General features: G+C 45.6%; 3 long non-coding RNA genes across 4 annotated transcripts; 2 read left to right on the plus strand and 1 right to left on the minus strand.

Moving 5' to 3' along the window:
- Nucleotides 1-18,988: 18,988 nt before the first annotated feature.
- LOC123385808 lies at nt 18,989-42,170 on the plus strand. 2 transcript variants are annotated; one of them, XR_006598859.1, is made up of 5 exons: nt 18,989-19,174; nt 36,875-37,019; nt 38,163-38,375; nt 41,325-41,402; nt 42,010-42,170. It is a non-coding gene; the product is annotated as an uncharacterized LOC123385808 (long non-coding RNA). The 2 variants fall into 2 exon arrangements; XR_006598860.1 differs by lacking the exon at nt 18,989-19,174 and adding an exon at nt 20,323-20,466.
- On the minus strand, nt 33,766-52,155 carry LOC109500505. The gene is made up of 5 exons (XR_006598858.1): nt 51,910-52,155; nt 40,003-40,095; nt 37,848-38,110; nt 36,058-36,211; nt 33,766-35,755 (listed from the first exon to the last, which is right to left on the minus strand). It is a non-coding gene; the product is annotated as an uncharacterized LOC109500505 (long non-coding RNA).
- LOC109500506 lies at nt 44,666-45,241 on the plus strand. Its single transcript, XR_002158078.2, has 2 exons — nt 44,666-44,777; nt 45,079-45,241. It is a non-coding gene; the product is annotated as an uncharacterized LOC109500506 (long non-coding RNA).
- Nucleotides 52,156-72,089: the final 19,934 nt, after the last annotated feature.

Raw genomic sequence — 72,089 nt, forward strand, 5'->3', positions numbered from 1 at the left:
CAGGCTGGGAAGGGTTCGCGATCATGCGCGGGCAGCGGAGGGACACTGAGCAAGGGGAGAGCTTGTAGAGCGCTCTGTACAGAGGGGGATGTATCTCGCTCTTTTCCTGTAATGCAGTCACCAGGCTCAGCAACATCCCCAAGATGAGAAAGACCCTGTCTCCACCGTCCCAGGTCCCCGTGGGTCGGGCGTAAGGGAACCGATGGATTTGGAAAGTCGGCGCTACTCAGCAGCGGGAATCCAATAAGCAAGGAGTGGCCTGGAAGGGCCTGCTAGTCTTTTAAATGTTATGTAAAAACTTTTCTCTCCTCCCCTCCTCCCTGCGATTTCCGTCCTCCTCTCTAGGGTCCACGCAGCATGGAGAGTCACAGGAGAGGAAGGTGGAAAACACACCGCAGGGTCCTGGGGTCCGTTTGCCCTTGGGATCTGCTTCAAAGTCAGCCTGGGAGCAGAGAAGCTCCAGCTAAGGGGAGGACAGCTGCCATTGCCCGCTCCATACCTGCACTGCAGCTCTTTGCTCAGCAAAGCTTCCAGAGGCTTAGAAAGGATGAAATGGAAACCCAAGTGTCACTGGGAGAGGCCACACAGCTCGAACTGATGCTGTGTTTACTTGGGCTTCAAACAGAAGCTGGCAGCTCTCAGAAGCAATGGAGGAAGCACCTCCAGACCTACCTCAGGGGCCAGAGAGCCTCTTAGGAGGACCTCACCCTCAGGGGAGGGAGGCAGCCAGCACACGGGCCAAGAAAGCGGCCAAGAAAGAGAAATGAGGGGCGTTTGGGTGGCTCAGTGGGTTAAGCATCTGACTCTTGGTTTCAGCTCAGGTCATAATCTCCCAGTTCATGAGTTCAAGCCCCATGTCAGGCTCCTCACAGTCAGCTCAGAGATTGGGATTCTCTCTCTCTCTCCCTCTCTCTCTGCCCCTACCCTGCTCATTCTCTCGGTCTCTCTTAAAATAAATAAAAAATAAGCTTAAAAAAAGAGAAAGAAAGAGAAATGATGTGAAATATTCTCATGGCCACTCACAAGGTACCAGGGGCCCAGCCCCATCATCAGGGCCATGTCACAGCACACAAGGGATGCCAGCAGGGGGTGTGCAGAGTGGGAGGGGTGATGGCTTCTTTTCTGCCTCTGTGAGAATCAGCAGCGGAGAAGCTTCTTTTGATGTAAGAGGTGACAACATCCTTCCCTTCAGAGTACATGCACAGGAGAGGAGGAAAATGCTGGAAGCCCCAGGGAGTCAAGCAAACAACTTCCCCGGGGCACACGTATACACCCATGTATTGCCGTTAGCCCCTTGACAGGAATCTGAGAAGGACTGAATTTTCCATTTAACAGAGAAAGGCAGATATGGGGGAATCCCATATCCCCTATATAGTTATATAGGGGGATATATAGTTATATAACACAACTGTGCCCCCATTTTTTAACTCTAGGCTGGGGTTCTCTGGGAAAGTGTTTGTGGCTGATATGTGATCCCATCTTTTTTCCAGCAAGCACACCTCTCTCTCTCCCCCACTCTTCTCAACACCTCCTCTCCTTGACCCCTTTCATCCTGAATGGCGCGTCCCCCAAAAAACTCGAAAAGGAAGCTTAGCTCTTATATAAACTTTAAAGAATGTACTTAACATCTTGCTTGAGCATGATAAGCTCTCGCAGAAATAGGAATATCTAAAGTAAAGGGTTCAATTAAAACTATTTGCTCTCACATTCAAAATTCTTTCCTCCCTGATTCCTAATTCTGGCTCTTAGAGACTTCTGAATATTATCCTTCCATTTTCTCTAAGCAACGGTATCACTTGCTGTCGTTCCAGCTTTTCCTGTCTCTTGTTCCTAAAACTTTCCATCAGCTTTATGCGCCCTGTGATTAATGATGATTTAAGAAGGGTGCCGTAGCCTGGCCCCTTGGATTTGAGGCCCAGAATCCCGGGTAGGGTTTCGTACCTATTACCTCCAGGGATAATGTAGATGACCACTAATCTTTATGGCTTCTGCCAGTCCCAGGAGACCCCAAGGATCACCTTGGTAATTCACTACAATAATAAGAGAGGGTTCTCTGTACACACAGTGGGGAGACAGGTGACCAGGCTGGGGACACACAGATCTCATCAATATGGTGTCTGAGAACATCTGTAGCAACCGTGCAGGGAACACATCATCTTCTCAGACGCTATTTTTCCAGGGAGGTCAACGAGATTAAAAAGTGCAGGCTGCTCCCCACTTGAACAGCTCATCCCTGCCTTGTGATTTGCTCAGTTCTGTAGGGTATTTGTTGTTATGTGTCTGCCATACAACTGGAGGTAGAGGCTGAGAAAGAGGAAGTGGTTTGTGCAAGATCACACAGCCCACCAGGACAGAGCCCTCCCCCCCAAAAAATGCACTACCCACCCAATCCTCACATGTCCCAGGACTGCCCTATTATGGCAAGCTTCTTGGGGACAGGCTGTATGAGCAGACACGGTGTTGGATGCCAGGGACACACAGAGAAGCAGCACGGGATAAACCTGCTCTCTCAGAGCTAACCTTACAGTGGAGGACTTGGATCCAAGGAAGCGGGTGAAGAATTACAAAATGTGGTGTTCTGATAGAAATAATCTAGGGGGTTACAGAAGGAGGAATGTGGGAGGGAGGGCTATTTGTTTGTTTGTTTGTTTTGGACAGATAGGGGCAGAGATGAAAATTAAACTGAGATCTGCAGTATGAAGAGCCACCCATTTGAAGAATAGAAGATAGGACCTTCCAGAAAGAAGGGAGAAGGGAGAGCATGAGAAAATCTGAGCTAAGAAAGGGCTTGGATGTTGTGTTCCCAAGCTGGAAACAAGGCCAGTGTGGTTGGAGCATAGGGAGAAAAGGAAAGGAGGACAGGGAGGAGCAGATTAGGACCAGCACGCAGGCTGTCTTCAGCAATTTCAATTTCATCATGAATGAGATAGGAAGCCGTTGAAAAGTTTTAGCAGAAGAATGAACTGATCACACATACATAATCAAAACTATATTATTGCTGTGTTACACATGGACTTTTGCAGGGTAGGAAGGAGTAGATATGAGCAGAGCAGGGGCTTTGCCAGACTCCCAAGAAGGTTTTCTTAGGCTAAGTCAGTGGGAAATAGAAATAGGGGTATCCACCAATCCAAAAAACAAAACAGGGGCGCCTGGGTGGCTCAGTTGGCTAAGCATCCAGCTTTGACTCAGGTCATGATCTCACAGTTTGTGGGTTTGAGCCCCACGTGGAGCTCTGCACTAACAGCTCAGAGCCTGGAGCCTGGTTTGGATTCTGTCTCCCTCTCTCTCTGCTCCTCCCCTGCTCATGCTCTGTCTCTGTCTCTCTCTCTCTCTCAAAAATAAATAAAACATTAAAAAATTAGTAAAAATTAAAAAAAAAGAAATAGCAAGCCTCTGGAAAACTATTTGATAGTTGGTCAAAAAATTTAAACATATTATTGAACCATAGAAAACAAGGAAACCCTATCATTTGTGACAACCTGGATGGACCTTGAAAGCATTATACAAAGTAAAATAAATCAGAGACAAATACTGCATAATCTAAAAAAAAAATAGAAATAGGGGTGAAATACTACATGATATAAAAATATAGAGAGAAATAGGGGTGAAATGGATGGAATTGAGCCATGTGACAAAATTGGGGTTGGACTGTAATGAGGAAAAAAATGAATCTGAGCATCCCACATATCTGTGACTCAGATTACTGGGTGGCTGGTAGTGCCATTGACAGAGTTAGGGCCAGAGGGCATGGGGACGGGATTCACAAAAACCAAGACGTAGACGTGGCAGGTCTGTGATATGAGATACAATCCTTTCAAGTGAAAATATCAAGGGGTCAGTTTGGGGTGTGGGTCTGGAGCTCAGGGGAGAGGTCTGGCTAGAGATGTACTTTTGGGAATCTTGTTTTGAAAGTTGATATTTAAGTCTGGAGGAAGAGATGATACCTCCTAAGGAAAGAATGAAGAAAGGAAATAGGAGAATGTGGCTTCTAGCCTTAAGAATTCCCCAAACTTTGGAGGTCAGGTAGAAAAGACAGTAAGGATGATGGAGGAGAAATGAGGTAGGAAGCCAATGAGGTAGGAAGAAAACTAAAATAGTCCAAAATCTAGGAGAACAGATTGCTTTAAGGAGAGGGTGAGTATAATCCATGCAGGATGCTGAGGGAGGCATCTCCCATGGAAATGGGGTGACTAGAGACCCTGATGGGAGAAGTCTTGGGGGCAAAGGCAGAAACCAGGGTGGAGCCGTTGATGAGTGAGGACAGCATGAGTGGAGAAGCTTCTCAAGAAGTTTGGTGATGCCAGGAGCAGAGAAACAGGGACAGCTGAAGGACAAGTGTCCACTGAGGTTGTTGTAAAAGGGGGAATCCTTAGGCAAGAATGACTGTACAAAGAGGGGTTCATGATGGAGGCGACAGAGGAGCTGACACAAAGAGTGATGGTCAGTCCAAATACAGGAGGGTACTTAGGTGGGCGCAGTTCACATCTGAGCCTCTGTGACCTCAGTGACATGCAAGGTGGGCACATCATGGGAGAATGGCAATGGAGGAGGGAGCATGGATAGCCGAAGAAGAGAGTCTGCCTTCTTCTCAAGACACAGACCAGTTTAAGAGTTTGTATTTAAAGTGAATCCAGGCAGCACTGTGGTGTGATCTCTCTGGCCATGTCCAGCAGCTCAGTGCGGGGACTATGATGGTTAATCATATGAATCATCCTGGCTGGGCCATGGTGCCCAGATATTTGGTCAAATATTATTCTGGATGTTTCCATGAGGATCTTTTTTTTTTTTTTTTTTTTTTTTTTTTTGTCTGTGAGATTAACATTTAAATCAATAAGCCTTGAATAAAGCAGATTGCCCTCCAGAACATGTGTGGGCATGATCCAATCAGTTGAAGGCCTGAACAAAAGCCTGACCTCCCCTGAACAAGAAGGAATTCTGCAGCAGATTGGCTCTGGATTGAACTGCAACATTGGCTTTTCCACAGGTCTCCAGCATGATGGCATAGCTTGTAGATTTTGGAGTTGACAGCCTCTGTAATCATGGCAACCAGTTCCTTAGAATCTCCCTCTCCCTGCTCCCTCTCTCTCTCTCTCCCTCTCTCCTCCTTGCGTATATGTATATGTGTATATGCACATATATATTCCTAATACAGGAACCAAGAGGCTCATGGAAGCCAATCCAGAACTGGAAGCGAGAAGCACAAAGATGAGGAGAATTTCAAGCAGGTGGTTAGAGTAGACACTCTCTTATTCAAGGGACATACTCTCTGGATTCACAAGGGCCATGATTTGCTAAGGAGACCACTCAACTGCAAGAAGCAAAGCCAGGTTAGAATCATATCCTGGTACTAAGTGAAGAACAGACTGATTTCTCTCCACCCGTGATGTTCCTTTCACCATGAAGACCTTTCTCCTCTTCCTTCAGGAGAGATCTTCCCAGCCTCTGGCTAAAACCTGGGCCAAAGGTATTGTGGATCTCAGGAAAAGGCAGGGATACAAAATGGTTCAAAACAACCCCTTCTCAGGATCATTTTCTATGGGTCCCCTATTCAAGAAGTCCACAAAGTAAGCCCTTTTAACTTTCTCTGCAAGTGGGGCCATGCACAGCCTAACAGAGCCACAGCAAAAAGTTGAAGAAAAGTGACCAGTGAGGATGTTAACTTTATAGTCCTATCACCAAATCCCGAAATCTGCTATGCGTTCTTATTCACCTCACTGGTAAAAGAGGGATTCCCCAGGACTAAATAATACAAGATGGCCAGACCCACCACACCCGACACTGGAGATTGCCAGCTGCCTACCAGTCACACATACTCACAGCCCAGCAGCAGGCTTTGAGGTGGAAAGAGGGTAAAGTGACCACCGGTTCTCATGATGGTTTATTTGAACAACCCATTGGGTTGGCAGGGATGTGACACCCTCAGGCTGAGCAACCTGCAGGGAGCAAGCCAACCTGGCTTAGAGGAGCAGGAACTGAGCAGGAGCCTTTCCCCCTTGTGCAAAGGGTGGATCTGTGGAGGCCTTGGGGGTCCTGGGAGGCTCACAGATGTCAAGGCAGGACCAGCACTTAAAATGTTATGTCCTACAGCACAGAGCTCCAAATTCCTCTTTTCAAATGCTGTGATTATCTTGTGAACAGCACATTTATAATAAAATATTTTGGTATGTGTTAAAGGAATTAATGGGAAATGTAAATATTTGAAATATGCCATGATTTATTTTTTAAAAATGTCTATCCATATGTCTTAGTCAGCCAGGCTGCCATAGCAAAATACCACAGATCGGATGGCTTAAACAACAGAAATTTGTTTTCTCACCATTCTGGAAGCTGGAAAGCCAAGATCAGGGTGCCGGCATACTCAGGTTCTGGCGAGAGTTCCCTTCCTGTCTTGCAGATGGCTGCCTTCTCACTACGTCCACATGTGGCCCAGGTAGAGAGAGGCTGCTCTCTGGGGATCTCTTCTTACAAGGGCACTAATCCCATCATGAGGGCCCCACCCTCATGACCTCATGTGGACCAAATTGTCTCCCAATGACTCCACCCCGGAGTGGAGCTTCACTACACCGGAGCTTAGAGCTTCAAAATATGAATTTGGGGGGAACACAATTCAGCCTCCTGCAGTACACAGTAGGAAACCACTCAATAATAAAAAGGAACAAGCTACTGACACACAACCGTGTGGGTGAATCTCGAAAGCATTATGTTAAGCCAGACACAAGAGTATATACTTTATGATTCCATTTATACAACATTCTACAAAATGCAAAACTATAGGGCCAGAGAGCCAATCTGTAGTTGCCAAGGGCTGGGTGTTGGGGGAGGGGATTTACTGCAAAAGGGCATGAGGGACTTTTTTTTCAGAGCAATAGATAGAGCTGTTTTATATATTAACTGTGGTCATGGTTACACCACTGTAGGTATTTATCAAAACCTATCCAGGTGTATACTTTTAAAAAGGTGAATTCATCTTGTGTGGATACTGAGAAACTTGACAGAAACCCATGGGGGAGGGGAAGGAAAAAAAATATGAGGTTAGAGTGGGAGAGAGCCAAAGCATAAGAGACTCTTGAAAACTGAAAACAAACTGAGGGTTGATGGGAGGTTGGGAGGGAGGGAAGGGTGGGTGATGAGCACTGAGGAGGGCATCTTTTGGGATGAGCACTGGGTGTTGTATGGAAACCAATTTGACAATAAATTTCATATATTAAAAAAAATAAAAATAAAAAGGTGAATTCTATTGCATGTGAATTATTCATTAATATACCTTAACCCCACCCCAAATATCATCTTCCACTTGGATAATGCTTTATATTTAACCATTTATCCATTACTTTGTTGATTCACAACAACCTGACAAAGTTGTATTATTACCTTTATAAGACACAGGGCACTGGAAGGTAGGTGAGTTTTGAGCTTTTTTAACTTGAAGGAGACCCTGTCTTCTGAGTCCTAAAGGAGAGCTCTTCCCTCTCTGCCCAGAAACTCTGCTTGAGCCGTAATGTCAATGACAGCCCCCTCTCCTACACTGGGATGTGTTCTGTAATACATGTTCTCCATCCATTCTTTTATTTTCTTCCCACTAATAAGCTCTAAGGGAAGGATCACTGTCCCACTTTACAGATGAGAACAGAGAAGTGTTAACTAATTGGTCCAAGGTCAAATGGCAAGAATAAGGGCGTCACGATTTGAAACCACATCTAAATGGCTGAATAAACCTGTGCTTTCTAACACCAAGCCCCACACTTCTCAAATACAAGTCTAGTTCCAAATAAGAACCTAAAAGACAAAAGTCTAAAAGAATCACAGGAAACAAGATAATGAGGAGGCTCTTCAAGTAGGGAAGGCTAACAAGACAGTGCTAACCAGTCTTCTAGGTATTTTATTTTTGTTTTTAGTCCATCGGTCCTTAAAATTTCTCAACCTCTCCAGACACTTCCCAATTAGTCACCTTTCTCGATGCCCCATCCACCTCTCCTAGACTTTCCGTTCTGCCCAAAGTGCAATCCCGCACTGACTACAAGTTGATCAGCAAAAGGCGAAAATGCCGGGCGGGACCAAGAGGTCTTAGCGATGGCACAGCGGCAGACTCCGGCAGTGGACACCTGCCACCATCTCACATAAGTGCCAGGGCGGGGGCACAGCCTCCCACCGCCCCTATGAAGGGCACCGTCTGTGAATGTCTTTTCACTGGAAGAAGAAGGTCATGACTTAAGAAGAGAACAGATCTTTTCTTTGCCCTTGTCATCTGGGCAACAGCAAGCTTCACGGATGTCTCCATGACATCCCCCCTCCCACATACCTGAACATGATGCCGGCAGATTCTCCTTTGCAGACAGAGGATCTGGGACAGAAGACGGAGAATGTCTTGCCTGCCTCCTTGCAGCAGGAGGAAAGGAAAAAATTTTGAGAACCTCCCATGAGTTTTATGTGTCATGCTATTAATAGTTAACATCTAAGGAACACTTCATGTCGGGAACACTTCCTTTTTCTTAATGTTTTATTTATTTCTGAGAGAGATAGAGCACGAGCGAGGGAGGGGCAGAGGATCAGAGGCAGGTTCCTTGCTGACCACAGGGAGCCCAATGTGGAGCTCAAACCCACAAACCGGGAGATCATGACCTGAGCGGAGGTAAGACGCTCAACTGACTGGGCCACCCAGGCGCCCTGGGAACACTTTCTGTATGACAATACATTTATGAGATGCTTCCATTATGTCATTTTCACATACATTACTTCATTTAATCCACTCAACAAACCTGTTTGATAAGTACCATTACAACTTCCACTTCACAGATGCCAAAATCGAGGTTTATAAGGATTGAACACCTTGCTTCAGCCACCGCATCATAGAGAGAGATTTCAAATCCAGAGATGCTGGCCCTGAAGTCTCAATTCTTTACATTATACCACCTCACCTACAGTGTTGGATTATCCACCACCCGCTCCAGTGTTTCTATTTCCCAAATCAGCTCTGAACCCCATCTGATGCAAGAGAAAAAGTAGGTATTTTAGAGGAATCAGCATTTTTCACCACTCTTCTCCCTAGGGGAAAAAAAATCCTACGTATCAACTAATATTTCATGAACATTTTCTGAGCTTCTACTACATCCCAGGCACTGTACTAGATGTTTCCACATTATGTTACCTAACAGAGGATTTAGATATTCAAGAATAGCCCAGGCATGCCCCCTGTAACTTAGCACACATCCCTAATCAATCAGGACGCTCACTCCACTTGGGTCTAAATGCAGCCTCAGAGCCCTTCTCAACACAGAGCTCCAACAAACTGCTAAAATCTGCCAGCATCACACTAGATGAAGCCTACTGGAACTCCCTGCTGCAGAATTCCACAGGCAGAAACGACAGTGACACGGCACCAAGGAATAACAGAATGGAATATTTTCAGCAGAAGTTCTGAGATCAAATCCTCGTTCTACTTCTCACTAACTGGGCATGAGCAAGTAACTTAAACTCTCCTAGCCTAATGGAGATGATAGTAAGATCTCACCTATGTCACAGGACTGCTGGACCCAGAATTGTTGGAAGGAGGGAGAAGAGAAGGCTGTAAAACCAGGAGCCTGGGGCAAGAGTACCAACAAGAGTTAAGACAGTGAGAGAGCACAGAAGACAGGCTTTTGCCTGGGACACAGCCTAAGATTTTCCACAAAGGAGCCATGCTGGGTGGGGGGTCGAAATGCCTTGTGCTACACCGCAGGGTTTGTTATGCACAATTGGTGGGAGCCTCTCAGTAAACAGTGGGCTTGAGCCAAGCCCCCCACCGCACCCTGAGCAGAAACACGCTGGCCAGGGAGGAGCCTGGCTGCCTGGTTTGACTCCCAGTGCGGCCACACACCAGCTGTGTGATGTTGGGCAAGTTCTCTGACAATTAGAAGGTGGAGAAATGGAGAAGCCAGGATGTGGACATGTTAGCCTTCACAGGTGGTGTCTTATTTCCTTCTTGAAGCAAAGCTGCTGCACTGGCATGACTGTCGTCCTTTGAGAGATGATGAAGAAGAGTCCCAGAGGTTACATGACAGGTCAAGGACAGGGGAGTCACAGAGCTGGGCTTCAACCAAGGGAGCCTGACTTTAGCAATGACCATGGCCCAGGGCACCTGGGTGACTCAGTTGGCTGGGCGTCTGACTTCAGCTCAGGTCACGATCTCATGGTCTGTGGGTTTGAGGCCCGTGTCGGGCTCTGTGCTGACAGCTCAGAGCCTGGATCCTGCCTCGGATCCTGTGTCTCCCTCTCCCTCTGCCCCTTCCTCGCTCATGCTCTGTCTCTCTGTGTCTCCCAAAAATGAATAAATGTTTAAAAACAAAAAAACAAAAAACAATGACCGTGGCCTTCCTTCCGCTGCCCATTGCCTGAGCTGTGATCTGGCAACTTCACTAAGCCCACATCACACCTCATGCCTTGCCCTTCCTCTGAATTTCTGCTGCAGTGGCTGCCCCAAGGATGCCTCATGAGCTGAAAGGAAAAGAGAAGGAGAAGAATTATGAAGACACAAGGTCACAAGAAGGACAAGTGAGGGCTACAGCCCGGCAAGCATTTGCCCTTGGCCACTCTGAGGGAAGAGCTACCCTGCCCCTCCCAAGTGCGAGGCTGTGCCTTTTCCACCTGTCACCAGCTCCTCCAAAGCGAAGCACTGGATATTGCTAAAGCATCCATCAATTTCCAAATACAGTGCTAAATGATGTATCTGGGTCATAAATACTGTATAAGCACTTTGCAAACGGGTTCGTTTTTGTCACCATTTCAACCCTTTTATACATCATTACCTATTCTGACCATTTAGAACAAACTGTTTGAGAAACAGGAGACAGCCCACAGCTAGCAGTAGCCCCTCTTAGATTATTCTCGGAAGATTTGGCAGGGTGACAGCGGAAAGATGGGGGCAGATATCTGTCATCCTCAGATCCGCTCACAGTCCAGCCCGCCTGATCAACCTGTGCCCAAGTGCAACCTAACAGGCTTTATTTGAGCCCCGCTGTGGCCATTGGGCACCTTGCTTTGAGCCAGGGATCAAAAGCATCACAATAGAAGGAGACGCAATCGCTCTCCTAGGTAGCCCACTCTGCCCAGACACCACATTGTAAAACTCACCCAGCTTTGCAGAGTTGTTGGGCCCAACACCAGAGCAATGGGGCCACTGTCCTTCGGGTAAAAATGCTGGCTGTCCCTAGCTCCATCTCCAAACTGCCAGTGTGACCTAGCTGAAGGGTGGAGAAGCTTCGGAGGCATAGCCTAGGTCAGAGAAGAGCCTCTGGGAGGAGGCTAATTTCTCAAATAACTCAATTAGCATTGAACTTGCAGGTTTGGTTTATTTACATCCTAAGGTAGGGAGGCTCTTCTTATGCTAAGGGTGGATTTGCATGTGGCAAACAGCCCCTCTTGCTGAAGCAACTAGAAGAATGAGGCATACTTAAAATATCTGGGTGAAGGCATCAGAGATCTCCTGAGCTAACGAGGACTTGATGACACAAGAGCACACAGTGAAGTGCAGGCAGGGGGGCGCCATCATTTGAGACTGTCTCCCCTTGTGGCATCCGCCCTTTCCAATACAGTGACTGCTGGCCGAAAACTTGGACAAAACGTAAGTGTCTCGAGAGCTTCAAAGGAGTAACATTGAAGTCTGGAGCCCATCCAGCAGCAAAGGCTCCAGAAAACAGTCCAGACTCTCCATCGAGAACTCTAAAGGGCTCCCCTCTAGGAGCTGGGTGCCAGCATGCACACCAGGGCCACAGAAACTGAAGCCCGCCTTCGAATCAGCCCAGACCCCGAGCACTCCATGCAGCCGCTATCAGGCAATTGGAACTGACACACCAGGTAGAGGCTTGTATGTCCCGGGAGGAGTTCTGATTCTGGAATTAGAAAGGCCTGGAAGGTCCGTTGTGTGTCTGGGTCCCTTAACCATTCTGCCCCTCAATCTCCTACCCTTAAGACAGAGGCTGGTGGAAACAGCACAGAGATGCCTACGGCCTCCCCAAGCACATACTGGGCACCTGGGAAACAGAATCAGGGGTGAGTAGGGAGGAGCAGTGCGCTTTAAGGAGGCAGGAGACTAGACCAGCCCCAGCTCCACTGCCTGGCTGTGTGATGTTGGGCAAATCACTTGGCATTTCTGGGTCTCAATTTTCTAAGTTATTAATAGAGAGGTTGGCTTACAACCTCTAGGGTCACCAATAAGTTTAAATTCTCTGTTTCTTGCTAGGCGTCTTGCAAAGTCTAAGCTAGATAGATAGATGATTGATAGATAGATGACAGATACATGCATAGGTATATACACATATATAGACATACAGACACATATACACATAAATACAAATTTTTATAGAATTGTCGAGTATTTATGCATATACGTATATATGTGCATGTGAAAAATATATATACTTTTTTTTAAAGTTTTGTGTCTTCTCAAGAATATTTTCATCTAGGGCTTTCTTTGTCAAAGGGTCTCTAGCAGGCATCACATAGCGGTGGGAGCTGCAGGGAGACATTTCTGCCTGGACCTTACCAGTTTGTTCTCCCAGGTACAGAGCTCAGGATGCCCCCAGATCACACTAGTCCAGGTACAGCTTTCCCCCTATTCCAGAGCCATCTCCTATTTCAGGCTACAGAGGACTGGAAGCCAGTGGAAGAAGAAAAAGCATTTATAAATAAATCCTCAGAGCCTCCCCAGCTGACTTTAGCAACAAAAAGCACTACACCTGAACCTGTAGCTTCTCCCTTAGTACACTACAGAATTCCTTGAGGCTCTGAGACTGGACTTACAGAGATGCTCCCATACCCAGTGGGTGGAGGGGCCTACAAAAGGCATCTGGCGCTAATGCCAGCTTCCGCACACACCAGAGTTTCAAGTTGGCCAGGAGGAGGGATGCCGGCGTCCCCGGAGCATGCCCTTGGGGAAAACGCGCTGAGAGAACACGGGAGCTGCTGTCAAGAGAAGACAAGTCAGGGGCTCAGGGCACTGCCTGTGAGAGAGACAAGTGGGGCCAGGATCCCAGCATTCTCCATGGGGTTCCGGGAGAGAAACGGAACATTTTCCTCCACAGAACTATGTAGCCGCTTCCTTGCCGCTAGAAGATTCAGCACAGGTGAACTGATCACAAGTGTGAACACCTGAGCCAGACCGCCTGGCTTTGAAACCCAGCTCTGCCACGCTCTACCTGTGCAACCTTGGGCAAGTCACTTGACCTCTCTGTTCCTTCATCTATAAAATGGAGATCTTCGTGTCTGTTTCAAAGAGTTATTGAGAGTTGAATGAGGGCTTGAACCCTTGGCCCTGGATAAACTCGATCCAAGTATGAATTATCATTATAAAAGTCCTATTTAAAGTTGTTTCAGTAGCCTTGATGTGGGCAAATGCATCTCTTCCAGCATTTCTCTGTTGACTCCTGGGCGTGCATGTACAGCTTCAGCCTTCTCTTCCAAGGTACCCTTTTCCCGTCTGGGCAACAACCCCTTGTCGGTTTTCTCGCTTTCTCTGGCCCACAGGAAATACTCGCATTTGACCTCAGTCAGTGGGGGTGGAATGACTTTCCAAAGGCATCCTTCTGTTCACTGAGTCACCTGCAGACAGCTTCAGCCACAGGCTCTTGCTCTGTAAATTCCCCAATTTGAGATAGATATCAGACCACTGTGGCTTTCAAGCACCAGGGGACGCATGCCAAGAGCTTTGAGAATTCCCATTAACATTTTTCTCAATAGGTTTGGGTCAGAAAGAAAGAATCCCCTGGTCCTCTGCTGCCAAGGGTAAAAACCATTGCACAGCTCTCTCCAAATTCTAATCACCCCTCTCCTCCTTTCCAACTTTTTATGTCCTGTCTTTCTACCCCTTTTCACACCCTCCAGCGGGTAAGTATTTGAGGTTCCAAAACCAGTTTGCAACTATCTCTTCTGTAAATCCTCTAGCAGCAGACTTTGTGATATGGGAACAGTTGGCCTTCGCTGTCTTAGAACAGCGATGGAGGTGCGAGTCCCATTTTAATATCCTTTCAACAGAAAGAGTTCATAAGCGAAAAGCACCTGCTTAGTATAAATACTTTAAGGAAAATAGGCTGGGAACCTCACCGATGGCCATAATTACTCCCAGGGTTCAAGGCTGAAGGAAGACAGATATCCTTGCCTTGGTGTGAGGCCATTTCCTCACCAGCGGAAACGGGCTGCCAGGGGCACTGAAGATGTGCTAAATCTGCACGGGAACATTTTCCACCAGCTGCCTGCTAACTTCCCTTAGGGGCCAAGTTCATTATCCTCTTAAAAGCTTGCTTTCTCATGCAGAGGAGCTTGGCAGGCCAGAGAATCTGTGGGTCCTTAGTCTTGGCCTGTGGCTTCCACAAGAACTTATTTCCACGGACCACTGCTCAAGCCCAGGGGCAGCTCCCACTCCTGCACGTGGTCAGCACGTGGCTGTTGTTACTCCTTCTGGGGCCCAGCTGCCTTTCCAGAGGGACCTGAATGTCAGCCGTCCTAGGTTCAAATTTTGGCTTTCCCACTCCCCAGCACTGAGACTTCCAGGGAGTTATGTAATTTCTGCAGACCTCAGTTTTATGCCCTGTAAAATGGAAGTCTTAGCTCCTTGCTTTGAGGCTCTGGTGTGTATGTGATAGGATACTGTGCACAAATAATAGACCAAAGTGCATGAAACAGAGCAGAGTCTCAGGCACTTTGTTCCCTTTCTTCTAGGGCATGCTATAATCTGTGATTTTTTTTTAATGTTTATTTTTAAAGGAGAGAGAGAGAGAGACAGAGGTTGAGTTGGGGAGGGGCAGAGAAATAGGAAGACACAGAATCTGAAGCAGGTTCCAGGCTCTGAGCTGTCAGCACAGAGCCTGACACAGGGCTCAAACTCACACACCATGAGATCATGACCTGAGCTGAAGTCAGACGCTTAAACGACTGAGCCACCCAGGCGCACCTATAATCCATGATTTTTTTTTTTTAATGTTTATTTTTGAGAGAGAGACAGAGTGGGAGCAGGTAAGGAGCAGAGAGAGGAAGACACAGAATCCAAAGCAGGCTCCAGCCTCTGAGCTGGCAGCACAGAGCCTGATATGGGGCTCGAACTCACAAACTGTTAGATCATGACCTGAGCCGAAGTCGGATGCTTAACCGACCAAGCTACCCAGGTGCCCCTATAATCCGTGATTTCTTATATTGCTCTTCATTCCATGGGTCTTAACACCACGTCAGCACCAATACGACACAAAATAAAAACACTGTCCTACACTAGAATAATAGTCTAATAATTTTTACCATCTGCTTTCACAGGGACACAAAATGTAGGTACTGACAGGACACACAGAGGACCAGCCCAACAACCTCTTTATTTCACAAATGAGGATGCTCAGGGGACAAGGTAGATGCATGGTTTAGTCCACAGAGCCACTTAATTGAAGATCTGACCCAGAAGCAAGGTCTCCTGCCTAACTTGGGGCTCTGTATCTGATTACCCTATTTCTAGGAGTGGCTGGAAGAGCATGATAAACTACAGATCGAAGAAAGGGGAAGTGTAGGAGAAACTAGAACCAGAGTAACAAGTGAAGGTAGGGAAGCCACGGGAAAGACAGAGCCAGAGATGGCAACATCAAACCACTTATCTTATTGGGCATGTACTCTCTACCTGCTCAAAGCTACCTGCATTATGGACATTACCATACTTATGCTTACCAGTTATTTTTTTTTTAAGTTTTATTTATTTATTTTGAGACAGAGAGTGCACAAGCAGGAAAGGGCAGAGAGAGAGAGAGGGAGAGAGAATCACAAGCAGGCCCCACAGCAGCACAGAGCCTGTTGCGGGGCGCAATGTCATGAACAGTGAGATTATGATCTGAGCCGAAGCCAGGAGTCAGATGCTTAGAAGACTGAGCCACCCAGATGCCCCCTATGCTTAACAATTCTATAAGATGATTCTTACTATTCTCATTCCAACATGGGAAATCCAAGATTCTTGGAGTTGAGTAAACTTGACCTACATCCTATAGTGAGAAAATAGTGGAGCCAGGTCTGTCTGGCTCCCAGTTTGTAGGCATCAGGAGAGTTCAATCTGCCAGCGACATAGTCAAAGCATCCAGAAACAATCTGTCCGGGCAAGTTCATATGCCTGCATGTCCAAGATGAAGCCACAAGGATGGCTCCATAGGATGATGGAGATTTGCTCTGCAGAATGTGTTCATTCATTCATTCATTCATTCATTCTCTTTTTATTTTTCCCCTTCATTGAATAAGCACTAACCCCTGTCCCAGATAATGCTGAGAAACTCCTCCCAGGATTTTTGTGCTGCTGCCCATGTGAACATCCCATCCTCACTCCATTCCATGAAAACCATGGGAACGTCCAAAACATCCAGGTAATAGTTCCAAACCCAAATCCATTATGGACTGGAAAAAAAAAATGTGCATTGAAATCCTAACCCCCAGTAACTCAAGATATCACCTTAATTGGTGACAAGTTCTTTGCAGATTAGCCAAGCTAAGCTGAGGTCCTTAGAGTGGGTCCTAACCCATTATGAGTGAAGTCCTTATAGAAAGAGGAAATTGGGACACAGACACACACAGAGGAAAGTAATGTGAAGAAGCACAGGGAGAATGCCATGTCAGACAGAGGGTGGGTATGAATCAATTATAAGCCAAGGAACACCAAAGATGGCCAGAAAACCACCAGAAGTAGGAAGAAGCAAGGAAGGGTTTCCTGCAGGTTTCAGAGGGAGCACGGCCCTGCTGATATCTTGATTTCAGACCTCCAGCTTCCAGATCTGTGAAACAATAGTTTCCTATTATGTAAGCCACCAGTGTGAGGCACTTCCTTATGGCAGTCCCCAGCAGGATAATATGGAGGTGCTCCACACACCCCACCCTCAGCCCCTCAAATCCCTCTCTGTCAAGCCTAGAAGCATCTATACCTATTGCTCAGAGGGCTCCCAGATGCCTTTTGGCAATCAAGCAAGCCCAGCCCTCTATGACTCATCCATGCCTCCATTCTTCTAAATTTCCCAAGTACCATTTCTTTTTTTTTTTTTAATGTTTATTTATTTTTTGAGAGAGACAGACAGTGCTTGAGCAGGGGAGGGGCAGAGATAGAGGGAGACACAGAATCAGAAGCATCCTCCAGGTTCTGAGCTGTCAGCACAGAGCCCGACCTGGGGCTGGAACTCACAGACCGTGAGATCATAACCTGAGCCGAATTCGGACACTTAACCCACAAAGCCACCCAGATGCCCTATTCCAAGTACCATTTCTATGCCAGATACTATCTTGGTTGCTGGGGTCACAAACATGGGGGCATAAAATACACACCTCTTATACCAGGGAGCTCATATTTGAGAGGGAGAAGTATGCTCAGAAATTCAGGCAGGCAGCTCAGAGTGCCCTCCAAAAAGAGGTCGTCAGAGAGGGGATCAGGGAGAGGGCCAGACAGGGCCTGCCTTCTAGGGCTGGGATATGAGGCACCATATCCAAGTCAAACAGAGGCCCAGCCGGCTGAACCGTAGTTCCAGAACCCAAATGAGAGCCAGTGCTTTGGGAAGACAGGACTGGGAAAACTCCTCCTACCTAAGGATTGGTGTGGAAGCCAGGGCAGGAATGGCCCTCTAGTAGAATGACAGACAGCATCACTGCTCTCGTGAGAAGCAGACAGGATGTGAGTAGCTTCTCTACCCGCCACACGCCAGGCTGCTCAGAAATCTCACTTGCAGGGGGGATCTTCTCTCCCCAGCGAGGCTGTCCCCATGGTTAAACAAAGGTGCATATTTGCAAGAAACTTGGCAGAGCTATCTCAGATTTGTCAACAATCTTAACAATTTGCATGATGTTACCAATAAAGAGTTGTGACACTGAAAGGAACATTTCTAAGCTCTCAATAATGAAAAGCCAATTTGATCCATCTTGCTGCAGGGAAGACTGAATCATCGTCCTATATGATTTTATGGTCTCTCTCTAAAAATATTACAAAATCATTGTCATGTGAAAAGGAAATTAAAGAATGCACAGCCACAACAGGCAGAGAAGAAAAACATGATGGAGGTGTGCAGGTAGGTAATTAATTAAAAAATAAATGAATACCATGTTCCCTTTCTAGATTGTGTGATATCTAAGCTATTCAGTAGCTTGTTTTGTTTTGTTTTGTTTTTAATTAACACACTGTTTCCAATTTTAGGTTCACAGAAAAATTGAACAGAAAATACACAAAGTTCCCATAAACCCCCTCACGCACATACTCCAGTTGACTTGGCAGCTTTTTTTTTACATTTACTTATTTATTTTGAGAGAGAGAGAGTGAGTGGGAGAGGGGCAGAGAGAAAGGGAGAGACAGCATCCTGAGCAGCGACTGTCAGCATGGAGCCCACCATGGGGCTCGAACCCACAAACCATGAGATCATGACCTGAGCCAGGATTAAGAGTCAGATGCTTAACCAGACTGAGCCACCCAGGCACCCAATTTGACAGCATTTTTTTAAAAAAATTTTTAATGTTTATTTATTTTTGAGAGAGGAGAGAGAGAGAGAGAAAGCATGAGCAGGGGAGGGGTCTCAGAGAAAGAGGGAGACACAGAATCCAAAGCAGCCTCCAGGCCTGAGCTGTCAGCACAGAGCCATATGTGGGCCTTGAACTCACAAACTGCGAGATCACGACCTGAGCTGAAGTCGGATGCTTAACCGACTAAGCCACCCAGGCACCCACTCTTTAAAAAAATTTTTTAACGAAAAAATTCATTTTGCACCTAACTTTATGTTTGTAATTTTGTACCCCTCTTCTCAAGAGCACCTTCCACGTCTCACAAGCTTCGAGCCCCACAAAGCCCAGACCAACCTCCCTGGCCGGCCACCCCTCTGGCTGGTTGCATTCTCACTGCACAGGCAGCACACATCACAACCAAGCACCAGCCTGCACTGAGAGGGGAACAGTGAGGCAGGAGGCCTGGAACTGGTGCCCCGCTGCCCATGGCCTTCAGACAGAGCTCTGCCACAGGCCTTCAGGCTTCCTCCTCAAGGCCCGGCTGACTCATCTCCACAAGAGAGGCTGTGACTTCATCTGCTCATCTGGCAAAGGGATCATAATGGCAACAACAGGCCTGTGATCCCCTAGCCACAGCCTGAAATTCACTCACATTCATGAAGCTCTGAAAACGGAAGGTTTTTCAAAACTGGTCAACAGTGGAACCTGATTCAAATGGGTAAGAGACTCTTGGTTATCACTCCTGATACAATTTGGTGTGAAGTTTTATGTATTTTGCTGTTTGATTTCAAGTGCTGCCCCTGACCGCACGAAGGCTGTTCTGTCATAAACAGGACGTGTGCCGTGGTTGCTTTTCTTAAGTCTGCAGAACTCAGAATTTCCAGAATACCTCTGGCCCCAGGGGCTTTGATGAGGGTTTATAAATCTGAGCCTATCCCATGGGGTTGCTGTAAGGATGAAAAGTGGTAATGCGTACAAAGAGCCTTGGAGAATCACAAACCACCAGCCAGATGTAGGCGATGGTGGTGGTTGTAAGCGTGACCATCGGCACCATCATCACCCTGAAAGTGGATAAGTAAGAAGAAGGGAAAAGCCTCATTGCATTTCTGAATAACATGTCCACTTGGCCTGAAATCCAAACACACTTCCTGGGCGGGATAAATACTCACACCAACTCCACGCCTATTTGGAGGACACTAACCCCAAGGCCTCAGAGCTGCTTGATATGCCCCAGTTTTGCAGGAGCCCACTGACCTACAAGTGTAGCAGGAATCTGAGGTCCATTGCTAGGCCATCCCAAAGCTCCCTGGGCCCCCATTCCCCTTCTCTAAAGGATGGGAAATAATAGTAATCACAGTCTGTATTATGGGCTGAAATGTGTCCCCCAATCCTCCAAAATTCATATATTGAAATCCAGATCGAGAGGCCAAGATGGCAGAACACATGGAAGTTTTTTGTGTCTCGCGTCCCTGAAATGCAGCCAGACCAACCCTAAACCATCCTGCACGCCTAGAAAACTGAACTGAGGGTTAACACAACAATCTGCACAACCTGAACCACAGAACTCGGCAGGTACACGGTGCGGAGAGGTGAACTGGGGGAGACAGAAGCTGCGGGGCTGTTTTTGCTTGTGGAAAGAGGACCGAGATGGGAGAGGGAAGAGTATCGGAAAGCATCCCCCTCCCAAAGCAGCTGGAGAGACAGCGGAAAAGCCGCAGAGACCGAACAAAAAAGGGAAAAAGGAGAGGAGTTAAATTCCATTAAGAGTATAAACAGGGGGAGCGCGGAGTCTGCAACTCCGCAGCGTTACCTGGCGGAGCTCTGGTGGGAAGGGCGGATCCTCAGGAGCAGAGTGGGGTCCGGGAGGTTCTCCGGCCACACGGGGAGAAGCGGTTCCCCTGCTGGAAGGACGTTCGGTAGAGGCCGTGCAGCCACCCAGTCCCAGCAGACCCCGGAGAACAACCACATTGGCTGGTGCTGGAACAAGGTCGCTGTGAAGTCCGGTGCCAGGTGTGTGTTGTCATTGTCCACAGTCCCTGAAACGCTGCTGCTACACAAACGCGGGAACTTTTTCTGGGGCGGCTGGCACCTGGCCGCCGTCTCTGGGCGTCGGCAGCAGCAGGGTCCCACAAACATTCCTGGGGGCGGCGGGCACCCGGCTGGTGCTCGGTGAGACCCTCCCGCAGAGGGGCGGAGCGGGTCAAAGCCGCGGTCCCTCAGAAGTGAGGGATCGCGAAACAGCCGCATCGGAGGTAAAACTCAGGAAGGAGGTGCCGCCTGGCAACCTGACGGCTTGGTCACGGAGGGTGTAAAAGCGGGCAGTGCAGGGAAGCCGGGGGCAAAGGACGTTGCGCCATTGTTAATCAGAGAGAACAGAGTTCCAGTAACAGAGACTGGGTAGATGGGCGACGCCATTGCCACTGCTACCGCGCACGCGCATACATACCTACAAGCACGACAACAATCTACCCCGTAAGCTAAGCAGCGCCATCTAGTGGAGAATGGAGCCGTTACACTAAGCCCCGCCCAACTGGGCCAACCTCACTCTTCAGGAACACAAGTCTCTCCCCCTGCTTAGTTTATGGACTATAAAGTGCTTCATAGTTTGACTTCTAAGGGAAAACGGTGCAATTTCAATCGTATTTCAGTCTGTTCACTGGTCCATCTATTCCATTTTTTTCTTCTTTTTCATTTGTTTTCTTTTTCTTGAAAAGAGAGAAAAAAATTATTTTTATTTTCACTTTTTATTAAAAATATTTTTCTTTAATTTTTTTCTACAATATTTTTCACATTTTGTAAATTTTCCAAATTCTATTTTACTTCCATCATTTCATTTTATTCTATTTCACTGTATCCATTTTCTCAAATTTTCAAATGTTTCTTTTCTTTTTTACCTCTTTAATCTATCAAGCTCCTTTCAACAACCAGACCAAAATACACCTAGGATCTAGCATCATTTATTTTACTTTTTGTGTGTTGTTGTTTTAATTTTTTAATTTTAATTTTTTTTACCTCTTTAATTCCTTTTCTTCCTTCAAAATGACAAAATGAAGTAATTCACCCCAAAAGAAAGAACAAGAAGAAATGAAAGCCAGGGACTTAATCAACACAGATACCAGCAAGATGTCTGAAACAGAATTTAGAATTGCAATAATAAGAATACTAACTGGGGTTGAAAATAGATTAGAATCCCTTTCTGCAGAGATAAAAGGAGTAAAAGCTAGTCAGGATGAAATAAAAACTGCTATAACTGAGCTGCAATCTTGAATGGATGCCACGGTGGCAAGAATGAATGAGGCAGAGAAGTGAATCAGCGATATAGAGGACAAACTTATGGAGAATAATGAAGCAGAAAAAGAGGGAGACTAAGGCAAAAGAGCACAATTTAAGAATTAGAAAAATCAGTGACTCATTAAAAAGTAACATCAGAATCATAGGGGTCCCATAAGATGAAGAGAGAAAAAAGTGGTAGAAGGGTTGTGTGAGCAAATCAGAGTGGAAAATGTTCCTAACATGGGGAAAGACACACACATCAAAATCTGGGAATCACAGAGGACTCCCATTAGATTCAACAAAAACTGACCATCAACAAGGCATATCATCAAATTCACAAAATACTCAGACAAGGAAAGAATCATGAAGGCAGCAAGGGGAAAAATGTCCCTAACCTACAAGGGAAGACAGATCAGGTTCACAGCAGTCCTATCGCCAGAAACTTGGCAGGCCAGAAAAGAGTGGCAGGATATATTCAATGTGTAAATTGGGAAAATATGCAGCCAAGAATTCTTTATCCAGAATTCTTTATCCAAGAATTCTTTATCATTCAAAATAGAAGGAGAGATAAAAAGTTTCCCAGACAAACAAAAATTAAAGGAATTCATGACCACTAAAAAGCACTGCAAGAAATTTTGAGGGGGACTCTCTGAAGGGGAGAAAAGATGAAAAAAAAAAAAAGATCAAAAGCAACAAAGACTAGAAAGGACCAGAGAATACCACCAGAAACTTCAACTCTACAAGCAACATAATGGCAATAAATTCCTATCTTTCAGTACTCACTCTAAATGTCAATGGACTAAATGCTCCAATCAAAACACATAGGGTAACAGAATGGATAAGAAAACAAGATCCATCTATATGCTGTTTACAAGAGACCCACTTTAGACCTAAAGACACCTTCAGATTGAAAGTAAGAGGATGGAGAACCATCTATCATGCTAATGGTCGACAAAAGAAAGCCAGAGTAGCCATACTTATATCAGACAATCTAGACTTCAAAATAAAGACTGTAACAAGAGATGAAGAAGTGCATTATATCATAATTAAAGGGTATATCCAACAAGAAAACCTAACAGTTGTAAACATTTATGCTCTAAATGTGAAAGCACCCAAATATATAAATCAATCAATCACAAACATAAAGAAACTCATCGATAGTAATACCATAATACTAAGAGACTTCAACAACCCACTCACAGCAATGGACAGATCATCTAAACAGAAAATCAACAAGGAAACAATGGCTGTGAATGATGCACTGGACCTAACGGACTTAACTGATATATCCAGAATATTTCATCCTAAAGCAGTGGAATACACATTCTTCACCAGTGCACATGGAACATTCTCCAGAATAGACCATATACTGGGACACAAATTAACCCTCAACAAATACAAAAAGATCAAGATCATAGCATGCATATTTTCAGACCACAACACTATGAAACTCAAAATCAACCACAAGAAAATTTGGAAAGATAACAAATACTTGAAGACTAATGTACATCCTACTAAAGAATAAATGCACTAATCAAGAAGTTTAAGAGGAAATTAAAAAGTACATGGAAGCCAATGAAAGTGATAACACCACAGCCCAAAACCTCTGGGATGCAGCAAAGGTGGTCATAGGAGGGAAATACATAGCAATCCAGGCCTTCCTAAAGAAGGAAGAAAGGTTTCAGATACACAACCTAACCTTACACATTAAAGAGCTGGAAAAAGAACAGCAAATAAAACCCCAAACCAGCAGAAGACAGGGAATAATAAAGATTAGAGCAGAAATCAATGCCATCGAAACCAAAAACAACATTAGAACAGATCAATGAAACCAGAAGCAGGTTCTTTGAAAGAATTAACAAAATTGATAAACCCCTAGTTTGATCAAAAAGAAAAAGGAAAGGACCCAAATAAATAAAATCAAGAATAAAAGAGAAGAGATCACAACCAACACAGTAGAAATACAAACAATAATACACGAATATTATGAGAAGTTATACTCCCCAAAAATGGGCAATCTGGAAGAAATGGACAAATTCCTAGAAACATATAAACTACCAAAACTGAAACAGGAAGCAATAGAAAATTTGAACAGACCCATAACCAGTAAAGAAATCAAATTAGTAATCAAAACTCTCCCAAAGAATAAGAGTCCAGAGCCAGATGGCTTTCCAGGGGAATGCTACCAAACATTTAAAGAAGAGTTAACACCTATTCTCTTGAAGGTGTTCCAAAAAATAGAAATGGAAGGAAAACTTCCAAATTCTTTTCATGAAGCCAGCATTACCTTGATTCCAAAACCAAAGACCCCACTAAAAAGGAGAACTCTAGACCAATTTCCCTGATGGACATGGATGCAAAAATCCTCAACAAGATGTTAGCCAACCGGATCCAACTATACATTAAAAAAATTATTCACCACGACCAAGTGGGATTTATACATGGAATGCAGGGCTGGCTCAATATCAGCAAAACAATGAACATGATTCATCACATCAATAAAAGAAAGGACAAGAACCATATGATCCTCTGAATGAATGCAGAGAAAGCATTTGACAGAATACAGCGTCCTTTCTTGACAAAAACCCTCAAGAAAGTAGGGATAGAAGAAGCATACCTTGAGATTATAAAAGCCATATATGGAAGACCCAGTGCTAATATCATCCTCAATGGGGAAAAACTGAGAGCTTTCCCCCTAAGGTCAGGAACAAGACAGGGATTCCACTCTCGCCACTGTTATTCAACATAGTATTGGAAGTCTTAGCCTCAGCACTCAGACAACACAAAGAAATAAAAGGCATCCAAATTGGCCAGGAGGAGGTCAAACTTTCACTCTTCACAGATGACATGATACTCTATATGGAAAACCCAAAAGATTCCACCAAGAAACTGCTAGAACTGATCCATGAATTCAGCAAAGTTGCAGGATATAAAGTCAATACAGAGAAATTGGTTGCATTCCTCTACACCAACAATGAAACAAGAGAAAGAGAAACCAAGGAATTGATCCCATTTACAATAGCACCAAAAACCATAAAATACCTAGGAATAAATCTAACCAAAGAGGTGAAAAATCTATACACTGAAAACTATAGAAAACTTATGAAAGACACACAAAAAAATGGAAAAAGATTCCATGCTCCTGGATAGGAAGAACAAATATTGTTAAAATGTCAATACCACCCAAAGCAATCTACATATTCAATGAAATCCCTATCAACAACAGCAGCATTCTTCACAAAGCGAGAACAAACAATCCTAAAATTTGTATGGAACCAAAAAAGACCCCAAATTGCCAAAGCAATCTTGAAAACAAACAAAACAAACAAACAAAAAAAAGCAGGAGACATCACAATCCCGGACTTCAAGCTGTATTACAAAGCTGTAATCATTAAGACAGTATGGTACTGGGACAAGAACAGACATTCATATCAATGGTACAGAATAGAGAACCCAGAAATGGACCCACAAACATATGGCCAACTAATCTTTAACAAAGCAGGAAAGAATATCCAGTGGAATAAAGACAGTCTCTTCAGCAAGTGGTGCTGGGAAAACTGGACAGCGACATGCAGAAGAATGAACCCGGACCACTTTATTACACCATACACAAAAATAAACTTAAAATGGATGAAAGACCTAAATGTAAGGAATTCTCAAGGAGAAAGCAGGCAAAAACCTCTTTGACCTTTGCCGCAGCAACTTCTTACTCAACATGTCTCCAGAGGCAAGGGAAACAAAAGCAAAAATGAACTATTGGGACCTCATCAAGATAAAAAAAACTTCTGCACAGCGAAGGAAACAATCAGCAAAACTAAAAGGCAACTGATAGAATGGGAGAAGATATTTGCAAACGACATATCAGATAAAGGGTTAGTATCCAAAATCTATAAAGAACTTATCAAACTCAACACCCAAGAAACAAATAACCTAGTGAATAAATGGTCAAAAGACATGAATAGACACTTCTGCAAAGAAGACATCCAGGTGGCCAACTGACACATGAAAAAATGCTCAACGTGACTCATCATCAGGGAAATACAAATCAAAACCACAAGATACCACCTCACACCTGTCAGGATGGCTAACATTAACAACTCAGGCAACAACAGATGTTGGGGAGGATGTGGAGAAAAAGGATCTCTTTTGCACTGCTGGTGGGAATGCAAACTGGTGCAGCCACTCTGGAAAACAGTATGGAGGTTCCTCAAAAAATTAAAAATAGAACTACCCTACGACCCAGCAATTGACTACTAGGCATTTATCCAAGGGATACAGGTGTGCTGTTTCAAAGGGACACATGCACCCCCATGTTTATAGCAGCACTATCAACAATAGCCAAAGTATGGAAAAAGCCCAAATGTCCATCGATGGATGAACTGATAAAGAAGATGTGGTATATATATAAACAATGGAGTATTACCCGGCAATCAAAAAGAATGAAATCTTGCCATTTGCAACTATGTGGATGGAACTAGAGGGTATTATGCCAAGTGAAATCAGTCAGAGAAAGACAAAAATCATATGAATTCACTCATATGAGGACTTTAAGATACAAAACAGATGAACATAAGGGAAGAGAAGCAAAAATAATATAAAAACAGGGAGGTAGACAAAACCTAAGAGACTGATAAATATGGAGAACAAACAGAGGGTTACTGGAGGGGTGGTGGGAGGGGGGATGGGCTAAATAGGTAAGGGGCATTAAGGAATCTACTCCTGAAATCATTGTTGCACTATTAGCTAACTAACTTGGATGTAAATTAAATAATTAAAAACAAAAAAGAAATCCAAACCTTCATTATCTCAGAATATCGAGTTATTTGGACATAGGAACTTGACAGAGGTGATCGTGTGGAAATAAGGTCATGAGGGTACAATCCAACCCAGTATGACTGGTGTCCTTATAACAAAGGGAAATCTGGACACAGAGACATGCATAGAGGAAGACGACAGCAAGAAACAACGGGAGAACATGGCCATTGATAGGCCAAGAAGAGAGCCCCAGAACAGATCCTTCCCCCATAGTGTTGTAAGGATGCAATCCTGATGACACCTTGGCTTTGGACTTTCAACCCTCAGTGCCATGGGATAACACATATCTATTGTCTAAGCCACCTCATCCATGGTACTTGTTAGGGCAGCTCTGGAAAACTCATGAAGTCTGTATGAAAGTGAGGTCTAATTCTCATAAGTGTTCCTCCAGCATTGCTCTTGCTCCCGTGGTAATGCAGGTCATACATGCATCATCATGTATACAATCAACTCAGCAAATCCAGAGTCAGATTGATCCTGCTGTTGACAGTGACTTTCGTAGTTCCACATGCTCTCCTGAGAAGTCAACTTTGCGTATGTGCTTCAACTTGTAGCAGAACAAAGGCAGCATTAGGATATCTCTGCTCTGTCTGGTATCCAATTTTGGAGCTACTCTACTAACAAGTCAGTGGGCTTGAATTTCACCTCCTGTCTCTGCCCATCTGTCAAGTCAACACATTTCCAATGAGTTGCAGGAGTATTTACCGAGCTGCTCTAACCACAGACCATAATAAGCTATCACTTATTGAGACCTGCTCTGGGCCAGGCATGCGGCTGTGCACTTAGAGACATCATGGAACTTCAAGTTCACCACAGGACCAGGAAGTAGCTCATTTTATTTCCATTTTATAGAGGCGGAAGCTCATCTGTACCACTGAGACAGGCACTGGGAACCATGCAAAATCGTAGTCTCTGTTCATGGGGATTTAGCAGTCTTGTTGCTGACACAGTTTAAATATACAAAGCAAGTAGAGAATCACATGACTGGATGCATAGAACAAGCTGTTAAACTGAATATAAATGAATGTCAACCCTAGAACATTAGGAGCTCCTCAAAGTACAGACCACATTATATGTGACTTTGAATCCTCATGGTTGGCACAGTTCTTAGTATTCAGAAGAGGTTTAGGGGAGGGAGGGAAGGAAAGAGGGAAGGAGGGAGGGAGGGCGGGAGGAAGGAAGGAAGGAAGGAAGGAAGGAAGGAAGGAAGGAAGGAAAGAAAGAAGGGAAGGAAAGAAAGGAGGGAGAGAGGAAGGAAGGAGAACAAGAGGAAGAAAGAGAAGAAGGGAAGGAGGGGGAGGAAAGAAAAAAGGGAGGGAGGGAAGGAAGGAAGAGGAAGGAAGGAAGGAAGGAAGGAAGGAAGGAAGGAAGGAAGGAAGGAAGGAAGAAGGAAGGAGGGAGGGAATTGGTTCCCCCAAAACAAGGGCTACTGTTTTCTTTTGGTCTCAAAGAAAAATGATAGGACCCAGAATCATCAGGGCATAGACAGGAGTAGCAAATAGAAATGGGGGAAAGGCACAGGACAGGTGTCAGAAAGAGCAGATCAAGTCTAAACCACTCATAAAGATAGAGTGAAGGACACACAGTCTATTTTAAGGAGCAGGTGGGGAATGCACTCCTGACCTAGAGTCAAGGGTTCTTCTGTCAAAGCCCTCTGCTGGAGTGGACTGATAAAACACATTCTGAAAGCACATTCCCTATCAGAATCTTCAGGGCTGGCAGGACGAAAAGGCAAATGCACCTAGATGTGTCTCCCTGAGCACATTCTTTGTGGCATCTTCTACATGACACACACCCAGGTCCTAACATCCCTGCTTAAGCAGGGAAATGAAACACACACACACACACACACACACACACACACACACACACACACACACACTTTTTTAGAGTAGATCTGATTCATTGGATCTTGATGGGTTGGAATGTCTTTGAGTGGTAGGGAGGTAGGATTGCTCATAACCAGTAAAGGGTCTTAAAAGTCCAGGAAATCCTCAAGCTGGATCTTCTGTCTTTGAGTTCGCACAAGCTGACTGCCATGAACTGGAAGAAGTTCACCACCCAAATGATCCAAAAAGAACTCATTCTCTCAGATGTCCCCACTGGTTCTCAGTGCAATTCCAGAGGCCCAGGGACACAGCTGACTAGTTCAGTGATAATGCACAGAATAACTTACTAAATCCTCTCAGAAAAGGAAATCAATTTTTTTTAAAGATCAAACCTTTGCCCTGCCAAGAACCACATTGGTGTCTGGAGCTTCCTCCTCCTGGGCCCCAAGGCTCAGCCTACTTGTCAGGGGCTGAACCACGTATCTGAACTTCTGAAAGTCGCCCCTACCTTCCTCTGTGACAGAGACATTAGATAAAATTATCTAGATTGATTTATAGAAAAAGCCTAAAAAGTCATCACCTGCCCTTGGCTAGAGAAGAAAGCCTGCTGGCAAAGGGGGATATACTAATTTGCAGCCCTAGACAGGTTCTGCTCTGCCTTTCTGGTCTGCCTGCCTGAGCTCCACTTCCTAGTCTGGGAGTCCAGTCTCTCCAGTTGGAACACACAAAGCTTTTTTATTTCCCCCATTAAGCAAAGATCAAAGAACAGAGATTAAAAATGGCAAGAAATTCCCAGGGAACACATTGAGATCAGAGCTCCATGAAGAGAACTTTGGCAGGGCCTGTAATCTTGTTCCAGGTGTTCAGACCTGCCATTGGCCCAGTGGATTTGATTCCTGGACCAAGTAATAGGTTCTGCTGATCCAAACGTCCCCACGCTCATCCTCAGGAATTGTCACCCACCAGGACATTTAGTCTCTGTTCTTAATTTCAAAAGTGGCTCCATGCTGCCTATCCCAGCTTGGACAGATGACCGCACTGTCAGTAAGTGTGCATTCCAGCTATTCTGGATGAGCCAAGACAGAGGTCCTTCCCCTCACCCTGCAGGGTGCATAGTGATAGATTCCCAAAGAGCACATTGCTCGAGGTACACGTTGTTGGGTTGAGTCTAAATAGGTAAGGGTTGGGCTGACCCAGTTATGTCCTTTACCTGAGACCAAATTTGCTAAGGAAGACGTTTTCCGCATGTCAGGGAACATGCCCCGAGTGGCCAGGTGCCCACCTGGTTGAGGCAAGCAGTCTGCCAGGCACAGGCTTGCTGGGATAAGGAATATGTGACAATTAGCTGCTTCCAACTGGGAGGCCAAAGGATTCAGCTGTTCCCCCATGTGATGCTGGAATGTCCCTTGTGAAACAAAACAACAGAACCACACCACCACACAGCCAACAAATAAATGCCGAGTGAATAAATGACCCATCAGCTTAAGTAAGGCAGCACTCCATGTTTCCCTGCTAATTGTTCAAGGTCAAGACATGCTGCCCCATTTCATTGAAAATTTAGCAGAATGCATCAGCCAAGTGAGCCCTACCTAAGACATGAAGTTCCTGTCTTGCATGGTCACTAAGGTCTAGTTGACCCTATGTTCTCTCCGCATGCTGCAGACCAGCCCTCCCTTCTGCAGGTCAAGCCCCACTCCCTGCCCTAATACCGGAAACAAACCCGCTTTACATAGAACAGGTGTGCTGGCTCTGTGCCCAGTTGGTTAGGCTGAACTACATTTCCCAGAATTCCCTTCATCTGTGTTTCTTGTTAGCATCAGCCCCAAGCAAGATTCTCCAGGAGTTGGGATTCTGTAACACTTGTGTTTTGTAGCTATTTTGCAGTACTTATGTTGTTGCTGATCTGCTGACTTTGCCTCTCTAGCTGGTCTTATAGTTGCTCTCTTCTTCCCCCTGGATTTCTCTTCCTTTTCTCTGACCAGGTATGTGTGTGTTCAGTTCCATGAAGAAACACTCTGGCCCCTGTAGGATACCCTCATCATCAAGGTCAGAGACAACAAGAACAGATGCAGGGTTCAGTTGGTCTTTCTGGGATTCCAGCTTATGCACGTGGAGGTCCAGTGGGCTTGTGACTTCTTTCCTTTCTGACCACCTACCTGGGGGCTTCAAGCTCTAGCATTAGACTAATTAGCAGCACGTGGGGGCTGCTTAGCCTATGCCTGCAAATACACAAGTCAGTTCCTTGTAGAAAATAAATTATATATTTATTCTGATTCTTTGGGTGAACCCCGTTCAATGCAACAAGTAAGGGATTTTAGAGACACGATCCTTAAAGAAGGGATCTGGAGCCGACCACACCAGATATAAAAGCACCCAGCACAGATTATGGTATATAGTAAGAGCTCAGTAAACATCAGCCAAGTTTGAATGGACAGAGTTTTTGTGAAGATGAAGGACATAATGCTTGTTAAAATGTGTCAAGCTCTATGAAATACAACCCAAATGTCCATTTTCATTCTTTCTACACCTAGTGATATTATTTATACCATCAGTAATATGGGCAAAGAATGTCAATGAATCTGAGGAGACAAGACCTAATTCTTTCAGATCAGGAACATATCGTTTGGGATGCTTGCTTCTGTACTAAATAACACCTTATGTCAACCCCACCTGAGTGCTCTCCTCTGCCTGTGCGGCTCAGTCAGAGCCCTTCCCCCAAAACCTTCCAGGACAATCTCAGCATGGGCAGGAGATGCATGGATTACCTCTTTCCTACTTCCCCCATCCAGTGGGACTTGAAAGGAAGTTATGTTTCCAGGACTAGGATCTAATGACCAGATCCTACTATTGGTCTCCTACCAACATGAGCCAAATAATCTTGTTTTCCAAACACACTTGATACCTACTGTCCTAGAAGAGTCATAGAACCAGTCGTACACATTCTTGCTTCTCTCCAACATGGGTAATAAATCTACCATCTCTGTTTCAGTTCCTTCTGTTTGATTCTCTGCCTTCTATCCCACTGCCTCCAAATACTAATTGGCTGAGGTGCAGGGACCATCCTCCCCAACTCACAAGACCTGGTGTTTTGCTACCTTCTTAAGCTGAATCTCCTGGAATGACTGATATCTCCCACCAGGCTCCAAAGGATTCCACTGCTGACTTTGCGGCCACAGGGTAAAATGACCTGGCATAGACCACTTCTAGAATTAGGAATGGGAGTGCTCTGCCCCTTTAAAGTTGTAGCTTATCCATTTGGGTGCCCTCTCCCACCCAATCCAGCCCAAGAGGCCACGTTAGTCCTCCCTTGCAACCTCCCCCTCCCTTCAGCCCTGACTAGCAAATGGAGCCCTAATGCCTTAGAGGCCAAGTTTCCCTTAATATCTTAATTCTAAAGATACCTGAGGTAGCCCCAGGGAAGTATCTATGCTTTAGGAGAAACATTCAGTAATTGTATCCTGATTCAAACAAACCAACCACAAAGGACACCTTTAAAACAATCAGAGAAATTTTAACATGAGCAGCGTAGTAGATGATATTAAGGAAACCACGGTTAACTGCTTTGGGTGTGATAATCACAAGGCGGTTTTTAAAAAGTCCTTAACAGAGATTTATACTGAACTATTTACAGGTGAAATGATACGGGATTTGTCTTAAAAATAATGCAAAATAAATAAATAGGAGAAAGAGGTAAAACAAGATGAGGAAAATGATAATAATTGGTGAATTGGGATTGGAGGGGGAGGTCCATAAACCTGTTCTCTCTACATTTTGTATTGAGCAAAACTTACCGTATAAAGTTTTGTTTGTTTGTTCATTTGTTTGTTTGTTTGTTCATTTGTTTTTAACCTGTGAAAAACATACAGAGACTTTTTACCTACAGGTAAATTCAACCCTATCAAAGCTAGTGAGGATCCCAACTCTAGTCAGCAAATGGGAGCTCAACACAGACTAAGAAAATCTAGGTATTCTCCACCTGGAGAAAGATGGCACCAGGAGAGAATGAACACAAAGTCATGGGATTCTCTTTTAAAGCTTACTCTTCCTGAGAGCTGCAATTCATTGACCAACTTTTAGTGGCTACGTCCAATACTCTCAGACTCTAAGTGGAAGTAAGGGCTAGAAATAAGAATGCATAAAGCTGTTTGGAATTTTTTCATATAAATTTACTTTTATTATGCCTCGAAATATATGTGTAATATCGTAAATGTATTTAAAATGAAAGAGTAGTTACTGTTGGAGGAAGCAATAAAACATGCGATCAAGTTCAAATCGCACTCAAACGTTAATAAACATATAGGCAACAAAAACTACTATCCACATTAGATTCGACTATTAATATGAAATAGAACCGCCATCTGCTCTGTCAAACACAAAATATTTCACTCTTTCAGATTATATTGTTACCCAATAAAAATACTGGTACATTTTGAGCCCTAATGGAGTTTTCAAGGGGTCTAAGCCAAAGTTAAGATTTCCAAGGGGAAAATAATTCTGAAAATGTTCACGTTGCCTCTTTTAATAAATAGCTAACTTCAACTTCCTTACACAGTATTGGAAACTCGCCATACACAGTGGGTTGTATATATGTGTGTAAATTCTCATCTCTCTTCCTGTGAGATAGCAATCCCATTAAGGTACCATCAGACCCTCCTGCCCAATGGTCAACGAGTCATTTAATCAACAAACAGGTATTGAATTGCTACAATGCTCCAGCCACTTCCAGAAGCGAGGGCTATAAGGAAATGGGCTTATTCATGGATACCATAATGGAAGCTAACATTTGAAGAGCATTTTTGCAGTTTACAAAGTACGAACAGAACTCTCTTGCTATTCAAGTAGGTCTGTGTCCTGATTTGAAAAGGAAGGACAATACTACTATCCAGCTAAAGAACAGTGTTGGGTTTTTCAGTTTTTTTTTTTGTTTTTTTGTTTTTTGTTTTTGTTTTTCTGGTTTGGGGTTTAGGTTTGGATTTTTTGGTTTTGTTTTTAGGGTTTTCGTTTGGTTTTACTTTGCTTTTATCCAGAAAAAAAAAATTGTGGGGCAACCACTTTGCAACAGGGCATTGTTTCCGCTGAGAGCACAGACAGTTGCTATGATGACCCAGTGAACTGTGACAGCACCCAGCTTGGCAGAGTACAAGCTCCTTAAACATCTATTCCTTTCCCATTCATTTATTTCAGTGGATCTTTCCAGAGACCTCTCAGCCCACTTTCCCAGCCCGCCTCCTTGGCAGTGATTCAGTCTTCTTCCTGCCACTAGGGCCTCAGGCCTTGAAGCCCGGTCCACGCTGGGAGCATCCAATGTCAGCACAGCATCAGTTGAGCCTGGCCCAGCCCAGCCAGCGAGACTCCGATGGAACTGTGGCCCTGGGGCACTAGAGATGGGGGAACCAGTCAGATCAGCTGATTTGAACCAGACAGACTAAAACTTTTAACAGCAGCTACTGCTGTGGAATTCTGGGGAACCGCTTGAATAAGCAACACTTTGTGTTTTCTTATTCCTGGCAAGGCTGCCCCACAAAGCGGGGTCCCCTCAAAGCCTATGTGGGGGGACCATGAGGGGCTCTGAATGGCTAGGCAGTTTCTCCCTTTGGAAACCAGGCTTCCCACCCCTCACCAGCCCCTTTTTTCCCTCGTCACATTGTCTTCCTTCTCACTTCTGACCAAGGAACCCCATTAATTTTGTGTGATGTACATTCCAAATGACATCACTTCAGTTCTTTGAATTTCAAAGAGCTGGATTAATGAACCACAAACTTCAAGCAAATTGGCTGCGTAATCCATCACATCTGACCGCAGTTTTGCCAGTGCCTTGAATTTCAAAGAATGGCAGAAATTTCCCAGGCTGCTTTTGAAAAGGAACACAGAAGCCTCAGACAGCAGCCGACGCTGCGTTCATCCTTTCTAGAACCGTTATGTGTCTTCTGTGTGCTGGAAATTAAACAGTCCCATTCTCCATCTGGTATTTTATTGATATAAATTTAACCTGTTCAAATGTTATATTAAATTCCAATCTTTTCCAGAATAATCTACATTTAATTCCTCATTCCACCAATCTATTGAAAATATCCCTCTTGGCAGCCTTTCAGAGAAGCTATATGAATTGCAAACTCTCTTAGATTTTGTTGAAGTATTAAGAACACTACTTATCCACATATTCAACTGAGGCCCTTCTATTCCATTCCATTTCCCCCAAACTCCTTTCATATAATGTCAGAGCCACAAAAACCAGGAGCAGTGACTGGGCACAGCCATTCACCTTTCCTTCTGCAGTGAAATGGCATTAACATTCGCCAGTGAAAAAATATATATCAAATTAATTACCTCCTTTTCTTCCAGGGTAAAAGACAATCTAACACTATTCTTTTGGACATAATGCCATTTATGTCACATAAGAGGGGTTTTGTGTGCTCAAAAAAGATGGTGTTTAATACGTGTGAATCAAAACCCAGGTTAGCTAATTAACTGATGTCTGAGAAAGAAATGAAGAATCAATATGCTGTGAAATTGTTGAAGGCACAGGAGAAATGTCATGCCAGGTGAGACTAGTTCATGTGGTCCAGACTTTTCTCTGCTGGTGAAACAAAAGTTTTTTTCCAAAAGCTCAATAGAATAAAACCTGGGTTACCAGAATGGTCAGGAAATGAATAATTGCTGGATAGCTAAGTTTTCCAGAGTTGAAGGCAAGTTCTTTAAGCAGCAAAAGTTTTTCTTTATCTTAACCATGTCCATATTTAAAATCATTCACTCATTCGGAGTCCACGCTAGGAGAACCAGAAGTTACTTACCAAAGGCTTGAGGCCTTGACCAGTTGGGCAGGGTTATTTGTCCCTCCATCAGTCGCCCCAAATTGTATAGGATGTGCCTGACCGTGACTGCTAACTTGGATTCTCTATTTTCTGAATCTCAGGTGGGCCCCAGAAGATTAAGTCTCAGACAGGTAACATGATGCTAGGTGGCTTTCAAGGTTTCATTTCTTTTTATTTTTTTAAGATTTTATTTTTAAGTAATCTCTACATCCAACGTAGGGCTCAAACTCAGAACCCTGAGATCAAGAGTCGCATGCTTTACTAACTGAGCCAGCCAGGTGCCCCCAAAGTGTCATTTCTAATGATGAAGCATTTGCCTTCCCCAAATCCCTAACCCTCAGTAAGAATTGGTTAAGACAGTCATCATGCAGAATTTATCCAGTCTAAGGGCTCCCATCAGGTTCGTTTTTTACAGGAAGAGAGAAATACACACATCATTTCTTCGATAATCACTGCCACTTGTAGGATGTGATGGTGATCCAATCTTGAGTTACAGAGGAGGAAGGATAAAAAATTAGATTCTTGAGTAGAGCTTGCTGGCTCTGGCAGTCAATTGCTTCACTGAAAATTCTAGAAAACCACAGAAATAGTCCAGGCTGATGGACAGAATAGGCAACATCAATGCTATTGAAAATTTACCACATAACACTTCAAGATAAGCCAATCCATTAATTTAACTACTGCTGTAACATCTCTGTGTTTCTGGTTTGTAAAATTTTGGAGAGTCCAACTCCTAAACATTTAAATCTGTACTTCGATGTATATAAATTTTCTAGAAACTTGAAGCTGTATAACGTGATTACAAACTTTTCATTTTTCCCGTCTTGTGTGAAAGTCAGTAGATTTCAAAAATGTACCATGTGGTGTCTTACCTGTTTGACCAAGAGATGCAGGGCCTCAATTATCCTGCTTTCTGTCTCGTGAACGCATAGGCTCACCCAGTACTAGATCGTGGGGCAATAGGACAATATTCTTAGGGATTTCCTTTTAGTCATCCAGCTGACTGAACAAGAGAGTACTTCCATCCTAAGGTTGATGTGAAAATAAATTAGATACTGTACGTAAACAGGCAGGCATGAGGTATCCTCTAACAGGAAGAGGAAGTTTCTCGGCCTTTCTGTCAGTGTATCCCGGACTCTGTGTCTTCTCTCATTCTTGTTTTTGCTTTTCATTTTTCCTCCATTTTCTTCAGATGACAGCCATCCCTCTCCCTGTTTCCAGCCCACCCTCTCCCTCTAATTTTGTTTTCGTATTTCCTGTGGAGTACCAAAATAAAATGAAGCTTCTTAGAGTTGTGTGTAAAGCAAGAAAACATAGACCCTGAATTGGGGCCTTGCTCTGCCCTAAAATCCTTCCTAAAAGGGAGTATGTGACAGTTATGTCAGGCATTCGGAAGCCTATGGTCATTACCCAGCAGCAGCGTCCTAGATGGCCACGATTTGCAAGAGTCTGATTTCTGATGTGTGGTAAAGGACCATTCTGTATCATTTCCTCAAAACATTCCTCACCTTATGAGTTTTGTCTACGAATAAGGACCTGGAATAAATGCATACTTAAGAAACATAGAATTCTTTCCAAATATTGTAGATGAAAGAAAGTGCACAATTTTGCCTATGAAGTATTTTTCAAAAAGAAAAAAAAAGACCTGAATCTGGTTAAGTCTCTTGACCTAACTTTTTTTCTTTACAGGGGAGGAAAAACTGTCATACACTGAAGGAGATATAAAAGCTGAATCAACTAAATACAGTGTGGACGTTGTCTGAAATCTAATTTGAAGAATCTAAAGAACAGAACGGCATTTTGAGACAATCATGGAACATTAAACATGAAAGAGGTATTCTATGATATTAAGAAATGATTGTGACTTTGTTGTGATAATGATATTGTAGTTGTATATATTTTTTAAATCATTCTCTATTGCAGATATATACAGATGTATTCACAGGTGAATGATATGATATTTGGAAATTTTTTTATAGTATCTCAGCCAAAAAGAAACTCTCTCTCCCTCTCTCTCCCTTTCTCTCTCTCTTCTCCCACCCTGTGTGTGCCTGTGTGTGTGTGTGTGTATATGTGTGTGTGTGTGTGTGTGTGTGTGTGTGTGTGTGCGTGTATGTGAGTGAGGGGAATCAATAAATGAAAACAGCAGAATATCGATAAGTATTGAATCTGGAAAACAAGACCTTGGAGTTTATGATACTATTCTCTTTACCTTTTGTAGGTTTGAAAAGTTTCCAAATGTGTCTTTAAAATTATAGGCTGTTCTGTTTGGAATGTCACTCTAGCTGACACAATGAAAGCACCACGATCCGTGGGATGGGAGGCTAACTGAACACTCAGTCCATCCAGCCAACCATCAGCACTCATTGAGCACCAACTGTGCACCAACTTTGCCCAGCCAGGCAGCTCTGAGAGGTCAAGCTCATTAGCAAATGTAGCCTTTGACACTTGAACGCATTTCTTCTCACCTAATCAAGTCTGCAAAATCATGGTCACAAGGGGATTCTCATTTGGGATGAGCACAATTTGAGAGACAATTCAATGTGTCATTTTCGACCCTGTATCAGATCTCAACTATTTTTAATTAATATAGAAATGCACAAATGTGGCCTCAATTATTATGAACCAAGTTAATGGAAATTTATACAATGAAACAGCTCACCTGTCTCAATCTTCTTTGGCCTCAGTGCCTTTGGTCTTTCAAATTGTTAAGCACTGCTAAGGCTATTTCTGGAATCCCTCATTACTTCCAAAGAGTCTGGATTCTTTAATACTTTGAGTCTAGCAAAAACAGCATGTACCTGGGAATCAGGAGATAGGAACTCATGCCCCAGACTCCGCCGGCGATGAAATGTGTGACTTGAAAGACTGACTTTTCTCATCCGAGTCTCAGTCTCCCCATGTAGAAAGTAAGGCTAATTGTATCTGTCACACATTTTATAAAGAATATACAATTATTCCTGCCCTTATATTACAGGGATTACACAAAAATGTATAAGACATGTGAAAAATAATGCTTAATATTTTATGAAGCTGGAACAGACACCTCAAGACACCCGTGACCTCAGTTCAAGACTTGCTACTCTTCTCAGAGCAAAAGTATGTCCTGACAGAAATCTTCATCTGGGCCTTCCTGCTCATTTTGGGTGCTGGAGTCCAGGCACTCTTGAACCTCTAAAAACACAACGAGGTGAGGATACGGTGGCAGGATGTCATAGAGGACATCACTTCAAGTGATGCATGGATGACGACCTTAATCCCTGTTAACCCCAGAGGTGGCTAAACGGTATTTCCCAGCTTCAACTTGTCCAATGGTGACAGTGGCTCACTGCAGTTCTGTAACTCAGGGAGGAGACCACCCCCTTCATCAGGACATATGAGAATCCTCACAGGGGTTTCTTCTTATGAGCTCCCCTTGATAGCACTTCTGCAGAACTTCCTCTGCTCTGTGATGCTAATAAAGCTCCTGCTAACAGAACAAAACCTGCCCCTCACATCCCTCCCCAAGTATATGATAGCAATGCATTCCAGCAACAGACGTAAACATTCATACCATGACCATTCTCCATGGACAAGCAAACCAGCGATCCTGATGAAAGGGGGTGGGGGGGCAGGGGGAAATGCATGTCTTATCCAATGGGGTCATTACAACCTTGAAAGTGGCACCTAGGAGAAGTGAAGCATTGTTGAGAATGAATAGAACACTGTATGAAGATGAATGGCACCTGTTCCACAGCCTTGAACTAATACAATGGCCAGAAGCCACCTCTGATAACGTCCCTGGAAAACTCAGCCTTCAGAGCCAATCCCTAACAGTATATATGTAGGCAGGTGGCCTCAGACCTTCAAGAGGATGGGTCTAGAATTAGTGTTAGGGCCTTGGAGCCCACATCTGTCAGTAACACCAGTCTTGAGTCTGCTCTCGTTTGCCCACACACAGGGTACCCTCTGCCCCCGCACCCCCTGGCCCCACACAGCCCTCTAGCTTCACCACACCCTTCTCCAGCACGCCTGAGGGAGCACAGCCACTGTGACCTAAGAATATTCCTTTCCCTTCCACGACTCTGAATCTCCATTTCTAATAAACAGAAGCAAATTTCTACCTGGTTGGCCTGCCCCTTGCCATTCTCATTCTGAATTAGAACTTAGAACATCACAAAACTGGAGGGGTCTCCCAGAGACCAAATAATCCACTCGTGTCCCTGGGTTCCATTCCGCTCAGATCCTGAGCAAAGATATCGCCACCCCCACCTCAAATGTTAATAATTCCATTTGGGTTCTGGTTCCTCCAAATGTTCCTGTGTTGCTTCCCCACCCCCACCCTGGATTTTGGGTACACACTGAGCTGGGCTGAAAATACTTTGGTGACAGCTGCAGGCATTTGGAGAATGCCAGGTTCCACACAGCAACATGGGGCGATGCACGGACCCTGCAAACAGAGCCCATCTGATGTGCTTGGAAGGAAAGGCCAGCAATCGCATGGCACATGCTGGCCTCCTGCGGGAGCAGGACAGAACCGTGCTGTCAGGGAGCAAGATCAGAGCAAGAGACGGCCTTCTGCTTGGAGCAGCCTGGGGTCAACTTCTGCCCAGACACCCAAATACTCCACAGTGAGATTTTGATCCTCAGGCAGGTGGCTAATGGGAGGTTTATCTGAAGTTCATAGGGAAAGATCTCCTCCCCACCCATCCTCCAGTACAACTATTATCACAACACTGGGGATGGTGAATGAAACACCTACCGTCATTCCCTCCAGTGGCCCATGGCAAGTGACGGACAGCTAACAAGCTCACAGACTTCACTCCAAAGTTACTTACCCTCCGTGCCTGACAGCAGCATCTCCACTCCTAAGCCTCTGGACGGCCATTCCCAAAGTCACCATGAGTTGGAAGGATGCAGACAGCACCTGGCTGGGAGGCAGAGAGCCCTGGGTGACTGAGACAGTGCAGACAGCCACTCTAAGAGGTCACCCAATCCCAAATCTCACGAGTCTCTGGATGTCACAGAAGTGTCTGCATAGTGGCAGGCACAGAGGTATGACCCAGGAAGGACAATTTCACCAACTTTTGATGAGTTCTAGGATAAATTCCATAACATCTAACCAGTGTTAACACTTTAGTGTTCCAAAAATATTATTGGCAAGCATTTTGTTTGGTTGTCCTGGAGAAAACTAAAGAAATAGAAGTGGGGTCCACGGCCAAAGGACTTCCCATTTGGCTGGCCGGGGGGGAGGGGGTTGGGGAAGGACTCAGGATTAGGTGAAAACTGAATGCAAACTATGTAACAATTCTGGAAGGTCGCTGGAAGGTCAGTAAAGACCAGATTTAAAAAAGCTGCATAAAGAGAGAAGGCTCGAGCTGGGCCTTATTCAAAGCAAACATTTATTTAGTTATTACTGTGCACCAGGCCATACAATAAATCCCTCACCAGGCTTTGAGACAGGTCCAATCATTAGCTCCATTTTACAGACATTTAGAAACATTGCCATCAAGGTTCAGGCAGGCTACCCTGAAATTAGGCATCAGCTGCTCTGATTTCAATGCCAGTTTTTCTAACCACAGCTAATGCTAATTATTATTCAGCCTCCCATAATGTTACCATCCTCCATGGAGCAGAGAGAGACAGGCCAAAGGAGACAGAGGCCACGCTAAATCAAGACTTAAAGGAGGGACGCCTGGGTGGCTCAGTCAGTTAAGCATCCAACTCTTGGTTTCGACTCAGGTCATGATCTCCTGGTTCGTGAGTTCAAGCCCCACATCGGGCTCGCTGCTGATAGCACAGATTCTGCCTCTCTCCCTCTCTGCCCCTCCCCTGCTCATGCTGTCTCTGTCTCTCTCAAAATAAATAAATAAACTTAAAAAAAAAGAGTTAAAGGTAGAAGCAGAGAGAGACACACAAAGAGATGTGGTCCCATCCTCTCTCAAAAGCAAATTTCCTCCCTAACTGCAGTAACTTTCCAATTTTTTCCCTTGTGCTCCTCTGCACTTCCAAAATTTCTCCAATGAACACATAAATGTGTGTAATAAATAGCAATCAGTATTGTATTAAAACTGTAGGGGGGGGCATAGTTGGGGAGCTTTGAAGCAGAGGAATCAGAGTTCATGATATTCTGCTAATTGCATCGTTTCATGTTACCCAGGAGGAGACTGAGACATTGAAATTGTAAGCTACTTGCTCAGGGACCCAGGGAGAAGGAGCCAAGGGGGCGAGAAACTAGGTATGTGCCTTGGTGGATGCTGTGTCATCACACTGTGTTCTGCTCATGTTTTCCAACACAGGAAGCACAGGACACCAGGGACAGTTTAGGAGGATTGGCGGAGAGGCAGGGTGGAAGGCACAGAAGAACTGAGGGCGGCTGACAGGAGAGATGCTACCAGAGAAGCGGTGGCCAGACTCCTGGACACTGAGTAACAAGGAGCAGCAGAGACCATGTTAGACCATAACGAGGGAAACAGTTAAAGCCTCAGAAATTCATGTTCTGGAAGAGAAGACAGTAGTGCAGCTGTTGGCCTTCCCGATTGGTCTATGACCCAGATGTTGGCCAGTGCTGAACTCCAAGATCATGAAACCCAAAAGCAGAAAGAATCACCTGTTCCCCACCTCCTCCTGTTCTGCCTCCACTGCCACAGCTCAGCAACGCTAAATTGGCAATTCTCAACCTTTTCCCTTCAGCAATGCACCTGACATTTGTTATTTACATATATAATATGCTCTTCAGATTTTGATGAAAACACATAAAAATTTTTGGTGGAAGTAAAATGCTGCACAATATTTTATTTTGCAGGTATTAATAGTAAAATGCTGGATAATATTTTATTTTGCAGGTACTAACAGAAGGATAGTCCTGTGGTTCCTGGTGTGCTATCTGTACATGTGATCATTTTTCTCCTACTCAAGAAAACACACCAGAATGCAAGTCAGTGAATTTCTGTAAAGAGATCATCTTGAATCTGCTTCCATTCATTAAAAAATTTATCAGCATTGATTCTTTCCCTATTGCTATAACAAAATACTTGTGAGACCTGTTCCAAGACAACATGTCTCTGGATAGGCAATCCCACCTCTTGCTGGGGGGGATTCCTTAACTCCCTAGCTGTACTCTGACCTCCTGACCACTAGGGGCACAGATGCTCAGACCCCTTCCTGACCTGGACACCACCTTGACCTCAGTGACTTTCTGACTTCCTACCTATTGAAAAACAGGTCCCTGACACCATCTTCCCTTCCCACCCCCAACCTTCTGGCTCCATGGATCCACTTCCCTGGTCAAAATCACTGGCTTTCTTCAATCAACTCATTTGACCTAACTGGTTCTCCACTGCTCTACACATTCCACCTTGGACAGGGATTATGTGGGGTCATATTGATTTCCCAATATCTGCCATGACATAGTTATTAATAAAATGGTGAAAGGCACAGGAACAGAAAAGCTAGGGCTACAACATGGCTAAGAGGACAGAAAGTTACAGAAGGTAAACGCTAGTGCTCACAAAGGAATACTCACCTAGACATTTCACCTTCTCAAGGGTCATCGCCATGTATCACACTCATGTGTTTCCCATTAACAACTTACCATCTTGCCCCTGGTCTGCCATGTTTTTCTGTCCTACACAGGTGCGCTCACAGTTTACTTCCCTGGCAGAAATAGCATAATAACGCAACTCCCTTTGTCCAAACACTGCTCAACTACTTTCCCAAGCTTTACGCCAACCAACAGACCAATCTGTTTGCCCCCCACCAGGCCCCGTCTCATTGAGAAGCACCACAGAATGAAATGGGATCCCATGTAAGACGTTCTGTTTTCCAGGAAAATGATGACTTTGGGACTTGGATTGATCTTTAAGTAGAGATGTTTCATAAGGAAACTGGAACTATACATCCAGGAGGCATTTATGAAGTCCCTGCCTTTATTAATGTGATATGTACTTTATTCTGGTAGACAAGACAAACCAGGTATAATCTCACCAAAACTTTACAAGACCTGTTGATGCACTGACCACATTACCCTAATTGAACTGACCAGAATGGATATAATTCTGGGAGCAAGAGAACAGAATGTATGAATTGAGGGAGAGTTTGGGAGGGGGGGATTCTAATGGCTACTTCTTCTGTTGTCTGAGCACATTTTCCTATTACACAGGTAGAAATTTCCTGGCATAATCATTATTGTCATTTCCCTCAACCACTGAATTAACACTTCAGAGTTCCACCTTCCACAGTCTTCAAAGGAGGAAGCCATGTGTGCCCAGCCCCTGAATTATATGATTTGTAGCTCGAAATCAGTCTTGCTTCCTTTTCTTCTATTGATTTTTATGTCTAAGCAGATTTTTCAGACAATCTATAACTTGATTCTGAATCACGGCATCCGAGAGACCCAAGCAGGTGATGAAGGAGAAAAGAGTCACACACCGGATTAGAACGCTTTCTGGTTGCATTCTTCCCAGCTAGCAATAGCCCATGTCCACTCTGAAGGAAAATTAATGTTTATCTTGGCCTAGGGAACGAGCTGATATAAACAGAAAAGCATTTTTTAATGAGAGAAGCATCATCTCTTGCAAAGCGTCCCCCAAATCACCACAACTTAAGGTGTTTGTTTCACTGTGAGACAAACGTAAAGGGAATTGGCAAGGAAGTTGGGTCATTGATTAGACCTCAGAAATGAAAGCATCACTGTCATATTACAGATGAGTAAAGTGGGTGTGTAGAGGGAAGGCAGGATGTTTATGGGGGTCAAGGACCCATGATTATGAGACATTCTCTGCACCCCGCCCCCCGCCACCAGGTGGCATCACTTATTCATGCCTCGTTATCTCAGCATTTATTAAGTACCTGTTATGCACCAGGCCCTAGAAACCAGGATGTGGTTTCTACCAAGAAGTTTCTGGACTAATAGCTAGAGGAACAAATCTGCCAGCTCTGTTAGGACGATGGAATTTTGCCCAGCAGACCCCAGCAAGGAGCCCAGTTGGCAGGCTGCTCTGATGACCTCTGAGAGGCCCAACTGCTGAGCTGATAATGACTAGAGAGAAGAAGGAATGGGCTCAAGAAATGTTGAGCAGGTAAAACCAGCAGAGCTGCTGGTGGATGGGATGCTTGTGGTAGCACAGGTGGGTTCTGAGTGCCCCCAAGATTTTTCTTTTTGTGTCTTTTTTTTGACATTTGTTCATTTTTGAGAGACAGAGAGCAAGCAGAGGTGGGGGAGAGAGAGACAGAGAGAGAGAGAGAGAGAGAGAGAGAGAGAGAGAGAGAGAGAGACAGAATCGGAAGCAGGCTCCAGGATCTGAGCCATCAGCACAGAGCCTAACGCGGGCCTCGAACCCACAAGCCGTGAGATCATGACGTGAGCTGTAGTCAGACACTTAACCGACTGAGCCACCGAGGTGTCCCAAATATTCTTTGTGTCTTGAGTGATCAATTGCTGGAATAAGAAATGGAATGTGGTGATGAAAGGTGCAAGTTCCAGAATGCAAGTTAGAATGGAAAAAGCAAGAGAGAGCCACACACAAATGCTCTGAGAGCAGACGGAAGGAGCAGTTCACTTCCAGCTGGGGACACTGGGAAGGCTTCCTGACAGATGTGATGTCGGAATGGGGTAGGATATGAGGAGGTGAAAACAGGGGAAGAAGGCATTCTGGGTAAGGGCCCAACACAGGCAAAGCAGACAAGGGTCTGGGGGAATGGAGGGTAACCCAATGTGGCTGAAACAGAGAGTAGGGGGGATGGGATAGTGGGAAGTGTGGCTGGATAGGTGGCCCACTTCCCACACAGGGCCTGGGATACCGGAGAAAGGGTTATGGAGTCCCTGAAGGCAGAGGGAGAGGGCAAAGGTTATTGAGTAGGAGGGTGATGAGATCAAAGCAGAACTCTAGAAGATACTTTCCCAATTTACTCAGACTTCTATCATCTTCCTGCACCTGATCCAAGAACAGAGGAGGCAATTCCACTGCTTGGGAGACTTGAAAATGAACAGAAATGAAATTAAATAAAACCCCTTCCACATTCCTCTGGCTGGCCTCTCTCCAGGAAGGGCAGATGGAAAGAGGTGGTCATGGCTAATTCTTGCCCTTTGACCCTGAATGGTGATCAGGCTGCCCCTTGGAGCTTCCTAGGTGGGTCTCTGATCAACGGATGAGGTGTGCTCAATGGCCAGAAAAAATGCCCACCCCTGAGGAAAGGGAGGGCTTTCTGGAGAAACTAGGGTGACAAGCTGGCCTTCTGGAGTCTTCTTGCAAAAGGGTTGGAGGAGGAGAGAAGGAATGAGACTGAGGAATGCATTGCCTTGCTCCTGGCAAACCCAACTCTGTGTCGGGCAGAAGCTGACCAGGCTGCAGGTGCCCAGGGAGCCAAGCACCCCTTCTCCACTGCCCACGGCAGCCTCAGGGCACTGAATTGGGCCCAGCCAGTTGACTGCTGGGTTTGTGCAAGTGAGAGACAGGCTACTGAAGGTAGAAAATGAGTAAAGGCATGAGAAAAGCCCCAGGAATCCTACAGAGCCAAGTGCAGTAAGAGCTACAGGCACAAACCTTGGAGCCAGAGTCCCTGGTGTTCCAGCTCAGGCCACACTTGCACACCCAAAGTCTGGTGCCCTCGAGCCCCCAGGCCACCTGGAATGTGCCTTCTCTGAGGACGAGGGCCACTCAGGCTTATCCCTGGACTCATTCTTTGTGCCAGAACCAAGAACAGGACCTATTTTTTTTTTTATTAAATTTTTTTTCAACGTTTATTTAGCTTTGGGACAGAGAGAGACAGAGCATGAACGGGGGAGGGGCAGAGAGAGAGGGAGACACAGAATCGGAAACAGTCTCCAGGCTCTGAGCCATCAGCCCAGAGCCCGACGTGGGGCTCGAACTCACGGACCGCGAGATCGTGACCTGGCTGAAGTCGGACGCTTAACCGACTGCGCCACCCAGGCGCCCCCAGGACCTATTTTTTAACACAGTAGGAGACAGACAGACTTGGGTGACTCAGTCAGTGAGCAGGAGGGAGGGGGAGGGAGTATGAGAGCCTCGAACAAAGTATGTGGATGGATTGATGTCCATTGATAACGGGTAACTTTAATGAACCGTCTCCATATAAAATATTCCACTCTACACCTAGCTACATGTCTATGTTTGTGTGCATATGTGTGCGTCATATACAAAATGATTAAACTATACCATCTCTTACCTTTCTTGTTCAAATTGTAGCTGCTGCTATGAAGTGGTTTGTTTATTGGGCCTTACATTTTTTTACAGGAGTAGTGGCTTAGAACCTTGCCACAGAGATCTGGGGTTTGCACCACCCCACGGCATCTACTCCCTGTATTCTGGCAACTGTGACCCAATTTCCTTTTATGAAAATCAACTTGCCCTAATTTGCTCGGTAGAACTGTAAACCAGAGCGACATTCTTTCCCCTAGCTGAAGGGTTAGGCACATCATCAAAGCCAGTCAAATTAAACTCACTCTCTTTCTCTCTCTCCCTCTCTCTCTCTCTTCCTCCTACTCTCTTTTGGGACTTTGTGTCTTGAGCAGTGATACATGGAAAGAGATAAATTATCAGAGCTTTGTTATAAATAACAGCTACTTCATTATTTTCCCACAAAATAACACATCATCACACAAAAAAAATAACAATTCTACATCACTCCTGAATCAGAATTAAGAGTATGTAGACAGTCAAACCTAGGAGGGAGGAGATGGGGGTTGCATATAGTAACTCAGATCTTCACCATGGAGAGAGCTAAGGGCCGGGCAGTATGGCCACCCTCTTCCCTTCTCCCACCCTCCTGCTGCCTTAAAGCTTTTGATATGAACCAACAAAGGTTTGGTCACTGATTAGGGGAAAGACAGAAGAAAAATTAGCTATAATACTTGCCTTTTATACTTCCCTATACATCAGGCACTGTGTATATATTATATAATTTAAGGCAATAAATTCACCATGTTGGTGCCATTATGTCCATTTCATTGGGAAATAAGGCACAGGAGACAGCAGTGCTGTCTTTCCCTAGTTGGATTCTGAAATGTGTAGATACCACAAAAACGATTCTGTCTGTGGCCATAATTGTTTGGCTAATGCAGATCCCTGGGCTTATCACATATCATATAGGGGGTGATTTGCAGACACACTGAGCTAAGAAGCACATATTCATAAAAACCAAACATACAGAGTGTGAAATGACTAAATAATAGCACCAGGTATAATACGAAATTAACTACCCAGTCCCCAAAGATTAATATCAAAGGCAACTTTGTCTATCGGGCTGAATATTGAACGTAGGAATCACATGGATATCCTTCCATCAGGTGTAGCTGGACAAAATAACTGCTGGGCATGGGGGTCATACACAGGCTGGCCCTCAGATGTGCCACCAAGCTTCTTACCAGCTGCTGATCTCAGAGTCCTGGGTTGGGGAGTAGGAGGGGAAAGGGAAGGAGGCCATATTTGGGGGCTGGGCCTGAGAGAATGACCTGGAAATGCCAGGAGGTCTGTTTCCTTAAGCGATAAGAGATCTGAAGCACATGGGGTCCCCGAATGCATTCATCCATGCAGAAGTGTCTAGATTCCTACTGCTTCACTAACTCTGACTGTCCAGCCTTCCGCGAGCACCTGTAAGCTCCAGCTAACCACCTAAGTTAGCTGGACTGTTCCTGTTGCTTACAACCAGATGCCTGCCTCCCAGAGGCCCTGAAGAATAACAGTGTAAACAAACTTCCAGGCTATATAAAAAAAAAAACATGCCAGTCACATTTGGGGTGTACCACAGACTTCAGGGGGTGGGACAGGTAAGCCTCTAGAACATCCTTCTTTCAACCAGGAACCACTTAGTGGGTACCCATTAGTGCTGATCCCAAGACAACCATCTTCAAAGAAAGAGAATAGAAAATCATTTTATCCTGTGCTATCTACCCTGTTCTTAAACAGGTCCTTGGGTTTACAGTGTCCTTGGCGGGGGGGGGGGGGGGGGGGGGGGGGGGGGGGGGGGGGGGGGGGATGGTGGGCACAGGTTATGTTTCAGTCAGTTTTGCTGCGAGTCAGTATTAAATTATTCCCTAAAACTTACTAAGTATGGCAAAATGTCTTAATCGTTCTCACCCTCTTGCCGCAGGGTTTTGGAACATGTTCTCTTGGAGGCTGAGTTAAGCAGACACAGACTACCTAAGGGACAGGCATGAGAAGCACAGAATTGAAGTAATTTCTAGTTTAAAAAAAAAAAAGTAACACACTTTTGAGTATTTGTGTCTAGCCCCAATAAATGGAGTACAGTGAAAAGGTCCCAGTTTTTAATGATTGTCATAATATTGGCATCTGTTTCTTGAATGCCTGCTTGCTATCAACCTGTAAAACTATTTTAGGTTCTTTTCATTTATTGTAGCATAGACGTAGCATGTAATCCTCACTGGTGAAGAAACAACTCAGAGTGGCTGAGACCGTGCCCACTGCCTCCCAGCTGTCAACAAGGAGAAGCAAGAAACTGATGTCAGGTCTTTCCAAACCCAAAGCCTAAGTCTTTCCCCAGCTTCCCTTGATAATGAATCTAATAATAAGTGACTCTGACATATGTGATATCCCAAAGGGAGTTTAATCCAACCCTCTCTTTAAAAAAAAAAATGCTTATTTTTTAGAGAGACAGAGAGAGCACGCAAGAGTGAGGGGGGTGGGGCAGAGAGAGAGGAAGACAGAGGATACTAAGCGGGCTCTGTGCTAACAGCAGAGAGCCGGATGTGGGGCTCAAATTCACAAACTGTGAGACCATGACCTGAGCCAAAGTCGTAGGCTTAACTGACTGAGCCACCCAGGCGCCCCCAATCCTCTCTTTTTCTAAATGAGAACACTGAGGCCCAGGGCAGCGGGCTGGTTCTTGACTAGCATCAGAATGGGGACTAGAACTCTGGGTCTCCTGAATCCCAAACCATTTCTCCTCCCTCCTCCCATCCTACAAGAAACTGTCCCTGAGTCCATCCTGCTGCAGATGAAATTGATGAGTTTTTCTGCAATATTTCATGCAAATATTAAATCTCATATGAGGCATACATGAACTCCCATCCCTCCCTCCTTCCCCCCAATGTCTCCTTCTTTTCAATGCATCCACATCCTGAATGACCTCCCAGATCCTCCTGCCCTTGCCCCAGAGCCGTGGCTGGTGAAGGCTGTGGCGGGTGCATATTGAAGCATGGAGTCATTCAGGAGTGGCCAGGAACAGCAGGGGAGCCAGGAGAGAGCCAAGTGCGGCTGGTCTGAAGAGCAGAACATCAGCTGGCACTTCAGAAGGCCACTGTCAGCACGGTGAGGGCAGAGCAGGCCCCAAGGAGTGAGAGTGGCCACACGTCTCCAGCCGCCAGCAAGAGCCAGAACCTGACAAGGCTTAACTGTCCCCACAAGCACTGCGGTTGGAACAGGTGTTCCGGCAGCTGACTAGGCAGCTCAGCTCCCAGCAGGAACGTGGGGTGGGGTTGACTCCTCAGGGAATTGCAGAAGCTCGAGGAAGAGACAACCAGACCCTCGCAAAGCAGTTGCAAGTAGCAGCCTGGGATAAAGGTACTTAATCCCAGTGGGATGGAAACCCCTGACCTTCAGCCAGTCAGACAAAGGCCAAAGGCTGCATGGTGTAGGGCCACGCGACCCAAAGAGTGGTCCTCAGATGAAGCATCAGCATCACCCCACATGCACATTCTTGGGCCCCACCCCAGACCTACTGAATCAGAATCTGCATTTTCGCAAGATCCCCGGATGACTTCACGCACATTAAAGTTCTAGAAAATCTAGCGTAGGATGACAGTTCTCAAAGCGTGGTTCCAACACCACAAGTAGCAGCTTCCCCTGAGAACTTGTTAGAAATGCAAGTTGGCAGTCCCCTGTTTCCTGGACCTCTGCAGATGGGACTTGGCAAACGGTTTTAAAGAACCATCCAGGTGGTTCTGAAGCACAGTGAAGTTTGAGTGGCACGGATTTAGGGTACTGCTTATGCATTTTGGAAGGCGGTAGTTTGGAGGCATCTCAGAAAAGGCGTTCTGATTACAGCTTGGAAGGAGGATCCAGAACGTTGGCTCTGGCCAGCAGCATCTGTCGCTGTTCAACATCTTAGCATAGTTATCCACAGAGACCAGTTCCAGAATCTAGGCTCCTCCCCAGCCCTGGGAGTCCCAAGCTTTAGACCTGAGCTGGTCAGTAATGATCATTCCATATTAGTGTACCCTACTTAGGTAAGCTGGACCCCAGATGAAAAAAGAAAAGCAGAGGTGTATCATCCACGTGGCAGCTCTCTGCCCTTCTTAAGGACCAGGACTGATCAGCCAGAACTTCATTCCTTGACCCGTGGAAATCCTAGGATCCTCCCCCAAGATTTCTGGGTGTTCCTGCAAAGTTTCTGATCTCAGGGTTTCTTTCAGGTTCCGGTTCCTATAGATCAGGTCAGCAGTCAGATAACCTCATTCACCCTTGCATGCATCCTGTGGGTAGGGATCCATCCCACTGGTGGTTTCATGTGGAAAGGAGAGGAAAGGAAAGGAAAGGAAAGGAAAGGAAAGGAAAGGAAAGGAAAGGAAAGGAAAGGAAAGGAAAGGAAAGGAAAGGAAAGGAAAGGAAAGGAAAGGAAAGGAGGAAGAAGGAAAGAAGGAAGGAAGGAGGAAAGAAGGAAGGAAGGAAGGAAGGAAGGAAGGAAGGAAGGAAGGAAGGAAGAAAGAAGGAAGGAAAGAAAGAAGAAGGAAGAAAGACAGAAGGAAAGGGAGGGAGGGAGGGAGGGAGGAAGGAAGAAAAGAAGAGGAAAGAAAGGAAAGGAAATAAAAGGAAAGAAAGGAAAAGAAAAAAGGAAGGAAGGAAGAAATAACAAGGAAAGGGAGGGAGGGAGAGAGGGAGGGAGGGAGGGAGGAAGGAAAGAAAGAAGAGGAAAGAAAAGGAAGAAAGAAAGGGAGAAAGGAAGAAGGAAAGAGAGAAGGAAAGGGAGGGAGGGAGGAATGAAGGAAAGAAAGGAAGGAAGAAAGAAAGGGAGAAAGAAAGGAAGAAAGAGAAGGAAAGGGAGGGAAGGAGGGAGGAAAGAATGAAAGAAAGAAGAGGAAAGGAAAGAAAGGAAAGGAAAGGAAAGGAAAGGAAAGGAAAGGAAAGGAAAGGAAAGGAAAGGAAAGGAAAGGAAAGGAAAGGAAAGGAAAACCTGTCAGGATTTTAGAGGTGGCAGACTTTCCAAAGTTACTGTGGAAAGGGACTATGTCACAAAAGCATAAATCATTTGTAATTGAGTAACATCACCCCATTCTTAAAAGCAAGACCCTACCATAGTGTTCTGACGTTCTCCTCCCCTTCTCACCTCCCTCCCTTTTTTCTGCCGCCCCTTCATCACCCACCTGCTGCTTATTTATAATGCACAGAGCTTGTTTCTTGACTCTCACTAATGTCTGCCTGCAACATCTCCTCTTCTAAACCAAGCAAGATATTTTTCTAAATAAAACATTTTCTTTCCTCATGGTAACTCCAATGTCAACTAAAACAGACAGAAAAGACAGAGAAATCAGATGCAGTTCTGCTCCACTGGAGCACGCAGTCCTCCTCCTTTCCACTCCACCCTTTGAAGAGTCTTGATCATGCCTCCTTGTCCCATTTTCTTAACCTAACTCTGAGATCTCTTCTTTCATTTATAATAATTTGGGTTATTTTCTCTCCTTCCTTCATCAGAGACCAAAACCTCCTTCCTGGGACTTCTGTGTTGTATAAGGCTAACCATTACCCACAACACAGCCCGGAATTATATACCTCTTATCTGTGGGTCCTTTCCAAGGCAGCTGGTAGCTTCATACGAAAGCTGGAATCTGGCTGTCTTTACTGTAAAGGCTGGTGTCCCTTCCGATATCTGGGGACTTACAGATCCCAGAAGGAGCTCTATAACTCTTCCCGCTATCTATAACTCTTCCGATATCTGGGGACTTACAGATCCGATATCTGGGGACTTACAGATCCCAGAAGGAGCTCTATAACTCTTCCCGCCCCCAACCCCACCATAGCTCGCTCTCTCTCTCTCTCTCTCTCTCTCTCTCTCTCCTTCCCTTGACTGTCACAATAGTACTGTAAGTGATGTCACCAATTTGGCCCCTCACCACCCACCACCCCACCCCACTACCCCCAGGTCCTCTGGTTCCTACTGATAGAGTCAGCCTCGTGTCCACGAATCTTCTATGGCTCCCACTTGCCTATACAACAACACCAACCTCCCCTGCCCCCCTCTCAAATTCCCACTAAAATAAGAAAGGAGTAGTGGAAGGAAAATGGAATCCTTGGAAGCTGGGCAGAGAAGAGACAACACTGCCCTCTCGTCATGGAGGGAGGAACAGGGCAGAGTTGGTGTCCATGCCACACAGTAGGACATGCAGTGCAAGCCATGAAGCTAACCCAAGGGAGAAGGGTGAGAAACATCTGGGGCCACCTTGTCACCCACGGAAGGTTGGCTGTGGCTTCGCATTGTGGATGCACTTATTATGCAAAAAGCTGGAATAAGAAAAAAGGTAGAGAGAGATTTTGGACATGGGGCATGTAGAAAAATAAACCAGTTCGAAGGCCAGTTTGCAAAGAGAATACATGCTCTCTAAGAAATGTTTCTGTTTTGTAATGTTATACTCCCCTAAGATAAAGGGCTGTGTGAATGCCTGCGTTGGGATCTTATTTCCAAAATAATCTCTGTTCAGTTCGCTTCTCCTGAATATGGTGTAAAGGTTTTATTTATCGAGTGTTTTGTGCAGCCTTTTGTTTGGTCATACACCTGTGGCCCATGCTTCAGGATCCATGCTGCCTGAGATAGAAAGCTCTGGAATCCACCATATGGGTTAAATCACTATGTATGGCCCCCTGCTGGCCCATGGGCTATACAGCATCGTTTTGATTTTGCTGATAAAGGGCTGGGAGCAGCTGAGGGAACCATCTCCGGGGCTGGGAAGACGCTAGTTAAGAACCTCCCTTGGCCACCTACAGCGGAAAATCACGATTTTCCTGTATTCAAAGGCCAAAGCTAACTCCAGGGAAGCATTCAGAAGAGGAGTTGGATATTGAAAAGCATAGATGAGGTGGAGACAAAGCCACAGCCATTTGGCCCGCGGGAGAGGCATCAGGGCTGTGGTCATTTCGGTGACGGAATGGAGGGAAAGCCTGTCCAGGCAGGCTGGCGAGGAGGAAAAAGCAAGCGTGGACCAGGTTCGGATTCAGAAAGACTTGAATCCTCACTCTTGTTACTCACCAGCTCATCGGCTAGTATCTCAATTTAAGGCTTGGCTTCCTCATCTGAGAAATGGGGATCAAAGCGCCCAGCCCCTAAGACTTCACGGAGGGATAGACATAAAGGTGTCAAATATCTGATCTGTGCTCAGAAAGTGCTATTTCCTTTCACCCTTCCCTCCTGCCTTCTCATTTCCATCCCTCCCTCCAATAACCTAGCCCTAGAAATGAGATAAAATCTCATGTGTCCACATCACACACAAACTCTGACAAAGATGTGAGTGCTTGTTGGGGCGCCTGGGTGGCGCAGTCGGTTAAGCGTCCGACTTCAGCCAGGTCACGATCTCGCGGTCCGTGAGTTCGAGCCCCGCGTCAGGCTCTGGGCTGATGGCTCGGAGCCTGGAGCCTGTTTCCGATTCTGTGTCTCTCTGTCTCTCTGCCCCTCCCCCGTTCATGCTCTGTCTCTCTCTGTCCCAAAAAAAAAAATAAAAAACGTTGAAAAAAAATTTTTTTAAAGATGTGAGTGCTTGCAAATAATCCTAAAGGAACTCTATCCAGGGTGTAAAGAAATCCCTAGAAGGCCAATGTCATCCCCAGTTTCTGAGGGATTGTGACAAGCAGCGGTGGGGAATCAGGACACAAAGATGACGGACGTTCATCTAACATTTTCAAAGTTGCAGGGAAATTTTCCCAAAACCACGTGTTATCTCATCCCGAAACAGGCATCTTGCTCCTCTGTGAAATGATGGGATCACCACCATCCCTTCGTAAGAAACATGGCGTCCACTTAACTGCCTCAGAAATACTGCAGGACGTTGACAGACAGGGACAGATGAGAGGACCGGTGATTTGCAGATCTAGTTGGGATGCCGGAGGGCTGTTCAAAAATTTGACAATGACTGTAGTGGTTCACGCTAGAAGTCACCAAACAGGGCCCTTCGTGAGGTACCTCCATCCCCTGACTTCCAGATGCTTCTATCCCACAGGTCTGTGCTGTGATTGGAGCCTGAGCCTCGGTTCCCTTTCCCATGGCACCTATGCTGAAAACAGCCTTCTGGTGACCCCCTTGAGGGCAGAGAAACACCTTCGCTGACAGGAAAGCATGATGTCTGTGTCTGGCAAACACGGGCCCCCACAGGGTGCCTTGAGGGGCTCCCGGTGACTCAGAGAGGAGAATGTCACCTCCTGAATCACCAGGGCTGCTCTGGGCAGCTGGTTCAGCTGCTCTTCAAAATCCCCTCCTCAGATCTTGACAAGCTCTTCAGTGACAACACAACCAGGGGCCACTGGGAGACGTTTTGTCTTTCTTTATTCCCACTTTGCTACCTATACACAGCATGACCCACACGACAGTCTTGGGTCAGTGAAACGATGGGGGAATTTGGCAGCTAACCTAAAAGGAAACATTTCTTTATGTTGGACATAATCAATTTTGATTAAGAAATCCATCCAGAGAGACTCCTGGGAGGCTCAGTTGGTTAAGCATCCCCGACTCTTGATTTCAGCTCAGGTCATGATCTCACAGTTCGTGAGTTCAAGCCTCACATCAGGTTCCATGCTGGCAGTGGGGAGCTTGCTCGGGCTTCTCTCTCTCTCTCTCTCTCTCCCTCTCTCTCTCTCTGCCCCTCCCCTTCTTGCTCTCACTCTCTCTCTCTAAACTTTAAAAAAAGAAAGAAAGAAAGAAAGAAAGAAAGAAAGAAAGAAAGGAAGGAAGGAAGGAAGGAAGGAAGGAAGGAAGGAAGGAAGGAAGGAAGGAAGAAAGAAAGAAAAGAAAGAAAAAGAAATCCATCCAGAGCAGGCTTGAAATCACCATACCAGGATTCTCTAGCAAACAGAGGCATTCTGGCAAAAAAAAAAAAAAAAAAGTTCTGTACAGAAGATCCTTTCTGCATCAGAGGCCCCTGGTCTGTTTGCTTTCTTGCCTGATTGCTCCAGGCAGAGCAGGGCGGAAACAAGGATCTAACACAGCCCAGCTGATTCAAGTCTGGACAACACCAGGATGTGGGAGTTGCAGACAGCCAGAATCACTGCATGAGAAAAACCACAGACAAACTAGAATTTACTTCAGTAAAAGAGATCCTTGCTTGTTTTAACTTTCAGCCAGACTTGTGGTTTTTATTCACTGAGTCCCAGGAAACACCAGGCAGAGGGAACACGGTTATGCCAGAAAGAAAACATGCTTTGGAACCATGGTCTGGCCTCCCTCGACCTCAGTTTCATTATCAGGAAAATGGGAGTAATACCAGATCTAGCACATAGGTTTGCTGTGAGATTAAACACATTGTGTAGGGGCACCCAGGTGGCACAGTCAGTTAAGCATCCCCAACTGTTGATTTCAGCTCAGGTCATGATCTCATGGTTTGTGAGATTGAGCCCCACATTGGACTCTGGGCTGACAGTGCAGAGCCTGCTTGGGATTCTCTTTCTCTCCCTCTCTCTCTCTCTCTCTGCCTCTGCCCTACTGGTTTTCTCTCTCTCTCTCTCTCAAAATAAATGAACTTTTAAAAAAGCATATTGTGTAGATTGCATTCCTGGCCTCAGTTTTCATCTCTCCTGCACACTTTGCCCTGTGACTTTGGAGCTGTCCCCTCCCTGCCCACCACCTCTTTCCCATCCTTTAACTTTGGGTTTGGCCCTGTCCTTTGCTTTGACCGACTGAACAAGGTGGCCATGACATGTACCAGTTCCTAGCATAAACCATAAGAGGCCTTGCATTTTTCCCTTTGTTCTCTTGTGCCTCTGCCATAGGCAAGAGAAGAGCTTGTCATGGCTAAATGACTCATCCCAGGAGGGTGAGACACATGAGGCAGAGCCCCATCCCCCACCAGTGACTAGCACCTGAAACAGAGCTATCCTGGCAAAGGTGTAGACCTACAATAAGAAGAAATACCCAACCAAATCCAGTTCTGCTCAGTTTGGATCAGCCAAACTGCACAAATTTGAGCAATACTAAATGCTTGAGGTTTCTCAAGCTACTGGATTTTGGAATGGTTTGTTACACAGCATTACCATTGCAACAGCTAACCAATACAACGTACCTTTATACACACACGCACGCACGCATGCATGAGGTTATCTCTCACAGAACTCAGTGTATAGTGATGCCCAATACATACTAACGTCCTTCCCTCTCCCCACTACATTCCAAGTTCTATGATACATTCTGGAAATACAGAGATAAATGAGACACTCGGGAAATGTTCAGGATGGTGGAATAAGAACCATAACGTATCAGTTCAAGTCCTAGATCCCTCAGAGAAAATTAATGGAAGCTGTAGAAAAGAAAAGCAATGAGTGACTGCCTTTTCTTCCCCAATTTTGCACTAAAATATGATTAAATAGATGCTCTCCTCAAACAGAGATGTCTTTTCTGTTTCCTGGGACCACATCCCTCAGACACTTTCATGAGTCTGGAAAGAAAGACTCCTTCAAGATGGGAAGAGTTTTGAGGGCTGTATCTGTTCTTTGCCTTATATTAGGTTTCTGTTCGAGACCTCAGCAGCCAGCGTGGTTTTGGTGGGGTCAGAGAATGTCGCAAATCTAGCTAACTTGAGCTCGAAGCTGAAGCCCTTCACGGGAGATAAAAGGACTTTTTTCTTTATCAGTGTTGAAGAAAGTAGTTCAAAAGTGGGCCTATTTTTGTGAAGACAAAGGTATACTCTCTGTAGCTGCCTACCCTCATGAAAAGAAACAGTTCTTGATGGGGACTTTGCCGTGGAAGAATCAAATCCACTAGGAGGCAAAGCGTGAAGATATTAGTGATTTTATCACCGGCCATGTAATGCCTGTCATTGAATCCAGTAATGGTACAGCCCAATAATACCCTTCGTGTTCTTAAATCTCTCCTGTCAGGGGAGCTTTAAGGATGGTTTCTATTCTTTACCCTTTTGAAATGACCATTCAATGATTTGCTATGAGAGAAGCCTCAGCCTGACAGAGAATTATTGGCTTTTTACTTGTCAGCTCAGAGAAAACGTCTATGTGATGCCACTGGCAGCCGAAGCGGCTGGCAGACAAAAGGGCACCGAGATGTGGAGCTTGGAGTCCAGAGGGAATGGTGTTATTCGGAATTCACTCATGCCTCTGCTCCAGCGAGGGCTGGTCTCCTCTGGCCGAGGGACCTGGTTTAGGAGAAAAGACTAGAAGATGTGTTTGCGTGACCAGACCCCACTGTGGGGAAATTGGAGCCCCGAGCAGCATTTCCCTCTGACTCTGATGAACAGAGGACTCCCTCCCTTCCAGCTGGATGGCTCCAGAGTCATCCTTAGACTATGGGTTACAAAGCACTGTCACCTAACGTGAGCTCACGTGAACCTTACCTCTTACAGTGCCCTAGTGTGACTCCTCACGTTATGCCTTAAACCACATGACATAGACTGGTTTTTGACTCAGAAAAAAATGCAATTTCAAGAAAAGTGTTAATTTTATGAGTCAGGTTTATTATACACAGTAAAATTCAAATCTATATACATACACACACATGCACACTCCTATAAATTTTGGCAAACGCTCTGGCAAACGTAACCACCACCACAATCAAGATCTAGAACGCTGCCACAACCCCAAAAAGTTCCTTCGTGCCTGCTTTGAATCAATTCCCATCCCCCATGCCCAGCCCTGGCAACCATCCCTATGGATTTGCCTTCTCTAGAATGCCCTAGGAATGGAATCCTACAGCAGATGGCCTTTTGGGCTTCTTTCATCTAGCATCATACATGTGAGATTCATCCATGTTGTTGTATGTTTGTTTTAGTAGCTATTCCTATTTTTTCACGTTTATTTATTTATTTTGAGAGAGAGTATGCCCAAACACGTGTACACTCAAGTGCAGGAGAGGCAGAGAGAGAGAGATGGAGAGAGAGAATCCCAAGCAGACTCCCCTTAGTCAGCACAGAGCCTATCGCAAGGCTCAAACCCACGAACCAAGAGATCACTACCTGAGCTGAAATCAAGAGTCTGTCGCTTAACCAATTCAGCCACCCAGGTGCCCCTTTGTTCCTGTTTATTGATGAGCAAAATTCCAGTTTGGATTCACCACATTTTTTTTTTATCCATTCCAGTGGATAGACAATTGGGGTGTTTCCATTTGGAGATGGTTATTAATAAAACCTTGCATACAGGTTTTTGTGGGGGTGAATATTTTCATTTCCCTTGGGTAAATACCTCTGTGTGGGATTGCTGGGTTGTAAAATAAATGTATTTAACTTTATAAAAAAAAACTGCCAAATGATTTTCCAGCAGAGTGGTTGTTCTACTTCCCTTTCCCAACAGCAGCATTTGAGAGACCAGCTCCACATTGCTGCCGAAGTCGGTATTGCCAGATGGGCGGCCCCTCTGTTGGGATGGTATCTGATGTACCTCTCCCTGATGACTGCTAATGCTGAGTATCTTTTCATGTGCTTACTTTTTTTTTTAATGTTTATTTTTGAGAGAGAGAGAGAGAGAGAGAGAGAGAGAGAGAGAGAGAGAGAGCGCGCATGAGCAGGGGAGGGGCAGAAAGAGGGAGACATAGAATCCGAAGCAGGCTCCAGGCTCTGAGCTGTCAGCACAGAGCCTGACACAGGGCTCGAACTCAGGAACCACGAGATCATGACCTGAGCCGAACTCAGGCACTTAACCGACTGAGCCACCCAGGTGACCATCATGTGCTTACTTCCTATCCATAGATCCTCTTTGATGAAGTGCCCACTCAAGTCTTTTGCCCATTTTTTTTAATTGGGTTATTTGCCTCCTTATTACTGAATTGTGAAAGTTCTTCATTCCAGTTCTTTGTTCAGAAAGTTGATATCTAATACCGGGGTCCTCGACCTTTATCAGATAGGTGTTTTGCAAATATTTTCTCCAAGGCTGCCTTGCATTTTCATTTCCTCATACAGTGTCTTTTAAGAGCCTAAGTTTTTAATTTTGATGAAGTCCAATGTTCATTTTCTCCCTTTCATAGCTCATGTTTTTTGCATCCTCTAGAAGAAATATTTGCCTAACCCAAGGTCACAAACATTTTCTCTTCTGTTTTCTTCTAGAAGTTTTATAGTGTTAGGCTACGATCCATTTTGAGTTAAATTTTGCATAGGGGGGTGCAAAACTTCAAGGCTGGCTTTTGTTTGTTTTATAAAGATTTTGTTTGTTTCACATAGAGATATCCAATCGTTCTCACATGACTTGCTTAAAAGATCATTCTTTCTCCATCAAACTGCGTTGACATCTTTGTTGAAACCAATTGACCATACATGTGCAGTCTATTTCTGGACTCTATTCTATCCCATTGACCTATAGGTCCATCCTTTTTCCAATACTATATGGTCTTGATGACTGGGGATTTATAGTCTGACTCAAAATCAGGTAGTGGGAATCCTCCAACTTTGTTTTTGGGTTGTTTTGTTTGTGTTTTTTTCCACAATTGTTTTGGTTATTCTAGTCCATTTGCTTTTGCCTGTGTGTCTTAGAACCAGCTTGTCAATTTCTATAACTATGTCTGATGAGGGAGTGACTTACCCAAGGTCACACAAATGTGCCTTACCAGCTCAGTCTCCCATCATGTTTATAGATCCAAGTGCACAATGTGGCCATGGACTCTACACAGAACAATGAGGGAGAACATCATCATGGCAAAGAGCTGAGGCAGGTCCTGTGAGGCTTGCCAAAGTTCGGAAACTCTGGCTCTCGATACATTGGAAAGAAAACCAACCCTGTGTCGGGTCACTTAGCCCTGCCTTGCCTTATCAGCAAAGGGAGGATAATTGGGTGTCGTCTGGAACAAATCACAGCGCCACAAACCCAGTGTCTGGGAGAGCCAAGAGGGAGCCCTAGCATCTCACAGAGCCTTGGTTCCCAGCTTTAGTAAGCCCTGTCCTGTGGATAAGTCCACTCAAGCAAGCTTCTGCATTTCCTAACTAGCCTCCACTGTCAGCTGGTGATCAGACCCCCTGCCTTACCCACGGCAGGGTCCTCCACTGTTTTCTCCATCCTGTCATTGACCGGGACCCCCAAACAGAACAGAGTCCTGTTCCCTGTGTCTGTGTCTGTCCCCGTGACTGTCCCCGTGCTCTGGGCTGCCCCTCTTATTTCTATCCCCTTCCCAAACCATCCCCAGCTTTAGGCTTCCCCTTGGCACTGCTTCTAGAAAGTATCCCTTCCAGTTACCTAATATCCCACAGCTGGGGGGCTGACTGGGATGGCCGTTGAGGATTCCAAAGCCGGATTTGGGACCAGACAGAACTGTGTTGGAATCCCAGGTCTGTATTTTGGGGCAAAATACTCCATTTTCTGAGCCTCAGCTCCTCCGTTTGTAAATTGCCCCCGCATGGCTGCCGGGAGAATGCAAAGAACATCAGGCACTTGAAGTGTTTGGCACAGTTTGTGGCACATACCTGGTAGGAGTCAGCAGGTGGCTGGCTGTGGCTCCTTCACCCCAGACCCCCAGGCAGGACTGCTCTCACAGCTCCGGCACCGAGTCCCAGACCCCAGACTGCAGTGCCTCCTCCTGCCAGCTGGGGGTGGGAGGTGGGGGGTGGGGGTGGGGAGGGAGAGAACAACCTCGAAAAGATTCAGCTGCAGAAAATCCTCCTTTGTGAGAACAGTGAGTCTCTCCCGTAGGTCCCTCGTGCTGACTGGATTGAAGGGAAATGGGCATTTATTTTTCATGATCCAGAAGAAGGAAAAAAAAAAAAAAACCCTTTAGCACTTAGAGAAAGGAACTCGAGCCTAATATCCGACTCTGTGGATGGTCTTATTCGCTTGTAATGGTGAATGGCCAGTGGGAGAGCTCGTCTCTGTCACGGGAGGACCTTAATGAGAGCTTTAATTTGCTCATTTTCTGGCTTACAGCAGAGCCAAATGAGAAGCTATCTTTCATGCCACTGGCTCACGAACGGAGAAGCCTGAGACTGTTTTCCGACGGTGCCGCTGGACGGTGCAGGTCTGCCCGGCCCTCCAGGCTCTCCCTGCCACCAGACGTAGGCACTAATGAGGCGGAAGCCTGAGCTTGGGGTGGAAGCTGAGGCCTGGCGTGCCGCGCCGCATCGCGCATGTGCAGGAATCACGCCTGCCCTCTGGTGCTTCCGCACTGAGCGCTAACCACAGATGATAGGTGTGAGTTCTCTAACCACACAAGGGCAGCTGTGCGTCCTCTTGCCCAGAGAACCAGCACAGGTGTCCTCCGGGCCTTGCCGGGGGGTGGTCCTTGGAAGACCTGGAACACTAGGAACAAAACTGAACCCAGAGACACAGCAGAAGTCTCAAACAGCATACACAGCTGAAGGAGAGCACAGCCCCAGGCCCTCGGTCACACCAAGCGGCACACAGAGCAACACCCGGGGAGGTGGGACACGTTCGCGGACATAGATCTGGACCCACTCCCTTCCTGTCCACCCTGCTTCCTGCCCTCCACCCGTGTCTGTCTTCTCCCCTTCTCTCCATCCCTCTATTGTTCCCTATCCTATATCTCCTAATTTATTTTCCAAACGCTGAGTGGCCTCCCCCTTCTCACAGCAAACTGCACCCAGCACATCTTTTTTTTTTTTTTTTTCACATTTATTCATTTTTGAGAGACAGAGTGTGAGTGGGGGAGGAGCAGAGAGAGAGGGAGACACAGAAACTGAAGCAGGCTCCAGGCCCTGAGCCATCAGCACAGAACCGACATGGGGCTCGAACTCACAGACCACAAGGTCACGACCTAAGGGACCGCCACACAGCAGCAATGCCCCGTGAGCAGCCTGGCTGAGGTTCCAAACAAGTGCCTGAGAAGGGCTGATGTCACCACCAGAAGAGTGCAGAACAATCCCAGCTCTTGTCCGGGAATGGCAAACACCTCAAGGGTACGCCTCAGCGCCCCTCCCCCCCCCCCCCCACCAAAACTTCACCTGTGACGGGCATGTCATTCCTTCCTGCTGTGCCAAGGGCAGTGGAGTTCGGCCCACGTCCCAGATCAGAGACGGGTAAGAGCATCAGTTGGCCCTGGAGTGTCCCAGTTTCAAAACTAAAAGTCCCAAATCCCAGGAATCCCCTCAGTCCCAGGTACACCAGAACAGCTGGTCACCTGACTAGACAACACCAAGTCCAAGGGGAGGTCCGTGCAGAAACTCCCACCACGGAACCATCGGATGGCAAAGGTGTTAGGAAGCTGGAGGCAGGGCCGGAAGCCCCTCAGACTGCTCTCAAAACTGAACAGTCACTTCTTACATAAAGAGCCGGCACGAGGCAGGATAGACTAGCTGGGGTTAAAAATAGCCCCCAGATCTCAGTGTCCTGAGGTATTGTTTATTTGTTGCTTATATGACAAGTTAACGTGGGCTGGCAGAGAGGCTCTGCTCCACATTCAGCAGTGTGGGCCCTTCAGTGGATAGCTTTGTGACCCCTTAGGCCAGAATCCCCCCCAACCACCGGGTCCTCTGAGCTCAATCACAGACACAGGAGGAGAGAGGCAAAGAGTGCCTGGAAATGGGCTTCATGACCAGCTGGAACAAAATCTCATAGCTGGATCAGACTTCAGGGAGGCAGGAAAATACAGCCGTGTGCCTTAGCAGCACAGGAAATAAGTTGTTTGTTGAATACCCAGCTCACGTTTGCCTGCAGAACTCACAAGTCAGAGGGTTCAAATGCCCTCTTATCCGACACTCCCTTTATACACCTACAACATGAGAATCCTGTTGTGGCAGAAGAATAAAGGACCAGAAGCCAGCGATTCCACTCGTGGGTATAAACCCAAGAGAAATGAAGGCACGTGCTCTCCCTAAAACGTGCACGTGAACGTTCACAGCAGCATTACTCACAATAGCCCTGAGCATCCATCAGTAGGGAACGGATAAACAGAATGTGATGTAGCCACATCACAGACTATCATTCAGCCTGAAGAAGGAAGGAAACTCTAACACATGCTACAGTGTGGATGAGTCTCGAAAACATCATGCTAGGTGAAAGGGACCAGGCACAAAAGGGCAACCACGACACGGTTCCACTTAGATCACATGTCCAGAATAGGGAAACCCACGGAGACGTGGCTGGGGAATGGAGAGTGGCTGGGTTTCTGTTTGTGAAATTAGGTAGTGGTGGTGGTCGTACCACCTTTGAATGACTAAAAACCATTGAACTTTATACACTTTCAAAGGGTGGATTTGGGGGCGTCTGGGTGGCTCAGGTGGTTAAGCGTCCCACTTTGGCTCAGGTCATGATCTTGCGGTTTGTGGGTTCGAGCCCCACGTGGGGCTCTGTGCTGGCAGCTCAGAGCCTGGAGCCTGCTTCAGATTCTGTGTCTCCCTCTCTCTCTGTCCCTCCCCCTCTGGTACTCTGTCTCTCTCTCTCTGTCTCTCAAAAATAAATAAACATTAAAAGAAATTAAAAAGAGAAGGGTTAAGGAAAGAAGGAAGGAATGGCTGACACTCTGACTCTCTGTACCCCACCCACACCCTCCCACACCTGCACAGACCTCCCTGCCACCCCCATCGGCCCCTCCATAGGTCCCTCTCACCCCCGGGTTGAGACAGCTGGTTGGTGGATAGCAAGGGGACACAGGCAGTCGTTGCAGGGACGTGTGACAGGTCCATGCCTGGCTTCTGCTTCTCGTCTCCTCGTCTCCAGTACAGCAGGTGGGCAGGGGTGCCAGGCACTGGCAGGGGCTCCAGTGCTGAAGAGCACCAGATGCATTGACTGAGCTGGCATTATTGACCTTCATCTCTGCAGGGCACTCCCAGGGCACTGGGGCTTCTAACTGAACCACAGAGCTTCTGGAAACAGTAACCTAAAGGCTTTCTCTGCCATCTGGTCTTTTAATGACCCTTCGACTCAAAGTGCCAAGACTTCCAGAGAAGGATTTCAGGTAAAAAAAAAAAAAAAAAAAAAAAAAAAGAGTTTTTCTTGCTGGGACAGCTATAGAAAGAAAGTTCTGAAGACACAGAGAATCTGAGATTTCTATATATTTTTTAATGGTTATTTATTTTGAGAGAGAGCATACAAGCAGGGAAGGAGCAAAGGTGGGGGGGGAGAGACAGACAGAGAGAGAGAGAGAGAGAGAGAGAGAGAGAGAGAGAGAATCCCAAGCAGACTCCACACTGTCAGCAGAGAGCCCATCATGGGGCTCGAACCCACGAACTGTGTAATCATAACCTGAGCTGAAATCAAGGGTTGGGCACTTCACCGACTGAGCCACCCAGGCATCCCAGTGAGACATATATTTCAGGAGAATTGCCCCTGAAGTAGAACAGCCCCTTAATTTTGGAGAGCGTGTTGTACAGTTGGCTGAGTTCGGTCACTTTGCCATCACAATGTTCCTCACAGCAACTGTGTGAGATGGGTATCATTGATCCCATTTTGCAGATGGGGTGAGTGAGGCACAAAGGGAAGACCTTTGTCCAGGGTCACCTGCTCACAAAGAGTAGAATGTAGTCTCAGACAACACTGGAGTCAAGGCAGTCTAAACGTGACTGGGGTTCAAACATTTTTTGGTACAAGGAAGAGAAATGAAGCCCAGGGGGGCTAAGTGTCTGCTGTGAGGTCACACAGCTCAGACTCAGAACTTGAGTCTTCTGCCTCCCAGGACACTGTTCCAAATGCTGCCACCCACAGCATTTTAAGGGAAAATCTGTGTCACAAGCACACAAATGAGAGAGCTCTATAGTCACCCCTGGTGAGACACCTCCCCTTCCTCAGAGGGGAATCAGCTACCCTCTCCTCTGTCTGCCCAGAGCACCCAGCACTTGCCTGATGGGACTCCAGTTGTCTTTTTATATGTGAGTCACGAAACCAGGAGCCACCTGTGGGCAGAGGCCATATCTTTAATTTTCTGTCTCAGAATCGAAAACAATCAAAATCATTCATTCATTCATTCATTCACCAGCATTTACTGAGCACTTACTATGTGCCAGGTTTTATTCTCGAGTGCCAACCCAGTGGTGAGCAATCCAACCCAGGCGTTGGCCTTCATGGAGCCTGTGGCCTGTGGGAAGGGACAGACGATAAACTAGAAGTGAAAGAATAAGGAAACAGATCCTTTCAGGTGGTGATCACTGCTTCACAGACAAAAAGAACAAGAAAAGTGGGATAGGGATGGAAATGTGGCACCTGAACAGAAGCCTGAAGGATTGGAAGGAGCCAGCCATGCCAGAGCATTAAGGGCAGAGGAAACCGTAAGTGCACAGTTTGGTGTCTGGAAAACACAGAAAGAAGGCCTGGTAGGGGGAGCACAGTGAGCAGGGGAGACTGGTTCCAAATGATGTCAGAAGGGAGGCAGGGGCCAGATGCTGCAGGATATAAAAGCCATGCCAGGAGGTCTGCAATTTACTCTGGGCGTGGTGGGAAGCGACAGGTAGAATTTAGGCAAAGGAATGTCCTGATTCTATTGGCACTGTGAGAACAGCCCCTGACAGCTGTGGGGAGAGAACGGCCTGTGGAAAGTCAGTCCACCATCCAGGATGGCCATAGTCACAGAAAGAGGGCTCTGCATAAGGTTTGGTACCTTAGCCAGGTGCTCCAGCTCAGCACCACCAAGATGGTGACTGTGTGACATCATGGGTCACCTGAGCTGACTCAACAGGAAGGACACCAGACGACTCAGGTAGAATTCTTGCCAAGATACTGAACTTCAGTCGAATCATACAGAACCAATGACGATAAATCCAGAGGGCTGGGCATTCTACAAGACCAGGGAACTGGGCTGTTAAGAAATGTGAAGTCTTAAAAGAAAACCCTCCCCCAAAAAGAGGGCGGGGGGATAAAAAGACACAACCGCTAAATCCAGTATGTGATTCCCAAATGGGCCATGGAGGAGGGATTGGAAATCCCTATAAAGTACATCACTAGGACTATGGTGGCAATTTAGATATGGATTGAGTGCACATAATATTAATGCATCAACGTTAAGCTTCTAGAGTGTGATAATGATGTTGTGCTTATGTGGAAAAAGGTCTTCATTGTCGCTGATGTTGAATGACTGAGGGCTGAAGCATCAGGATGTCTGCAGCTTACTGTCAAGCATTTCTTCCCCAAAAGGGGAGAAAGACAGAGATACAATAAATGTGGCTACATGATAACAACCGATGGGTCCGAGAGAAAGCAAGCAGGTGTATTCATCTTCCAGCTTGCCTACAGGTTGGATTTTTCAGGATAAAAAGTTGGGACGATGGGAAATATGTAAACAATTTGATTAATCCATTGATTAAACAAACAGGATTCAGGGAGCCCCTTTCCCTGAGAGCTTTATGAGCAGTTGGCTCACACTGATTCGGACGAGTGCAGCTCTGGAAGGACGGGAGGCAGGATTTGGATGAATGATCCTTCGTGGTCTCCCTCCAGATTGCAGATTTTTTTTTTTTAATTTGGAAATTCCAGAAGCAGCACGGACCATATATGCTATGCTCTAGTGGCTACTGCCATCTTGTGGATCTCTTCTCTGAGTCTCAGTGAGGATGGAAGCCAGACATTCAGGGTCACCGGATGCTAATGAGCTACCCTCCACTGCCTGATGGCTAACACACTGGAGGTTAAAGGTTTAAGCGCTTGTGTTAGCCTCCTCCATAGTGAGTAATGGAGAAACACAGCTTCCATCCTCCCGCCGGGCTCCCTGGACGCACAGCGTCTTTTGCCTTTAAAATTACCAGGCCTGGGGCACCTGGGTGGCTCAGTTGGTTGAGCGACCGACTTCGGCTCAGGTCATGATCTCACAGTCTGTGGGTTTGAGCCCCGCATCAGGCTCTGTGCTGACAGCTCAGAGCCTGGAGCCTGTTTCAGATTCTGTGTCTCCCTCTTTCTCTGACCCTCCCCTGTTCATGCTCTCTCTCTGTCTCAAAAATAAATAAATGTTAAAAAAATTTTTTTAAATAAAAATAAAAAATAAAAATAAAAATAAAAATAAAATTACCAGGCCTAACAGAACTTTCCATTGATTCATTCTACAAAACTGGAGTCAGGGAGCCATTTAGGGGCATTTTACTGCCATTTGCACACAATATTGACTTGTTGGCTTTGTATTCTTAGTCACAAGGCTACTGAAAACAAGACCAGGGGTTTTTGATAGTGCCTTTTCAAAACTCGAATTCACAGACAAAACTTAAAGGCAGGTGTGGGAAGGCAATAAGGAAGGAGAAGGGGGTAGACTGCCTTGCCAGAACAAAGAGAAGGCTAAAAGCAGCTGGGAATAAAAGTGGATTTGGGGGGTCGGTGGGGTGCTAGATTCTGGATTTTCCTTGCATGCAGGATAGATGTGGTGCAAGCCCTGAGAATTTCAAGGGTGGGCTTACGTGGGTGAGCATTTTGGCTTTGCAGGGCTGTTTCCCTCTTGGGGCAGCTTGGATACACCACCTTCCTGAACGTTCCTCATCAGCATGGTAATGATAACACGTAGGGTTGTTTTAAGGATTAAGGATGTTTTCAGGCAGTGCTTCTCAGACTTGACCAAGCACCCGAAGACCTGTGAGTTAAAACACAGATTGCTGGGCCCCAACCCCATAGTTTCTGATTCACTGGGTCTCAGGTGGCCTGAGAATGTGCATTTCTTTCTTTCTTTCTTTCTTTCTTTCTTTCTTTCTTTCTTTCTTTCTCTATCTAAATTCTACTTAGTTAACATACAGTGCAATATTGGTTTCAGGAGTAGAATTCAGTGATTCACTTACATGCAACACCCAGTGCTCACCACAAGCGCCTCCCTTAATCCCCATCACCCATCTAGCCCATCCCCTACCCCCATCCCTCCATCAACCCTCAGCTTACTCTTCATTATTGGGAGTCTCTTGTGGTTTGTTTCTCTCTCTTATCTTCCCACCTCCCCTTCCCATACGTTCACCTGTTTTTGTTTCTTAAATTCCACGTATGAGTAAAATCATATCATATTTGTCTTTCTCTGACTGACTTACTTCGCTTAGCATACATTCTAGTTCCATCCATGTCATTGCAACTGCCGAAATTTCATTCTTTTTGATTGCCGAGTAATATTTCACCATACATATACACTACATCTTCTTCTTTTTTAATGTTTATTTATTTTCAAGAGAAAGGGAGAGAGCAAAATCAGGGGAGGCCAAAGGGAAAAGGGAACAGAGGATCTGAGGCAGGCTCTGTGCTGACAGCCCGATGCAGGGTTCAAACTCACAAACTGTGAGATGATGACCTAAGCTGAAGTCAGACACTGAACCAAATGAACCACCCAGGTGCCCTACACCACATGGTTTTTATCTATTCATCAGTTGATAGACACTTGGGCTCTTCCCATAGATTAGCTACAGTTGCTAAGGCTGCTATAAACATTGGGAAGCATGTACCCCTCTGAATCTGCATTTTTGTATCCTTTGGGTAAATACCTAATAGTGCAATTGCTGGATCACAGGGTGGTTCTATTTTTAGTATTTTGAGGAAACTCCACTCCGTTCTCCAGAGAGGCTGCACCAGTTTGCATTCCCACCAACAGTGCAAGAGGGGTCCCCTTTCTGAGAATGTGCGTTTCTAACAACCCCCCAGGTAATGCTGATGCTGCTGGTCTTGGTCATCCCTTGAGAACCATTGTTTTAAGGATTAAACTCCACAAACATCAGGTAACCACCTAGCAGGGAGCTGACAGTCCATAAATGTCCACCTGTCATCTCCCCCGATTCCATCCCACACACCCCCTGCACCGACCTTAGAGTTGACACAAGCATTTCCGAGACTGAAGTTATCTCCAAGAGCATGCAGCCAAGTCCTTCCTAAAGACACTTTGTAGCCCATAGTGGGGTGGACCCCCCAAAATGCTTGTCCATATGGAATCTCAGAAAGAGACCTTGTTTGGATACAGGGTCCTTGCCAATGTGGTGTAGGTGAGGATCAAGATGAGACAATAGCAGATTAGAGTAAGTCTCAAATCCAGTGAGAGTGTCCTCAGGAGAGAAGGAGATACACAGAAAGACACACACTGGAGGGGCACCTGGGTGGCTCAGTCAGTTAAGCGTCTGACTCTTGATTTTGGTTCAGGTCACGATCTCAGGATTCATGAGATCAGGCCCATGTCGGGCTTCATGCTGACAGTGTGGCGCCTGCTTTGAATTCCCTCTCTCACCTTCCTTCCCCTGCTCACACTCCCTTTGTCTCTCAAAATAAATGAACATTTAAAAAAAAGACACTCAGTGGGAAGACATCCATGTGAAGACAGAAGCAAAGACTGGAATGATGCCGCCATAAAGCAAGGAAGGAAACATTTGGCCATCTCTGTGGTCTTTGGATCCCAGTCAATCAGCAAGAATCAAAGGAAACTGTAGGGTTCTAGCAGGATCAATTGCTAAGGGTCCTTCCAGGAGATTTTAATAAAGAGAAAGGGTCTCAGATTATCCAAGAACTTCCCCATCGTCTACATGATCCCTCTTCTTCACCTTGACCTCCAGCTCAAGATATCCTTCCCTTGGGCTCATTCTGGATGGACATCTTTTGGATCCATTTGTTGGTTTTGCATAAGCTCACCCTTCACATGTGTGGTGTCACACACATGGTCAAGAATCCAAATGAGGGCCCACGTACCACATATCTAAATACCTAAACATTAGAAATCAAGCCAAAAAGCAATCAAATGACCTTCACATTTACCTGCAAGGCCAGGTTTGACTTTCAAATTCTTGGACTTATTAGTAATGTTTTCTGGAATATGGCACCCTAGGGAGAACCCGTGTACCTCAGTCCCTTAGCTATTAGCACCCAGCCCACTCCTGCTCTCAATAGCCTAGCTCTGCCCTACACCTCAAAGGGCCTTACACACTTGCACTGAATGGATACCCCAGCCCACATGTCCAAGTTCCATCTATACCATCTACCACCTGTCACCCCTAGATCACCCCACAGGCCTAAGGTACCCACACTGGAAGTATAGTTGGCCCTCGGGAATTGGGCCCAGGGTAGAGATGCACATAGGCCCCGAAAGTAGCCTCTGGCCACCAGATGAGTGATATCAGGCACAGAGTGGTGTGGCACAGGTGTGGATGGACACAGTTCCTTAGCCCAACCTTGTGGGGCCCGACCCCGAGCAGGACCTGAGAAGGGCCTTTTAAAGCACGGGGCCTGGAGTAGGGGCTCCTGTTGCCCGGGTTTAAGGGCAGCACTAATTTTGCCTACCCAACATCCATGGCCCATCTTTGGGGAACAGCAGCTCAATTTCCCTTTGGGGAACCACTCTCCACTGCTCCAGTCCACGTGGTTCACATGGGTCTCAGTCTTGCCACTAGGGGCTGTGCCCCACACAGGGGCATGTGGCTGAAGGAGTGAGTGAGGCTGAAAGCCAGCTTCAGCCCAAGCATGTGCGTCTTCAGGCCAATGGATCAGTCCCCTTGCTATTCACCTGCCCTGAAAGGTCATCCCCGTTGCCTCTCCAGGACCCAAGCCTGATCTATCCCTGGCCACAGGCACCAAAATGACCTCCAGGAAACATATCTGATGGAGGAGACCATTTCATCGGCAGCAAATGTGAAGAAGACCTAAAGATCCAGTTCTTTCAAGGCCCAGTGAAACAACAGAGTGGTGATGCTGCCCCCCAAAAAAACAAAACAAAACAACAAAAACAAAAACAAAAAACAAACAAAAAATTTAAGCTAAAGCTGCCTCCAACCACATTTATAGAAGTGGAGCACTCAGATCAAAGGAAGATACAGATGCAGTAGGTTTGCATTGATCAGATCACACTGGAAAACTTTTTTAATAAATTAACTCTATGAAAGACTAAAAACAGACAATAATCCAATGCAGCCTCTAAATGCAGTTCATGAGAAAATTCTATTTGTTCTTTAAAGATTTAACATAAAGTTCTCAACCTTAGTTGCACGTTAGATTCAACCGGGGAGCTTTTAAAAATGTTAGTGCCAGAAGCAACCCCCTGAGATTCTGACTTAATTGGTCTGGGGTGGGGCCCAGGTAACAGTATTTTTTTAAAAGCTCCCTTGGTGATCATAATGTGCAGCCAGGAATAAAAATCACGGGTCTAATATTAGGCAAACACTTCAGGAAATGTGCATGTTCACTAAATAGTACAGACGTCACCTAAACCAGTAGTTCCCACAGCAGGAGGATCATCAGAAACATCTGAGACATTTTTTAAAATTTGGATCCCTAATACAAATCAAAACCACAATGAGATACCACCTTACACCTGCCAGAATGGCTAAGATTAACAACCTGGGAAACTATAGATGTTAATGAGGATGCAGAGAAAGCGGAACCCTTTTGCACTGTTGGTGGGAACGCAAATTGGTGCAGCCACTATGGAAAACAGTATGGAGGTTTCTCACAAAATTAAAAATAGGGCTACCCTACAACCCAGTAATTACACTACTAGGTATTTACCCAAAGGATACAAAATGCTGATTTGAAGAGGCACACGCTTCCCAATGTTTATAGCAGTGCTATCAACAAGCCCAATTATGGAAAGATCCCAAATGTCCATTGACTGACGAATGGATAAAGATGATGTGATATATACATACAATGGAATATTACTCAGCCATCAAAAAGAATGAAATCTTTCTATTTGCAACAATGTGGATGGAACTAGAGTGTGTTACGCTAAATGAAATAAGTCAGTCAGAGAAAGGTAAATATACGGCTTCATTCATATGTGGAATTTAAGAAACAAAACATATGAACATAGGGGAAGGGAAGGAAAAATAAAAAGAGGGAGGGAGACAAACTGTAAGAGACTCTTAAATCGGAGAACAAAATGAGGGTTGCTGGAGGGGTGTTGGGTGAGGGAATGGGCTAAATGGGTGATGGGCATTAAGGAGGGTACTTGTTGGGCTGAG

The sequence above is a fragment of the Felis catus genome, chromosome B3 (assembly GCF_018350175.1).
Source record: "Felis catus isolate Fca126 chromosome B3, F.catus_Fca126_mat1.0, whole genome shotgun sequence".
NCBI classification, from domain to species: Eukaryota; Metazoa; Chordata; class Mammalia; order Carnivora; family Felidae; genus Felis; species Felis catus.